Below are 72,089 nucleotides of genomic sequence, written 5' to 3' on the forward strand. Positions count from 1 at the left end.
CATGGCATGTTCGAACCTGAAGAACGCATATCAATCATGATGAACTATCATGCGTGACAGATGTGGGGCCGAAAAGGATTAGAAAAACAATTAAAACGATTACTTTCAATATGTATACGACAACCAGAGTTGACCAAAGTAATGGAATCATTATGGTCAATTTCATTTGGGTGTAAGTTTTTGAATAATCTCTAAATATAACGAATAAAAACTTTTTAATTTAATAAAGAAATATGCATAAATTATAAATAAAATTGTTTTTGTAAAGGAATGTGATTATATGGAGCTTAAATTTCTATGTTGTGCTTTGATGTCTCTAAGGAAAGATAGTTCAAGTCCATCTTCATCCACTAAATAACGTTTGTTGACTTGTTAGTTGTAATCCAACTGCCCGAAGTTCATTTGTGAGTTGTTATCTAACTTCTCGAATTGCCCGTTTTGCCATCTTTAAAGAGCTTGAAGCTTATTACCTGACACGGTGATAGGAAGAATAGCATATGCAATGACCTTCTCCAATACATGCATGGCTATCTTTCCGGAACGATTAACCACACATTTGCAAACACAAAATAGAAAAAAAATAATATTAAAAGCATTTTGAATGCAATAAACAACAACGTACTTTTTTTTACCAACTGTTTGATTTTGCAATAAACAACAACGTACTTTTAGAGTGAGTCATACTTGTAGGTTGTGATCCCTTCATCAACTGATAAGACAAATAAATCAAGGCCTTAGTTGTGGCGACAATTTAATTCTGACATTACATAGGCAAGAACAGTGGAATCTACATACAATTCCTATACATCTATCATGGGAAGGAAATAATTGTTGGTTTCAAATTTTGAAAAAAAAGGAAAGTTGCATTTTCATCTATCCTTAGGGCTTCCCAAAAGAGAACTGTTGTTTATGTTTGTAGAGTATTGAATAAAAATTTCATCATTCTTTTTCTATAATCAAGTTATTTTAACCATAGTATGGTCCAAATCTATAATTTTTATTCTTTTTTAAGTTCATATAAGTTAAAATATGTGCTAAAATAGATCATGTTTCAGGCAAATAAGATCTGCTTATGTCCAATTCATTGAGAAAGATAATCATAGTATGATGCCCTTATAAGAACGTGTAGAAAAAAGTGGTTAATAGTTTTTTCATTCAATCATACTATGGTGTTGCTAAACTATATATATATATATATATATATATATATATATATATATATATATATATATATATATATAGGTTAGCAAGAAACATATATAGCTTGTTAATAGTTTAAGAGTATAGTTAAGTGGGTGAAAGTAGTATTTTTTTTCTGTAATTTGGTCAGATTAAGTGGATTAATTACAGTTACACATTCTGATTGAATTGCAGTTTTAATTGTACATGAGATGTGGTAATTGTGTTTGGGGGAGAACGATGTATTGTCGATATGTATCTACAGGGAATGGAAACAGTAATTGGTTTGGATTCTATAATGGAAATGAGTTCATGATGAGGTTAATGTTTATGGGGGTAGTCATTTGACTTTATCTTGCAGCTACAAGACCCATGACATGAATAGGAACTTGTTGTGGCATTTGAAACCTTTATGGAATCGGAAAACATTAACCGTTGATGTTGTTGGACCTGGATTTGGCAATATTGTTGGACATGGAATCATGGGGCGGTTCAGTGCATGCATCCCAAGTTTTCAAAAGTAGTCATCATACCTCTGGTATTCAGTTTTCAAGAAACGCCTAATGAATTGCATGATTTAGAGATTATTTTTTCTTAGTTTTAACAAAATATCAAATACAAAATTGAAAATTTTTACGATCATTATGCACGAAGTATAAATATTTATCCAGATGCAAATTTTTCTTGGTGGGTCAGAGTCATTAGAACTACTGATACAACAATTACAAGCCTGGAGGATTAATAAAAAAATATATTAGAAATTGGTTTATAAAGTAGAGAATTCAAGATTACTATGGCTTACTCAAATCGTTGTATTCAAAACACAGAAGACAATAGAAGACACTGCATAGCCTCCTAATATTTCTTGGGTGGGAAACATCTCACCAATGGAAGCAAAAAAGGACGCATTGCTTGAATCGTTTAGTATAGATACATCTTACAGAGATAAACAATCTTTATGTTGTCTCTCTTCATGAAAGTTCCAGTATGTTAGATTCTAATTCCTCTGTGTGGAAAGTTAACATGGTTAGAAAATTCTACCATTTTCAAAATACAATAAAGAACAATGTATTTTCACCATTTTATCAGCTTAGCCACTAAATTATTGTTTTTTAATCAGTTTAGATAATACCTTGTAGTTATGCAACAAACGCTTATTGAGAATAGGTTCCACTCGCACCACCCACACAACTTTCTTAATCTTTTCCTTTGTTACAATTCCAATATGATTAATCTTTATTAATTCGTTTTCACCTATGTATAAACAGGGTAAAGGTTAAGTTCACGAATTTTAATACACATTGATGGATACTGTTGTCAAGTACCATGATATGTTTTAAGTGAAAATTCAAAAATAACCTTGAGGTACAAGAAATAAAAAAGGAGGGTTCAATACCTTTAGAATGTATTGCCTCATAACTATCAACGAAGCATTGTATGGATGAGTGTTGAATTGTTCTGGCCTCAACATCTCCACATTGGGTCACTTTGACATCTATAAAGTAAAAGATGTTAATGAGGATCATGTAATTAATCTCACTTTCATCATAATTACATTTGTTTTCTAAAATGTAATAACAAAACAGATCAATGTTAAGAATACAAAGGCCATATGCCTATATGCTGAAGCTAATTAAGATTCCACATGAGTTACTTTCACCTTCGAAAGGTAATAAAAACTGATTCTTGTGAATTCACTTTAGCAACAATTCAAAATAGGAACTAACAGTGACATGTGTTGGAAAAGCAAAACAACCATTACATAAAATGTTTGAATTTTTAAAATAGATAAATACATATCAGGCAGAGTAGGATCACAATGACAAATAGTAAAAATACTCATCTTTAATCAAAAACTTGGTTAGGTTTCATGGATGAAAGAAAAAGAAAGGGGGAATGGATGAATGGTGTCAAGTGAAAGTCACCCTGTAGCAGAATAATATTTTCGGGCTTCAACATGGATTCCATGTGCTTTTTCCATATGGAAAAATGGAAATATGCTCGAAGACGTGTATTGTAACTTGCAATATTAAAACAAAAGACTTAGGGTTCGAAAGTGAGGTGAGTGGTTCACAAATCTAGATCTAAATATGCTTAAATAGAGAGAAACGACTTTTGGTTACAGAGATAAACTATTCGATTTTAAAAAAGCTTCGAATTGGAATCCAAGATTGAAACACGCGCGTTCCTCAAATCTGGTCTGTCTACGGAGTTGTAGGGAAGATTCAGTTGTGGTAATCGCGTTGGATGAGACTAGTGGTTCCGATGAACGGGAAAACCCCACTCTACGAAAACAATAGAAGGCGGTGTTTAGAAGAATTCAATCGTAGCAAAAAAGGGAGTGATCACGACTTAGAGGAAAAAGGTAGCGGTAGAAGAAACTGGAAGGCGGTTTGGAAGAAGGAACGTATAGAAAACTTTTGAAGCCGATCAATAATATATATAATCGGTGGATAAATTTCATTGGATGTAGTAGGCGGCCGAGGAAAACACGTATGGTAGGAGGGACCAAATTTGCCAATCTCCAAACTTTTGTGGTTTATTTCTGAATGGCACAAACTTTACTATTCCCTAAGCCTTTGTGATGTATATATATATATATATATATATATATATATATATATATATATATATATATATATATATATATATATATAAAAGAAGCATTTTTTCTTTCACCACATTCATTTGAAACTCTCATGACTTTTCAATTTCTTTCTAATAATCATTATAATTAGGTTAATTAGGTTAAATAAATATCAAACCCATAGTGAAATCATATATAAACTAAATTTCAATATTAAAATAATATATTTACTTCTACTTATAAAGTTATATTTTTTAACTTTTAACACATTATACTTAATTTATTAGTTTTAATATATATTGTTGGATGTAAACCATTATCATTTTAAATATATAATTTTGGAACAATTTGTATAAAATACTTAAATTATTAATTTAAATATAAAATTAAAGGGTCAACTTAAATATAAGTTTTAACAACCCAAAGAATATTTTATAAATAGTTAAAAGTGATAAATTGTAATGTCTTTCTAATAATGATTATAAGTTGGTTAATAAGGTTAAATAAATATCAAACCTAAAGTGTAATCATATATAAACTAAGTTTCATTTTTAAAATAATATTTTTTACTTCTACTTATAAAGTTATGTCTTTAAATTTTAACATATTATACTTAATTTATTAGCTTTAATATATTATTATATGTAAACCATTATCAGTTTAAAGCTAAAACTTTTGAATAGTTTTGACAAATACTTAAATTATTAACTTAAATATAACATTACAATGTCAGCTTAAATATAAATTTTAGTTCCACCCAAAAAAACCAAAGAATATTTTGTAAATAGTTAAAAGTGATAAATTATAGTGATAAATACAAAAACTAAATTGTAATCTCAATTTAACTAAATTATTTACTAAAGATATTTTTATAATCGTTAAAAGTTTCCAATAAGTAGCTTAAAATAATTTATAATAACAATAGTTAAAAATAATTTCATGTAATGATTATATTGTTACCTTTAAAATAAAAAATAATGTTTGATGTTTTAAATAATTATAATGATAGAAATTAAAGCATTAAGCAAATAAATTTTAAAAAATTAGTTAATAATAACAACAACTATAAATAACATTAAATCATTTACTATATGTAATTTTATTCATGTTTAAATCGCAGATAGAAGTCATTCAAACGGTTGAAGTTATGAAGTTATAATAAATATATATATATTATTATATAATTCAAAATAATCAACATATTTTGTCAATTTAGTATACGAATTATTATAGCAAATTTAACAACAACGTTATTTTTATATTTAAAAAAATATATTTTGTAAAGACTTCAACTATATAGTTGTTTCTACGCATTTCAATGTCAACTTAAATATAAATTTCAGGTTCACTTAAAAAACCAAATAATATTTTGTAAATAGTTAAAAGAGATAAATTGTAGTGATAAATGCAAAAACTAAATTGCAATATCAATTTAACTAAAATATTTCTTAAAGATATTTTTATAATCGTTAAAAGTTTTCAAATAAGTAGCTTAAAATAACTTACAACAACAATAGTTAAAAGTGATAAATTGTAGTGATAAATACAAAAACTAAATTGTAATATCAATTTAACTAAAATATTTCTTAAATATATTTTTATAATCGTTAAAAGTTTACAAATAAGTAGCTTAAAATAACTTAAAATAGCAATAGTTAAAATTAACTCTATATAAATGATTATATTGTTACCTTTAAAAACAAAAAATAATGTTTGATGTTTTAAATATTTATAATGATAGAAATTAAAACATTAAGCAAATAAATTTTAAAAAAATAATTAACAATAACAGCAACTATAAATAACATTAAACCATTTATTCTATTTAATTTTATTCATTTGTAACTCGTGGATAGAAGTCATTCAAACAATTGAGATTATGAAGTTATAATAGATGTATATTTTATCATACAATTCAAAATAATCAATATATTATATCAATTTAGTATAAAAATATTATATGAAATTTAACAACAACGTTATTGTTATATTTAATATATATATATATATATATATATATATATATATATATATATACACACACACACACACACATACACACACAGAGAGAGAGAGTTATGTTCTTTTAAAAACACAAATTAGTGCGAGAACATGAGGACACTTTATAGTCAATCAATATTTATAATTACATAATTAAATTTAATACCTTATTATCCATAGTTGAGGAAAAATTCATAAGATTACATTAAAATTAATTATCACCAAATCAAATCTCTTAAAAAACATGTTGAATTATTCTTTCCATAGTACGTTTTTTGAAACAGTCAAATTATTATCGTCTTATTGTGCTCATATCATCTTTTGAAACAGAAACCATGATGGAAGTGGGAAGAAAACGCACAACCAAACAAAACAAAAATCAAGGCTCTCGTCAGGGAAACTTTTTCAGACTAGTAATCAAGTTCAAGAAGGTGGTGGATAGCGATGTGTACCAGATACTATGATTCACACCTGTTCATCATCATCGACTCTTCTTTAAACATCAAACCAATAAAATCATATTCGAATGTGAGTGGGTTTCTCATTGTTTCTTTTTACCCCATGCCACAACATCAAGTTCATGAGGTTTGTGCTTATAACTTTTTCTTCTAGCACATTGATTGATGATAAAATTGCTTACTGAGAATATTTGGTTAAATTGGTTGAATTTATTGGATGTGGATTTCACTCTTGCATAATGATTGATGTAGAAATTTGTTTAATTGATTTTTGATAAACTGACAATCTGATACCGGTAAGAGTCTTAGACATAGAACATGATTATATGAGTGAATTTTATAAACAACCACCAAGTGTTCGATATATTGCCTCAACAAAAATGGTGCATTTCTTGTTAACATCTTTTTGTACATAGACTATTAAAGTTTTAGTAGCTACTGGTTTTTGAAGAGCTAACAGTTGTAGGGAAACAATTTCTTGATATCTTTCGTTAAGGGCTTGGTAATTTTCCTTGATTTATTGATATTTCTACAGATTGTAAAATGAGGTTTCTTGAATTATTTATTCTTATTATGATTTTATGCATATTTTATCCAAATACCCTATATTGACAAGGCATCAAAACTCTTTGAAAATGTCATGATAGCTAATAAAATGACCTTGTTAGAACTACTTGTGATGAGGTTGTTTCATGCGCTTTTTATTAATTTTAATAAAAGATTATCCTATCTAGATTTTTATGAATTTATTGATTTTCAAGAGGAAATAGTGTCATTTGTCCTTGAGAAACAGGAGGTTATGCCACCATCATAGATTTAGTATACATCATGGTAAAAAGGATTATATATTCATAGATTTAGTATACATCATGGTAAAAGGATTACATATAGTGATACATGTAAATCAAAAAAACAACAATGTCATTATTCTATTATGAATATTGCGTATTAATTCTCTATATAAACTTTATATGTGTATATTCTATCCTGAATATGTACGTTACTTATATTAATTATATACATGAACATTCTAATATAAATACTAAAAGTATTAATTTCATCTGGTTTTCTTTTATGAATTTTTAATTACAGTTTAATAGTTTATGATGGTATGACGTTATTTTATTATGAATTTCTCAATACAACTTAGTGCTTACATTATTCCACTTTGAATTTCTACATATAATACAACTTAGTGCTTACATTATTCCACTTTGAATTTTACATATATCTTAGTATTTTTGTTATTATTCTATTATGAATTTTTGTATACGTTTATTATTATTATTATTATTATTATTATTATTATTATTATTATTATTATTATTTGTATTTACAGGTTAAAAGAACTCAAAGAAAGAAATTAGCCAAGACCAAAAAAGAAGATAGCCAAGACCTATAACAAAAAAAATAGTATAATACATAAAACTTTTATAATGTTTCTTTCTTGAATTTGTGTATTTACTTTACTTTTTACATAAGTTTATTATTTTCTTATGACTTTTATATATAAAAATTTCTATTTATATCATTATTAATTAAACAATACATTATGTTATTAATATGTGTGAATTTATATATATATATATATATATATATATATATATATATATATATATATATATATATATATATATATATTCTATTCTGAATATGCATTGTTAATTGGTATTTAACTAGTATATAATATATTCTATAATGAATATTAACTCGAAAATTGAAGAATTAGCATTTCAAAATTTTTAGAATTTTAACAATATGAAAATTGAAATTTCGAAAATTTAATAATCCCAGAAATTTCTCTTATTTACATAATTATCTCAAAATCCGATTACCATTTTACCCTTACATATTATTAATAAAATTTTTAATAATTTATTTTATTAATTACCAAAAATAACTTAATTAAAGAAAACAATTGGTTGAGAACGTTCTTATTTTCTCATTTTATTTAATGTTTTTATTTGAACCATCATCTCTCTTTCTCTCTCGCCCTCTCTCTCTCTTTATATATATATATATATATATATATATATATATATATATATATATATATATATATATAGAGAGAGAGAGAGAGAGAGAGAGAGAGAGAGAAATGATCAAATGAGAACACCTAAAATGTTAAGAACGCAAGAACAAATCTGGTATATTAAAATTTCTAAATCTAAGGCTATCATTAATCATTAATTTAAAAATAAAATTAAATGCTTTTAATTTGTTTTTGAATTAAAAAAAAATAGAAAAGGGTATTCAAGTAATTTTATGATGTCATCCATTTTGAATATATCGGGTAAGTGAAACAATCAAACGAAATCGTTCCTATGTTCTAGTAATCACATCTAAGTCTTATCTTTGGGCGGATTTGATCGTATCTACGTTGCAATTCCAAATAATCTCAAAAATATACATTTATACGATAGTCGATTGTTACTGTTCCTCCGTAAACACTTTGTGTGCATTCTAGAGTATGTGAAAGGTTGAAGGTGAAGGAATGTCGTCGATTATGAACCTTAGTGGAAGAAGTAAGCTTTCTAATCTATTATGAATGGGGTATAACTGGAAAAGGAGTATAATCGTTGGTTTCATTTTACTGATTCTTTACATTTTAAACGATTCTGAAAACCCTAGAAGTAGGGTTTTTGATTTTTTTGTTATATCGTCTTGTACGAAGTGTAGTGATGCAAAATCGTAAATGAATGTTGTTTAAAATATTTAATTTCAAAAAAAAAAACGATCTTATCTTTGAATGTGTAATCGAAATGGATAATCGTAGTTGTTATTAAATATTTCAATCGTCTGGTATGAAACTTGCTTATGAATAATCGTTTATGATTATGTTTGAAAGTTGGTCTTGTCGATGAATGTGTATTCATAGTTGATTTATTTCAATTTAAGCACGATTGTGAAAACCCTAAAACTAGGGTTTTTTTTATTTTTCTTTTAGACTCTGTTGTTGAAGGTCAAATGAAGTAGTCGATGATTACCAGAACATGAATAATTAATTTTACTAATTGAGTTTGAATGGTGTTTAAGTGCAAAATAATGCCATTGATAGCATCTGTTATGTGTATTGTATGTGCTAATGATTTTTTAATTCGAAAGTGATTTTTGTTATTGACTCATGAAAGGAACTAAATGGATTCAATATTGATTATGTGTAAAGTATGGTTGTTTGTAGTGGAGAACTCTGTTTTAAGTATTATTCCTTGTTTAGGTTGTATTTAGTTTTGATTATTAAAGGCATTTTAGCTTGTGATTATGTACTTGATTGAGTAAATATGTGTTTATGATCTTATGAATGATGTCGTAACTAATGAATAATGGTGTATGTGATCAAATGGTTTACACTGTTTCTTAATTGGTGATAATCATTGTTGGTTATGTTTAACAAACGTAGATATACTTTGTTATTCGGTTGTAATTGTTATATTCATTAGTGATTAGGCTACGAAAATAAGTGGTTATTTACTGTGTTTAAGTATACTAGCATTACATTGATAGTCTCTATTATGGCTTTTGTATTCGTTTATATTTATTATTGATTGATGGGAAATTATGATTTTATATAGTATTATTCATTCGGTAGGTTGTTTTTAGTTTTGATTTTTGTAGACATAACTTTGTTATTGAGAATTTGTTTGATTGAATATGTGGTTTTTAGTGATCATATGTAATTGATTTAGTTATTAATGTTTCATTGTGATTGATCAATGAATGTGTTATACTTCGTTATTAATTTGTAATTGTTATATTCATTTGTGATTAAGCTACGATAGTAAGTGATTTTTAACGGTGTTTAAGTATACTAACATTACATTGATAGTATCTGTTATGGCTTTTGTATTCGTTTATGATTTTTTTATTCAATAAAATGTATTTAATATTGATTGATGGGAAAGTATGATTTTATATAGTATTATTCATTCAGAAGTTTTTTTTTAGTTTTGATTTTTGTAAACATTACTTTGGCATTGAGAATTTGTTTGATTAGATATGTGTTTATTAGTGATCATGTACAATTGATTTAGTTATTAATTATTCATTGGTGATTGATCAATGATTGTGTTATTTTAATGTTGTATTTAGGTAGAAAGAAAAGCGAGAGGATATTACTAAAGACAGCATTCAGCAAATTCAATAATGAAGAATCCAATCCAGTGCTTATTGATATGGAAGATAAAAACCATCAACGAAACGAAACAGGACAACCTCGGATTAAAAGACAAATACAAAAGAAATATTCAACGCCTAAGAAGAAAATTAAAAAAACAAATAGGTAGTAATGATGATTACATGAGATTGAAAATGTTAATTACCAATTCTAATCTATGTTGATTGTGTTACTTAATATCTTGACAGGTTTGGATGAACACGTAAACCGCACACCAGATAATTTGATTCAAATAGAAAATGAAATGCGAACAAAAAAACAGTTTGACATTTGTAAAAGAAAGGATCTTGAAGTTGTAGTTTTGAACTCAGATTCAAGTAATTAATTAGTTAAAACTTAAATTTATTTGAAGTTTATATTGGTGATTAGTTATAATTGTTTATATTGTTTATATGTATTAACATAAGAAACTATGAAACTGTGACATCCTCTAATTTCTCGGCCAGAAAATACCGATTTAATTTATGATTTTTAAAATAAAATCAGAGAAATCTTTTTAAAAGATGTTGCGGAATTGGTCCCCAAACAACATATGATAAAAGTTCATCAAAACCCTTCATTAAGAAGGTATATATTTTCCATATATATATATATATATATATATATATATATATATATATATATATATATATATATATATATATATATATATATATATATATATGAACCTCGGGATGTCATGTTCCGATACAGATCAAAAGCATAAACAAGACATTATAAGCCTTTCAACAGTTATTTACAACTACTGGCCTATAATCCAAAAATCTCTCGTCGTCCTCCGACTATGCTCGGGGTCCACTACCTGTAACATAAAAAGCTGAGTGGGTCAAGCTTGGGAGCCTGGTGAGCATATAGGGTTTTCAACCTACAATAATAATAAACTTACTAAGTTCATCAATCAACAATAACCCTGATTACCCGTTCCTGTTATCCTCACTTTACGTCCCTAAACACTTATCACAAGGGACCTAGCCTAAGAATATCATCGGGATGGACACTACTGTTTAGGGGTTTCCTCAGCCATACATGTCCTAAAGGCAACCATGAGGGGGATGGAGTACAGCGAATGAACACTCTCAGTTCATTAAAACCTACAGGTTGCGGACCTGCTAATGTTTCCAACTGGACTGTCTAGAAAGTCCTTGGTCGTCATCCAAACTCCGCTAGATGACTGGATCTCAAAACACATCGAGGCCTCTCATCAATTTTATTTTATCACACATCACTATCTACCCATGTTCTACCCAAAATTTTTGTAGATAAAAATACTTATACATTTTAAAACTTGTATAAAACATCAACACAACAGTCACCTCAAATAAACAATTAATATATTTACACATAACACGTATTATAAGGTAAATACTTCATATCTATGTGTAAAATGAAAGTGACTATACGCTCACTTGATTTGATGATAATCGGGCATCAATTTGTTTCCTAAAACGATCATTTCTAATAAAACCAGGAGTTTTATTGAGAAACTGGGCTTTGCAAAAGTCGGGCTTCGAAACCGAAAAGATAAATTTTACGGGCTTCTCGGGCACTTCGTGGCGTATTCCGGGGCTTATAATTGATACCGTGGCTTTGGGGGATTCTAAGATGAAGAAAATATGAAGAAAGGGGCTAAATATGGGAAAACTCCAAAAGTAACTGAGAGCCTTCGCAGGTACCCTCCTATTTATAGGGTCCGAAGTCCTTATCCAACGACTGAGAGGCTCCTGATCCGACGACTGAGAGGTCTCGCAGGGGGTGGCTCACACGAGGGTAACATGTGCAAAGGGGCTGCTGGCTTCTTGTGATTGGTCCGAAGCGTGTGTCCAAAGCCGGTTCCGGTGCGTAGGTGGTCAGCACGTGCGAGGGCCTCGGTGGCACTTGCTGATTGGACTGCGGAGTCGTGACCCATGTGCGAGGCTCGGAGCTAGGGGTGCGAGGTTCGGTCCATATGCGAGCCTCGGATTGGACCTCCCTTCAGTCAAATTAGAATCCGACACGTGGCTTCACATGACTTAGCAGCTTGGTGACTCAGCAGGACACGTGGCACTCTTTCAGCGAAGGTGACATGGCAAAATGTGACTATGCGAATTTTCTCGATTTTCGCGCCAAAACTTCTAAAATCCATAAATTTCGCATATGAGCTCCTTTTTTGATGTTCTTTATATGCATGCGTAGCTAAAATTACGCTCTACAATTTCCATTTAGACTTTGTCGACTAATTTTGACTTTAAATTTTATATTATTATTTTTAACAGACCCGGACAGGAAATCCGTTAAAAATTCATAACTTCTTCATCCGACGTCTGTTTTCGTCAGACTTTTTACCGTTGTGCTACTAATGACGAGACCTTCGATTCTCATTTAGGTTGTGTTGGCTAAAAATCGCTCTATCTAAAATTCGAGTTTTTAGCTGTCTACTACTAAGCTAAAACTTCGAAAAATCATAACTTCCTCATACGAAGTCAGATTTGGGCGTTCTTTTTATCAAACTTCTCGGTTTGACGAATACTACGACTTTCGTTTAGATTACTAAGGCTAAAAAGTAGTTTATCAAAAACTCACTTTTTACGACATTCAGCATTGTGCCGGTTTTGTCGCCAAACTTCGACATGTCATAAATTCTTCGTTATAACTCGGATTTTGGTATTCTTTATATCCCCGAAATCCTTGTTTCGGACACTACAACTTTATGTAAAGATATCGGGCTTATCTTAAACTTTAATTTTGACGCTTATTTTTATTCTTAATTAATTAAACGCTAATAATTAAGCATAAAACACACAATTCACATAATATTCACATAATTCATTTTCATTTCTTCAAAATGAGTTACAAAGGTTAACCTAGACTATCACCTCAATATAAATGCCTAGGCTAGAATATGGGTTAGATCTGATCCCACATCGGCTGGGAAGGAGAACTAAGCATTCCTTATAAGGGGTGTGGATATCTTCCCTAACACAACGCGTTTTAAAGCCGTGAGAGCAGCAGATCCCATAAGAACTCTACACTTAAGCGTGCTCGGGCGGGAGTAGTACCAGGATGGGTGACCCCCTAGGAATTCCTTGTGTCGAGTGGCCCAAAGAGGACAATATTGTGATACGTGCCAGAGGGGGATGTTACAGAAACACAAACTGAAGGTGAAGAAGTTTGTTGCAGAAAAGGCAATCGATTCAACATCTAAAAATAAAAATAAAAAAATAGGTATTAATGATGTTTTCATGTAATAGTATGTGTATATCCAAAAATATTCAGTAATGATTATATTATCTACATCTTGACAGGTTTGAATGAAATTGTTGACACGACAACAGAAAATGAAATACATATGGGAAATGAACTGAGAAAAAAAAATGGTTTGATAGTTGTAAAATAAAGGGTGATGAAGTTGTTGTTTTAAACTCATATTCAAGTAATGAATTACTTTAAATTAAATTTAGTAGATGTTTATTTCGTTATTTTGTTATAATCATTTATTTTGTTATATATATATATATATATATATATATATATATATATATATATATGTGTGTGTCTTAATAGGAGAACGTAATCTGAGAAGTAAGCTAAATGTAAAGTAGTTTGATGATGATGAAGACGCGGATTTTGAAGATGCTCAACTTGTGGTTATTAGGAAAATGAGAATGCATGATAATTCATTCAAACATGATAGTAAAGAAGATGTGAAAAAATTATGTAAAAATGAATTTGTACAAAAAAGGCGAAAGAATAAAGAAGGAAATGTAGGGAAAGCAAGGAAAGTGCCTAAAGTTGTAGCAAATGATGCAGAAGATGCAAGGCGAATACAGGTACGAACATCTCAAAATGTGTTGTACATTTGTATACATAACCTTAGCGAGGAACATAAATCATATATTTCTTCTATTGGTATGTGGCATTTGTTGAATATGAAAGTGGATGGGTGTGCATCAATTATGGGGCATTATACCGTAAGGAATTTTGATTCAGATAGGATGGTACTCAATCTTCATCATGGTGATATACCAATAAATTGGGAGGTCATTCACGAACTGTTGGGTCTGCCTCTGGGGAATGTTGCAATAAAGTCGATGGCTTATAGACAAGTAACAGACGACACGATAATTGTTTGGAAGAAACAATTCGAAGATGAAGATAATATTAGACCAAGGGCAGTTCAACAAGCTATTATGAAAACAACACGTGCATATTTACTTTTTAAAGTAAACATCTTTGTTCTGCTGTGTAATACACTAGGTTAGTCAATGAGCATGGGAACATGTGACCTTTCCATGTTATCAAAAGTGACAAAAGACATAAATCTAAGTGACATCGATTGGTGTGGATATGTTTTTGATTGCCTTAAGGACACAAAAAGTGCATGGAATCCAAACAACAAAAAGGATTCTATTTGGGCCAATAATCTTTCTTTTGGTAAGAGTTTGTATGAAATTCAGATCTCATTCAATATATATTTACGTACATGTAGAAATTCATTAAAGTATATTTACTTACTGAAATATTTATTTGTGTGTGGTGTAGCTGCTATATGTAGAAAGTGTACAATGCGATTCAGTAAAGATTGTACGAGCCAGACCAACAATATGTTTTTGGAATGTTGATAAACTGCGTGAGCGAGAAAGAGTCGAGTGTAGGACAATAGGTTTGGGTATGGGTGAATTGCAAGATCCATTTCAAGTAATCAATGAATCAGACGGTTATGGAAATGTAGTTCAAGAAAACATTCAGGTAATATCGTATTATATTCAATAATGCAAAACAGATTTATACTTTGTTTTTTTGTTTAATCGACATTAATTATATTCATACATATTGTCCCACCCCAAAACCGGAACGGCGGAAACGTTTTGGGGTGGATGACGTCATGTCAAGTATCACAACACATGCATTATAATAATCAATGTACAACAAAACATTGCATTAATAGTAATAGTTTTACATAGTTTACATAACAGTACAACAAAGTAATACAGGTAATAATATAAGTACAGTTTGGTACTAAGCTATATTCTGATGGGTTTTGAGCATTCTAACACTTCCTAAGTGTACATGAAACCCTAATAAACCTTGGATCTATGTTTGTCTAAGATACATGCAAATAATTATTTTTCCAAGGCTTATATCCTAACTAGCATGGCATGGGGAACTTGAATCAAATAAAGCTAGTAGAAACACTTACCTTGTAGTTGTAGTTAATTACTTGGAGTTTTAGAGCCTAGCACCAATAATGTGGATGCCTCAAATGAAAGTCTCAAATCACCACAAACTTGGAACTTTGAGAGAATAGTCACACTTCTCTTGAAATCGGCCCTCACCTCAACATGTGTCAACTAGTATGATTTCAAGAGCCAAAGCCTCCTTTATATAGTGTGGTGGATTAGGGTTACATCCATGTAAACCCTAATACCCATGTCTCTTCATTTCCATGAGATCCATGGGTTAAAGCTCCATGGAGAATCCATGGACTTCTCCATCCAAGCCTAGCCCATTCCAAATAAGCATAAGCCCACACTATATAAATATAGAAGCTCATATTTAATTAGTAATATCTTTGATCACTAAATTAATCCTAGATTAATTATAGATCACTACTAATTAAATAATATGATCTTATATTAATATATTAGAACTTATAATATATTAATAAATCATAACTTGTACTATTCTCAAATATTATCCATAAATTGTTCGGGTGAAGTGCAACCCAAATGGACCATGCCGGGTCGGGTCAAGTATATACCAAATATAGTTATGGACTTAGACAATATATCCAACAGTCTCCCACTTGGATAAGTCTAGTAACTATATTTGCAAGTATAACTTCAGGAACCGATCAGCAATCGTAGCTCTTTAAACTCTGTTGAACTAGAACGCGCCATTTAGATAAGTGATCATATAATCCTCTATTCTAGATATCAGCCGGACAAATACATGGAACATTGTCTTGCTTATTGTCCAGCATTTGTTTCCCGATTTCCGATTTGTTTGACATAGAACTCAACTGAACACATCAATTTAGTTCTGACCGGGCCCGGTACATAGGTAAAAACAAAATCATCGAGGGGCCCAGATATCAGCTTCTAATCCAAGAAGGAACAGATAAACTTCGACTCATATGTTTGTTCTACCACTCATTGAATTACACACAAAGGCACGTTTTATAACATCGAGTTACCAATGCGTTTACGTACAATCAATGCATAACCAACTCGTAAGTAACAAATCATATCTCTAGGTTTGAAGACTTATATGATATTACCGTCTCACGATCACTCGAGATAAAATTCCATGAAGTGATTCCAGTGAGCGTGGGTTGAGTCCAATACTCAGAACTTATGAGCACTCATGATTGTTGTAGCCTTGTCCAACACCTTAGACCTCTACAACCCATCATGACAGTCTTGATTCATACCTACTTCCGACATATGACCGACTGTGGAGGTTTGAATAATATGTTATACCAAACAAAATTATTCTGGAAGTCAAAACATGCAAAAGAAATATAGTAAACGATCGACAAGAGATAGCAACACTTTACTCATAAATAAAACACCTTTTATTCATCATCTAATGTCAATTACACTTTACAAATTTCTGGGTTATCTAACTACTAAATCTAATATCATCCTTCAGCCCTATGCTCCGAGCATGATGGAGATGCTTAACCCGAGCCAGTCCCTTCGTGAGGGGATCTACTGGGTTCTCATCCGATGATACCCTCTTCGCCACGAGGAGTCCTTCTTCTATCCGATGTCTGATAAAATGGTATTTTATGTCGATGTGTCTGGATCTCCCGTGATCCCTGGGTTCCTTTGCTAAGGCAACCGCACTATCGCTGTCACAGAAAATCTCCATTGGCTCTTTTATAGCTGGTACAACTCCAAGGTCTCCGATGAAGTTCTTTAGCCATATCGCCTCCTTTGCTGCCTCGCTTGCTGCTATATACTCTGATTCACAAGTGGAATCAGCCACTGTCTCCTGCTTGGAACTCTTCCAAGAAATTGCTCCTCCGTTTAGGGTAAAGACCCAGCCTGACTGAGAGCGGAAATTATCCCTATCAGTCTGGAAGCTAGCATCACTATACCCTACAACTCTCAAGTCATCACTCCCACCGAAGGTAAGGACCCAGTCCTTAGTCCTTCGCAGGTACTTGAGGATATTCTTTACCGCAGTCCAGTGTTCCTTTCCAGGGTTTGCCTGATACCTGCTAACCATGCTCAAAGCAAAGGCTACATCAGGTCGAGTACACGTCATAGCATACATGATCGATCCTACAGCTGAAGCATAAGGAAATCGACTCATTTCTGCTATCTCAGCCTCAGTACTAGGGCTTTGTGTCTTACTCAATCTAGCGTTACACTGAATGGGTAACTCACCTTTCTTGGAGTTATGCATGTTGAATCTTTTCAACACTTTGTCCAAGTAGGTACTTTGACTAAGTCCAATTAGTCTTTTACTCCTGTTTCTCAAAATCTTTATCCCTAGGATATAGGCAGCTTCACCAAGGTCCTTCATAGCGAAACACTTCCCAAGCCAGGACTTTACTTCCTGCAGGGTTGGGATGTCATTTCCTATGAGTAGTATGTCATCCACATACAGTACCAAAAAACTGACTATGCTCCCACTAGCCTTGATATAGACGCAAGATTCATCTTCACTCCTCGAAAAGCCAAATTCCTTGACTTTCTCATCAAAGCAAAGATTCCACCTGCGAGGTGCCTGTTTCAATCCATAAATGGATTTCTCGAGTTTACACACTCTATTAGGGTACTCGTCGCTGACAAAACCCTCTGGCTGACTCATGTAAACATCTTTAGCCAACTTTCCATTAAGGAAAGCGGTTTTGACATCCATTTTCCATATTTCATAGTCATGAAATGCAACTATGGCTAACAGAACCCGAATAGACTTAATCTTGGCTACTGGAGAAAAGGTATCATCATAGTCCACTCCAGGAATTTGAGAGAAGCCCTTTGCAACCAGTCTCGCCTTATAAGTGTGTACTTTACCATCCATGTCGGTCTTCTTCTTGAAGACCCATTTGCACCCTATAGTCTTACGACCTAGTACATTCTCAACCAAGTTCCAAACTTGATTGTCATACATGGATTGTATCTCGCTATCCATGGCCTCCTTCCATTTAGCAGCCTCAGGGCCTGCCATGGCTTCCGTGTAGCTGTTAGGTTCATCCAGACCTACTAGTGTCTCATCACTAATAAGTGTCTCACCTTCCACAGTAATATGGAAACCATAGTAATGCTCAGGTGCATTCCTAACTCTCATGGAACGCCTCAGAGGTACAGGCACATCAACTGGCTCAACAGGAGTTTCCTCCTCAAGTTGAGGGCTAGTGTTCGAAGTTCCTTCACCGCTTGATTCTTGAATTTCTTCAAGATCAATTTGCCTCCCACTGTCTCCTTGGCTTATAAATTCTCTCTCTCGAAAGACTCCTCTTCTTGCTACAAAGACCACATTGTCACTAGGTCTGTAGAAGAGATAACCAAAGGATTGCTGTGGGTAGCCGATGAAAATACACCTCTCGCTTCGAGGTTCGAGCTTATCATGAGTCTCGCGTCTCACGAAAGCCTCACAACCCCAAATCTTGATGTGGTCTAGCTTAGGTACTTTGCCAGTCCACATCTCATGAGGAGTTTTGGCAACTTTCTTTGTAGGGACAAGATTAAGAATATGGGCGGCAGTCTCTAAGGCATACCCCCAGAATGAGATTGGTAGCGTAGCTCGACTCATCATGGAACGAACCATATCCAACAAGGTTCGATTACGTCTCTCAGCCACACCATTCAACTGTGGTGTCCTGGGAGGTGTCAATTGTGAGACAATCCCACATTCCCTAAGATAGTCGAGGAACTCTGAACTAAGATACTCACCTCCTCGATCGGATCGAAGCATCTTAATGTTCCTGCCCAATTGATTCTCGACTTCCTGTTTAAATTCCTTAAACCTCTCGAAAGTCTCTGACTTATGCTTGATTAAGTAGACATATCCATATCTACTGTAATCATCAGTAAAAGTAAAATAATAACGATTAGCATCCCTTGTGGCATGTTTGAGTGGTCCACACACATCCGTGTGTACAAGGTCCAACAAACCTTCACCCCTCTCACACGAGCCTGTGAAGGGTGACTTTGTCATTTTTCCAAGTAAGCATGATTCGCAACTATCATCTGACTTTAGATCAAACGACTCCAAGACTCCATCCTTTTGGAGTTGGCCTATGTGTTTCTTGCTTATATGTCCAAGACGACAATGCCATAACGATGCTTTATCCAAGTTATTATTATTAGTAGAATCAATACACAAAACATTATTTCCTAAGTTATCTACAACAGATACAACTTCATACACACCATCACAAGGTAATGCTTTAAAATAAAAAACATTATTATAGAAAACATCTATAGAACCAACTTCATTATTAAATGAAAAGGTAAACCCTTGTTTGTACAAAGCATGAAAGGAAATAATATTTCTTGCCATTCCTGGCGAGTAACAACATTTATTCAAATCTAAATTAAACCCACTACTTAGCGATAAAGTATAAACTCCAATCTTGGTAACAGGTGAAGCTTTCCTATTCCCCATGATCAAGTTTATTCTTCCTTGCTCCACATTCTCACTTCTTCTTAGTCCCTGCAAGTCACAACAAATATGAATACCACAACCGGTATCAAGGACCCAAGATTTAGAATGGGGTGAGTTATTAGAAATGATAGTGTAAGTACCTGCATGGTTGGGTTTGACTTTCCCATCCTTCACATCCTGCTGGTACTTTGGGCAGTTTCGCTTCCAATGAGATTTTTCATGACAATAGAAGCATTCAGCCTCTTTTGGGTCAAAAGAAGGAGTGACAAAACCTTTCTTGGTTCCACTTGAAGAAGAGCCATCAAGGGTCCGAGCCTTGGTACCCTTCGAGGATCTCTTTCTCTTCCTCCATCGATTTTTCCCAATTGGCAAAACCGGAGTTGAGTTTGGAGTAGGAGTGATAGCAACCGACTTCCCCTTAAGACCTGATTCTGCGGTCTTGAGAAGTCCCTGAAGTTTGCTGAGTGTGACCTCTTCCTTATTCATGTGATATGTCATGCGGAATTGATCATAGCACGATGGTAAGGAGTGCAAAATGATATCTATTGCAAGATCCTCAGGGAAGTTCACATTAAGCTTCAGCAAACAATCCACATACCTTTGCATTTTCTGCATGTGGCTCGTGACGGATTCCCCGTCCTTCATCATGGTTGTTATCATGGAGCAGATGATTTCATACCTCTCTTTTCTTGCACTTTGATGGTATCTTTCCATCAAATCTTGGTGCATTTCATAAGGGTAGAAATCCTCATAAGACTTTTGGAGTTCCGCTGTCATCGTGGCCATCATGATGCAAGCCACTTTCGTAGCATCCCTTTCATGTGCCCGAAATTCAGCGATCTCCTGAGGAGTTGCAGTGGTCTCATCAATCTCCTTAAGCTCCTTGTCAAGGACATATTCTTTGTCCTCGTAGCGGGTAATCATCCTGATGTTCCTGATCCACTCATTGAAGTTGGATCCATCAAAGGTGACTTTCCCACACAAGTTCATAAGGGTAAAGGAGCCATTAGGATTAGAGCAAGAAGCAGCATTGTTTGAAGACATCTGAAAAGAAGAGAACAAGATTAGTTTAGATATAAGAGAGTCCTTAATAAAACACCCAAATGTAATATTAAGGCTAGGATCCAATCACAATATAATATAACTTAGAAGAGGTATGCCGTAATCTAAGCTATACCATATTTGAAAGGTAGGTGAATGACGATTCACCAATTTCCACCACGAAAACCGAAATGTTTAAATATTAGGTTTTTGGTTGGTTCTTAGAAATTCCTAGATTCTTTGAGATTCAATTAACTTTTCAAAGGCATGTTTCAATCTCGAGTGTGCCCTCCAAGTTTTGTGACTGGGATGCCGAGGATCACAAAACGAGGTGTGAAGTAACCATGCAAATCACTTGGTACCCTTAAGGTTTATCACTCAATCGATGTGCCGGTAAACCACACACGCTCCATCGATACTATAATAAACCCTAAGTCACCCTTTACCTACCTTGTTAAGTCCAAGTTAGTGTGTCGGTTAACCACACACGCTCCACCAACGACTTAATCAAAGTGTAAAGTGTGATTTCATGGATTAGCACCTTATTCACATTTTTCCTAAAGTAACTAAGATTGGGAATTTAATAAAACATTTAGTTACTTTATAATATTCATCATACTTTGAATGAGAATTTATAAGTCCTTGTCTTACACATTCGGCTAACGACCCTCCACCAGTCAAGCAAGCGGTGGGTGAGAGTGGACACCCATTAAGTCACCATTTTATAGGCAACAACCTTATACCCACCTTATAGACCGGCTTCGTGAATGAGGCGTACTAGCGGTAAGACGACTTTGTTCTTATACATATATATATAATTATTAAATCATAATAATATAAGTATAAGGGTTGAATTTTAACTTTTAAAATTCTAAGGGTTGAAACTAAAGTTTTAACTTGACTTTACTTGTTCCAAAACTTGAGGGCAAGTTTTGTAAACTTTCAAAACTTTTCATATCTTGTAACTTATGAGTTTAATAGAGTAATAAAATGAAGACTCTTCACTTTTCTAACTCTTGTGTTCTTTTAATGGTTTTCAATCCAAGAGACTTTTGGTTTTCCATAACTTGGGGACAAGTTATGGACTCCATTAAATAACATTATGATCAAGAATTAATCTACCACATAGGTTACAAATAATTCCTATGATCATCTAAACATCATAAGAACAAGATCATGAACATGAACGCTTTCATATATCAAAATCACACTTAATCTTTGTAATTTTGATAACTAGTTGTTGTAAATGAGTTAGAAAAGACATTACACCTTCTAAAACAAGTTTTCAAGTACCAAAACAGTTTAGGGTAATGTTTCTAATCCATTTCCAGCAACTAAAGTCGAAAAATTGCACTCTGTCGACCCTACTCGCCGAGTGCTTGAACCTACTCGGCGAGTAGGTTGAAGATACAAGTGGACTCGGCGAGTCCCCCCATGCACTCGGCGAGTCCATCAGTCAGACAGCAAGATTTCGACTTTTTTCAAGCATATTGCAACAAGTATCAAACAAACAAGCCTAGGCTCTGATACCACTGATGGGTTTTGAGCATTCTAACACTTCCTAAGTGTACATGCAACCCTAATAAACCTTGGATCTATGTTTGTCTAAGATACATGCAAATAATTATTTTTCCAAGGCTTATATCCTAACTAGCATGGCATGGGGAACTTGAATCAAATAAAGCTAGTAGAAACACTTACTTTGTAGTTGTAGTTGATTCCTTGGAGTTTTAGAGCCTAGCACCAATAATGTGGATGCCTCAAATGAAAGTCACAAATCACCACAAACTTGGAACTTTGAGAGAATAGTCACACTTCTCTTGAAATCGGCCCTCACCTCAACATGTGTCAACTAGTATGATTTCAAGAGCCAAAGCCTCCTTTATATAGTGTGGTGGATTAGGGTTACATCCATGTAAACCCTAATACCCATGTCTCTTCATTTCCATGAGATCCATGGGTTAAAGCTCCATGGAGAATCCATGGACTTCTCCATCCAAGCCTAGCCCATTCCAAATAAGCATAAGCCCACACTATATAAATATAGAAGCCCATATTTAATTAGTAATATCTTTGATCACTAAATTAATCCTAGATTAATTATAGATCACTACTAATTAAATAATATGATCTTATATTAATATATTAGAACTTATAATATATTAATAAATCATAACTTGTACTATTCTCAAATATTATCCATAAATTGTTCGGGTGAAGTGCAATCCAAATGGACCATGCCGGGTCGGGTCAAGTATATACCAAATATAGTTATGGACTTAGACACTATATCCAACATCTTCAACAACAGCTCTGGGAATGTACCTGTCTAATGCTGACCTGAGAATACAAGTTATTTGAAAAGCGAGTATCAGCATTTTTACAAATGCTGGTGAGTTCATAAGTATTTAGTGGCATTTTATCCAAATAACTTAATAAAAATGGTAATATCAGTGTATTCATTTCATTAGTGTCTTTTCCAGAAAATCCTATATTTTCTTTAATAAAAGCAGTCTTCTACCAAGACTGGACGGAGTAATGTGGTAAAAAGTAGTTTTCCCTTAATCGCTATCATTATCAAAATACAGAATTTGATTATTAAGAAAGCAGGAGAATTCAGGGAAATAACATATGCCTCAGCAGTGAGGACTGATGACTAAGGCAAGGAATCATAGACTCTAGGAGAGTATCGAATGAACGACACGCCTGGCTCAGTCTAACAGAAAGAGACACAGACCCCAGACGGTACCAAATGAAAGGTACAACTAGTAAGGTCTAAAACAGTGAACACAGACCCCAGACAGTATCGACTGAATGATACGTCCAGCAAGGTCTAAAACAGTGAATACAGTGAATACAGACCCCAGACAGTACCAAATGACTGATACGTCTAGCAAGGTCTAAAACAGTGTGGGGACCTCATGGGACAAAAAGGAGGGAGAGATGCATTTGTTTCCCAAGGTTTTGATACTTGGAATAAAAAAGATGCATTTCGGACTCATGTGGGTGGTGTTGATAGTTTTCACAGCAAATCAAGAGAAAAGTGTGAGTTTTTAATGAGGGAAAAACAAGCTATTAATGTAGTCTTGAGGAGGCAAACCGAAGCAGACGACCATAAATATAAGGTTCGATTACGTGTTTCTATTATTGTTGCTAGGCTTTTATTGAAAACCGGTTTACCGTTTCGTGGTCATGACGAGTAGATTAACTCGGAAAATAGAGGGCTTTACATTGAAGTGTTAAAAGCCATTTGAGAGACTAGTGAAGATATTTTCAACAATCCTTTAGAAAATGCTCCTAAAAACAATCAACTTATTTCCCCTAAAATTCAAAAAGAACTTGTGCAATGTTTTGCACAATAAGTACTTTTGAGTATTCGTGAAGAGATTGGTCAAGATGTGTTTGCTTTACTAGTTGATGAATCTAGTGATGTTTCAAAAAAGGAACAAATGGATATTGTTTTGCGTTATGTCAATAGTCTTGGCTTTGTGAAAGAAAGATTCATAGGAGTAGTGCACGTGAAGGATACATCTTCTTTGACACTCAAAAACGCCATAAATGAAGTACTTACAAGTAATAAGTTGAGTTTTAGTCAGGTAATTTATTCTTTACTTTTTTGTTATTTCAATTTAATTTAATTTAATATATATATATATATATATATAAATTGTTTTAAATTTTAATAGATAAGAGGACAATGTTACAATGGGGCTAGCAATATGTCAGGGGAATTCGATGGTTTGAAAGCTTTGATATTACAAGAGAATGACATGGCTTTTTATGTACATTGCTTTGCACACCAACTTCAATTAGTAGTTGTAGCTGTAGCAAAGAAGCATGATGGTGTTAGTGACTTTTTTGAGCAAATTTTGTTGGTGGTTAATGTTGTTTGTGCCTCATGTAAAAGAAAAGACTTACTATGAGAGCAAGCAAGAGAAAAGGTGCAAAAAGGCTTGTGTAATGGTGAACTTGAAACCAGAAGAGGGTTAAATCAAGAGACAACACTTGTTCGAGCGGGAGAAACAAGATGGGGTTCACATTTCAACACACTCACAAGTTTGATGAAGTTGTTTGTGGATGTTCTTGTAGTTATAGATTTTGTGAAAGAGGAGGGAGGGTCATTGGCAAACCGTCAACAAGCATCTGGAATCTAAGCATATCTTAAATCATATGAGTTCGTGTTTTACTTACATACGATGTATGACATTTTACACCTCACGAGCACATTATCAAAGCAACTTCAAAGAAAAGATCTAGACATTTTAGAAGCGGCTTCGATGGTTAGAGGGACAATGGAGGCATTGCAATCTTTTAGAAACATAGGGTTTGCTAGCATTTTGCCAAAAGTATCATCTTTTTGTCAAACACACAAAATTGATACTTTAGATATGGAAGAGTTGTATATTGGTGCGAGAAACCTTAGGACTACAAAGACTAATAGGTTTCATTTTGAGGTTAAAATCTTCAACACGGTGGTAGATATGCAACTTACAAAATATTGGGATCGATTTAGTTAAACAAGCACCCAATTACTAGAATACATGGGTGCTTTGAGCCCTGTGATTCATTTGCACAATTTTAAAAATCAAAGTTATTGAAGTTGGGTAAGATATACAACTATGACTTTGATGATTCAGATATGATAGACCTTGAAGGACAACTTGAGATATTTTATCACTCTTGCATCAAAGATGAGCGCTTTACTAGTTTGAAAGGAATTTCCAACCTTTCTCGTTTGATGGTTAGTGCGGGGAAGCATCGGTATTATCCTTTGGTTTATAAGCTTTTAAAGTTGTCTTTGATATTACTCGTAGTGACCGCAAGTGTAGAAAGATGTTTTTCAAAGATGAAGCTCTTGAAGATCAACTTGCGTAACAAAATTGGCGATGAATTTTTGAACGACGCATTGCTTTGTAATGTCGAGACCGAAGCACTTGTGAAAGTTGAGAATGAAAAAGTAATGGAGCGTATTCAAAAGATGTCTGCACGAAGAGGAGAAATTTAAATTCTAATAGATCGTTGTTATAATATGTTTAACCAAAAAAAAATTTGTATTAGATGTTTTATATTATATTTGACCGGAATTTTTTTAATGTCTTATATTATGTTTGACCGGAAAAAAAAGTTGTGCAACTCCTACTACTAATTCTTGCGTCCGCCCTTGCTTCCAACTCCTAGGTCCAGCTTCCAGCTTCCTACTTCCTTTTTGCTCCAAACATGTCTTTTATCCCCACAACATAATTCATAACAAATTAAGTATCTTTTGTTCTAATAAGGGCATAAAAGTAATTAAAATATTAATTTCTAATGTATAAATATGCACACATCACACGTTGATTTTTCTTGCACGATATCTCATGTTTTGTGACTTTGCATGTAGCATCTTTTAAAGCAGTCTTCCCCACCTTGAAAACCCTAACCCTCAAGACCACGAGAGGGGATACCCATGTAAGGTCCACACAAGCGTGTTTTCCTCCAACCTATCCAAAAATAAAAATGTCAGTTGGTCTAAGGGTTGAGCTTCCTTCTGCCGGGTCAGTCAAGAAATTAACAGATGTCTTTTTCTTGGTGGAAATCCCGACGTACTTAAATACGTCAAACAAAACATCATTAGCCATATCGTATCAATATTTGAACCACGAGAGTTATTTTCAATGAACCACATGCTCTCCAAAAGAGTCCGAGCATGCATTGCAACACACCAGACATATCTAGTCAGCTGGAAATATTGGGATCATGATTTGATATTTAAGTATGGTACAATATTTCACATGAGACATATGTTGGCCAAAGTCATCTAAAGAAATAGCTAAAACAAAATATTAAGCATATTTATATATGAAATACGATTATTAAAATAACAATCAATTATATATATATATATATATATATATATATATATATATATATATATATATATATATATATATAGGCTTAGGTTATTGTGTTTTTACTAACTATTATGTCCCTGTATGTATAAATATGGACCACCGGATGGAATAGAATCAAAGGTGAGAAGTTCTCATCATAGTCAACTCCATGAGTTTGAGTAAAGCCCTTCGCAACCAGTCGCACCTTATATGTGTGTACTTTCCCATCCATGTTGGTCTTCTTCTCGAAGATCCATTTGCACTCGACCGTCTTATGACCTGGTACATTGTCAACCAAGTACCAAACTTGATTGTCACACATGGACTGAATCTCGCTGTCCATAGCCTCTTTCCATTTTGTAGACTCAGGGCCTGCCATGGTTTCCTTGTAGTTATTAGGTTCATCCAAATTTATCAATGTACTATCACTGATAAACATATCACCTTCAGCTGTTATATGAAAACCATATAACACATGTGGAACACTAACTCTACTGGAACGTCTCAGAGGTACGGACACGTCAATCGGTTCAACAGGAGTTACTTCCTCGGGTTGAGTGCTAATGTTTGAGGTTGATTCATCATTTAACTCTTGAAGCTATTCAAGGTCTATTTGCATCCTACTGTCCTCTTGGCATATGAGTTCTCTTTCGCGGAAAACCCTTCTCTTCACAACGAAGACAACATTGTCACTCGGTCTACAAAAGAGATTTCCAAAGCATTTATGTGGGTAGCCGATGAAAATACATCGCTCACTACGAGGTTCGAGCTTGTCGTGAGTCTCTCGTATTACGAAAGCCTCGCAACCCCAAACCTTGATATGTGCTAACGAGGGAACCTTCCCTGTCCACATCTCGTGAGGTGCTTTGGTAACCTTTTTAGTTGGGACTAGATTAAGGATATGGGCGGCAGTCTCTAAGGAATACCCCCAGAATAAGATAGGTAACGAAGCTCGACTCATCATGGAATGAACGATGTCCAGCAGGTTTGATTGCACCTCTCAGCCACACCATTAAGCTGTGGTGTCATAGGTGGCATCAATTGTGAAACAATTCCACATTCCTTAAGATAGTCGTGGAACTTGATAGTAAGATACTCACCACCTCGATCGGATCGGAGCATCTTTATCTTCCTGCCTAGCTGATTCTCCACTTCTTGTTTAAACTCTTTGAACTTTTCGAATGTTTATGACTTACACTTGATTAAGTAAATATAACCATATCTACTGTAATCATTAGTAAAAGTCACATAGAAGTGGTTAGCATCCCTTGTGGCGGATCAGAAGGCCTTAAAGCTTGCTTAGATTGACCTCCTCTTTGTTCATATGATAAGTCATACGAAACTGATCATAACAAGGAAGCAATGAGTGTAGGATGATATCAATGACCAACTCTTCATCGAAGTTATCATTTAAATTCAGCAAGCGGTCCACAAACCTTTGCATCTTTTGTAAGTGGGCTGTGATGGAATCTCCATCCTTCATTTTTGTTGTAATCATGGAGGCAATGATTTCATAGCTTTCCTGTTAAGAACTTTGATGGTATTTTTCCATCAAGTCTTGGTAGTAGTCCTCATAATACTTTTGAAGTTCAGCTATCATAGTGGCTAACATGATACATGACACCTTTGTGGCGTCCTTCTCATGAGTCCTATATTCAACAACTTCTTCAGGAGTAGCAGTTGCTTCATCAAACTCCTTAAGCTCTTTATCGAAGACATATTCCTTGTCCTCGTAATGAGTGACCATCCTAATGTTCCGAATCCAATCATTGAAATTCAAACCATCAAAGATGACCCTCCCACACAAGTTCATGAGGGAGAAAGAGCCAAAAGGGTTTGAGCCAGAAGTGGTGTTGGAAGACATCTGGAAAAGAAAGTCAAAGTTTGGATTAGATAAGAATCCTTAATATAACACCCGAATGAAATATTAAGGCTAGGACCCGACACAATATTTTACAATTCGGAAGAGGGATGTCGTAATCGAATTGCAAAATATTTAAAGGTAGGTAAATGACGATTTACCAATTTCCACCATGAAAAACGAAATTTGAGGATTAAATTTGAAATGAATTGAAATTCCTATATTCTTTTGAGATTCATTGAACTTTTCAATGGCATGTTTAAATCTCGATTATGCCCTTCAAGTTTGTGACTGGGATACCGAGGATCACAAACAATGTGTGAATAACCATGAAAATATACTTGGTACTCTCAATGTCATTTATCATCTAATCAACGTGCCGATTAACCACACACGCTCCATTGATCTATGATAAACATCAAGCTGCCCTTTGCCACCCTTGTTAGTCCAAGTTAGTGTTTCGGTTAACCACATACGCTCCACTAACGACTTGGCAAGGTGTAAAGTGCAATTTCATGGAATAGCATCATTTTCACATTTTTCCTAAAGTAACTAAGATTGGGAATTTTATAAAAAAAACATTTAGTTACTTTATAATTATCATTATACTTTTAATGAGAATCAATGTCCTATCCTACCCGTTCGGCTAACGACCCTCCACCAGTTAAGAAAGCAGTGGATGAGAGTGGACACTCATTCAATCGCCATTTTATAGGCAATTTCCTTATATCCCCCTTATAGACCGGCTTCGTGAATGAGGCCTACTAACAGTAAGACTGATTTGTCTTATACATATATATATATATATATATATATATATATATATATATATATAAGTATTAAATTTTAATATTACGATAGTATAAGGGTTGAATTTTAAACTTTTAAAATTTTAAGGTTTGAAATTAAATATTTAGTAAGTGAGACTTTACAAATTCCAAAACTTGAGGGCAACTTTTGTAACTCTTCAAAACTTCTGGTTTCCATAACTTATGAGTTTAATGTTTAATGAATGAGACTTTTCATGTTCCATAACTTCAAGACAAGTTATGAAACTCTTCGAATACATTTAGATCAAGTTTAACTCATAAGACAAGATAATATCAAATCAAGAATTTACAAACAATTAGCTTTATCATATAAGCTAACAATAATTTTTAAATTTTGACAATTATCTTTTAATTAGATGAGGATAATCACTACCATATCAGAAAAAACAGATTTTATGATACAAAATTGTTTGTGGTAATGATCCTAATCCAATTCTGGCCAAAAGCTTGAAAATCTACAAGCAGAAGATCCTACTCGTCGAGTGCATGAACTGAACTCGTCGAGTTGCCAGTTTGTGAGTGAACTCGTTGAGTTAGATCATTGGACTCGTCGAGTTCATCAGTCAGAGTCCAGAAATGTGACCTTTTCAGCTTTGAAAATCAACCAATTCATCAATATAACAGAAAACTACCCTAGGCTCTAATATCACTGATGGGTTTTGAGCACCATAACATCCTTGTGATGCACATACAACCCTAATGCTTTGGATCTAAGTTTTCTTTAGTTATACATGCAACTTTAATTTTCCCAAAGCATGAAGCCTATCTAGCATACAACTTGATATATGAATCATAAAAATTGTTGGGTTTTCTACGCATCAAATACACTCTAAAACTAGGCAGCGGAAAAATCAAAACAACGATATACCTAAGTGTACATGCATCCTATGGATCTATGGCTTCATGCTAATTACATCAACCCTAGAAAACTAAAACATAAGTAAGAAAACATACCTCTTATGTAGCCCTTGATCTTCATGCTTGAGATCTTGAACCTCCATGAAATTGATTGGATGAAAGGATCCAAACCAGAATCCCTCTAATGGTATCACACCCAATGACACCAAAGAGTGGAATAAAAATGACTAGGAGAAGGGTAAATTTCATAAACCCAAAGGGGTTAGAAATCGTCCCTAGGATGGGGAGGAAGAAGGGTTGGAGAAACTTCAAGTCAAGGTGCAAGGAGGAATGAAATCCCTAAGGCCCTATTTATAGCCTGGGATGCCTCCTAGGGTTTAGTACTCCTTCCTATGTGGGATGGAGGCATAACCATGAAATTTCACTCCTTTCGCATGTGGGATGGAGTGATTTTCATCCAACCCTAATTCCCTAAGGTTCTGGAACATTCCTGATTAACCAACTATCGATTAATGAACATTCAACCCTTTAATTAATTAAACTGTCAATTAATTCCTAAAATATATTTCCAAAATATATTTCCAGTTAGTTTCTAATTAATTATTAACTATAATAATTAATAAACCAATTTCTCCTTTATTTATTCTACTCAATTTGGGTCTTGAGGGAAACCCAGAAGGACCCTGCTATTATTAGAAATATTACCAATAGTTAATGACCTTGGACACTATTCCAACAGTCTCCCACTTGGACAAGTCATCAACTATACGAGGACTAATATTTCTCAATAATCAAAAGAGAGTTAGCCATCCAATGCAACTACCGAATTCTTGATCTAATCAAAATTCAACCCTTAGATAAGTGATCAACTATCCCTTCGTTCTATGATATCTGTATGAATTTCAGACATGGATAATGGTCAATCTCAAGAATTGAAGATTATGTTTCCCGATATAGATTTGTGACGACTGCATCTGACTACTAAATTGAACACATCAATTCCAGTCAGGGCTCAGCCAAGCACTTTAGATGTCAGCACCAAATCATCGAGGGGCCCATAGATATTGCTTCTCCTATTAAGGCATAAGGAACGAATAAACTTTGACTACATAGTTTTTGTCTATTTCATCATGTCACACATGGACATACCCTTTATAACTACCAGTTATGGTTAGCGTTAGAGTAGACCAATACATAACAGAATCATAGAGAAAAACCCCACATGCATCTAGGTTTGAAGAATATAAATATTATCGTCCTAGAATTACTCGTGACTGAATCCATGAAGTAATCTCTAAGTGTAGTTTGGTCCAATACTTAAATCTCTATTAAGCACTCATGAGTATTAGTGCAATCCCTATGCTATGTCCAATCAATATGGACAATCCACTAATACTCACGACAGTCTTGAATCACTACTTACTTCCAAGAGTATGACCGACTGTGGACGTTTCAGTAAATTAATACTCAGGAAGTAGGTTCCAAACATGCAAAAGTGAGAATGCAGTGAGAGGCTAATTGAAATGACCGAAATCCATCATATATTAAGATCACCGCTTAATAATCGCCAAATAAAATTAAAACTTATACTGATTAAAGTTCTCGGTTTTTAAAACAAACAAAACTAAGAGTGTTTAAGCCAATTCATTTGCAAATCTAATGCCTCTAGACTTTGTCTGACTGTCAGACTTGGTCAGTTACATTGGCTTAGGAATGGATCGACAAGATTATCTTTTGATATGAATCATTGACTATGATGTCTTTACATTTAACTCGCTATCAAATGCATTGGTACTTACTGAGTATGTGTAATGTGAACTTGTGTGACTTGGGATCCATACTCGAGGTAAGTTCACCCTTCAAGTCACAAAGAGACTTCATAAGGACCATCAATGATTAAATTTCAACAAAGATGTCACTAACGAATCTCTTTCAGCCACATTGTCTTTTTTAGCAATTTAACCAACTGCAATATACTCTAAGTTTGTCATATCCACTATGGTGTATTACCTGGTACTTTTCCAAGCTAATGTATCACCATTCAGTAAAAGCATGAATTCCAACTGCGAACGGAATTGCCTTTATCAGTATGGAATTTAGCATCGATGTAACTCTTACAATGATCTCTCCTATAATATCAAGATCATTTCTTCTGTCCTCCAAGGACACTCAAGAATGTTCTTGATTTTTGTTTCGTTGATTTTTGCCAAATTGATCTAATCAAACTTGTCATGCTCAAGGCATACTAGTCATTAGATCTAGTACATGTCATGGCATTTATGATCGATCCCATATCAGAAGCATGTGGGACACGAATGATTGGCTTTAGCTCAATAGTATAACTAGAACATTAGCATTGCTCAATGTCATGCCAGCCTAAACTCCTTTTTGAGTTCTGCATATCGAGTTTCCTCAATATTCCATGTACTTTGGCTTAATCCAATGAATCACTTTGATCTATCTCCATAGATCCTTATTATGTACGTGTTTTGTATCTCCCATGTATATCATAGTGAAACGATTCTCATACCAAGCCAAGCTTTTACACTTGCTAAGCTAGAATATAGTTTCTTATGAATCGTACATTATCTATGTACAATACAAGGGTGACTATAGTGCTCCCACTAGCACTGACAAATATATGGCTTATCTATGTTTCTCAAAATTCAAACTCCTTGAACATTCTCATTGAAACAAGGATTCCAGTTACTCCCACTAGCTTTGACATATATATGGCTCATCTTTATTTCTCGAAATTCATACACTTTGAAATTTCTCATTGAAATAATGATCCATCTTGCGAGATGCTTATTTCAGTCCATAAATGAACTTCTTAAGCTTACACATCCTTCAAAACCTTTCTTGGTTTGATTATGTTTTTGCTCCTATCCATACTTGTCTCTTCTTGAAGATCCACTTGCACCTAAGGGTTAAGGTCAAGTGCTTGATCTATTAAATTACAACATACATGGATTAAATCTCGATCTCCAAGTCTTCCTTCCATGTTGTAGCCTTTAGGGCCTACCATAGCTTCCGATAGCTGGTACACTCTACCAGTGACTCACATACCTTAGTAATATAACATCTTATATAACTAGGTTCATGATGTCTTTTATCAAATCTATAAGGAAAAAGTGGAAATATGTCGGTTAGCTTAATAGCTCTTTGAATTCCAAATTGAATGCTAAGTCCAACTTTAGGCTCTTCGTTGGTTAACTCTTGAATCTTATCATGATCAATGGGGCTCCCACTAGCCCTTTTGGAAATTAGCTCCCTCTCTTGGAAGACTGCCCTTCGAGCAACATACACTTTTTTCTCAGAAGGATGGTTATCCAAAACGCTTGATGGGTTCTTCAACGAGATAACACATCTCTATTCAAAGTTCTAGATTGTCGAGCACTTCACGACAAGCGTAAGCCTCATAATCGTAGACTTACATATATGGCGGTGAGGATAGAATCCCACTTCACATATCATAGAGTGTTTCAGGAACCTACTTAGTTGGCACAAGACCAAAGGACTTTTTGTAACATTATTCATGGTACAATCCACGAATTGTTAGCAAACATAATGCGACTCATCTAGTACAAAATCAACGAACGATTTGTTTCTCTATCCAACTAACACTTCCTAGTGGTAGTGTTTTGGGTGGAGATAGATCGTGAAACTCTTTCACGATCACTTAGATGATCGATAAAGTTTGGACTGAGACTCTCACTATGAGTGTCTCATCCTATTGCCTAATTGATTCTTAACTTCGCTATATGAGAGCTCTGAACACCTGAGAGGTTCCAGACTCACATTCATACGAAGTTGGTTTGGTCTCACTATGTATCGGGGTTAATCTGAATGGTCTATTAGAATGAACTAATTCCAATAGATATTATCACACCCCAAAACCGGAACGGCGGAAACGTTCTGGGGTGGATGACGTCATGTCAAGTATCACAACACATGCATTATAGTAATCAAAGTACAACAAAACATTGCATTAATAGTAATAGTTTTACATGGTTACATTAATACATCAATTCAAAGTAATACAAGTAATAGAATAGATACAACATGATACTAAGCTGTCTTCATCAACGGCTCCGAGATGTACCTGTCTAATGCTAACCTGAGAATACAAGTTATTTGAAAAGCGAGTATTAGCATTTTTACAAATGCTGGTGAGTTCATAAGCATTTAGTGACATTTCATTCAAATAACTTAATAAAGTAATAGTTTAAGTGTTTACTGTGTATTAGAGTTCTTTCCAGAAAATCCTATATTTTCTTTAATGAAGCAGCCTTCTACCAAGGCTGGTCAGTGTTATGTGGTAAAAAGTAGTTTTCCCTAAGTGGTTATCATTATCAAAATACTGAATTTGATTGTTGAGGAAAGCAAACGACATCAGGGAATATCGTATACCTCAGCAGTGAGGACTGCTGACTAAGGCAAGGAACCATAGACTCCAGGAAAAGTATCAAACGAACGACACGCCTGGTTCAGTCTAACAAGTGTAGGCACAGACCCCAGAAGGTACCAAATGAAAGGTACAACTAGTAAGGTCTAAAACAGTGAATACAAACCGCAGACAATATCGAATGTAAGATACGTCTAGCGAGGTCTAAAATAGTGAACGCAGTGAACACAGTGAATACAGTGGATACAGACCCCAGGCAGCATCGAAGGAAAGATACGTCTTGTAAGGTCAAACAAAAGAGACAAAACTCAGAAAGTATCAAATGAAAGATACGTCTTGTAAGGTCAAACAGAGGAGACAGACCTCAGACAGTATCAAATGAAAGATACGTCTTCTAAGGGCAAACCAGTGGAAATAGCTGGCGAAATACCGTTACCTTAAAGCCAATGAATTATAAGGTAACCCGGGATACTCATAACCATACTAACCGACACTAGAGTACCAGACGCCCTACAAGCGTCTATATAATGTGACATTTGTCACCCCTTGGCTTGGTGAGCCGTGGACTGTAGCTAGCAGTCAGGGTGCGGGGGTGTCAATCTCGTATAGATCTATACACACAATGTCCGCTCTCCCTACAGGAGACTCTGGTTTCCAACTAGACGACGGAGAAGGTCGTGTCCTGAAGATGCATCCCAAATAGTAGGTAAAGACTTCCAACTAGTGGGTTTCTAATGTAAGTGCTGAACTACAGGTAGAGACTCTTAACTGAATTGACTGAAGTAACGCCGTATGTCCATGCTTGTGTACCTAATATATAACTAATGAATCAAACCACCTTTGGATGGACATCCGATCCCACCAAACCACATCTCAACGAAGAAAAGGAAATAGGGCGGACAAGCCTTCCTAAGTCCTTCAACCATTATTTATATGTATCTATACAAGCACAGACATACATCTAACTACGCTTGAGTGGGTATCAAGTAAAAGTGATTCTCGTGAAGTAGGAGTGTCTAACAAGTGAAGTAGGAGTGGTCGCAAGTGAAGTAGGAGTGTCTAACAAGTGAAGTAGGAGTGGTCACAAGTGAAGTAAGAGTGTCTAACAAGTGAATTAGGAGTGGTCGCAAGTGAAGTAAGAGTGCCGAATAAGTATATGCGTATCACGAAGTAGAGACGACAATAAGTGAAGTAAGAGCGTATCAAGTATAAGTGAAGTAAAGGCGATATCAAGTATAAGTGAAGTAGAATCGTATCACTAAGTAAGAGTGTGAATAAGTATAAGCGTCCATCAGGTATAAGTGACTTCAAGTATAAGTGAAAGCGTTATAGAGTAGGAGTATAAAATAAGTATAAGCGAAGCAACAGTATTTAACAAGTAAAAGTATACGTCGAAAAAAAGGGAAACTTTGATGAAAAACCTTTATATCCGGAGAAAATCACAATTTGTATTCTTTTGTAAAATATGTTTGAAAACCTTGGAAAATCTTTCATGAATCAGTTGGAATGAATTTAGATAAAACGGTATGAGTAAAAGTTTTGAAACAGTTAGAAACCATTATAGTGTCCTACTCGGTAAAACAGTGTACAGTGGTAAAATCTTGTGCATGCAGGTTATCAATCACATGTGATTGATATGATAACTGGCATGTTTAACTTGTATTCCCCCCTATAAAACATGTTAAAACATTTAAAAGGTTCATTCAGGGGTATGAACTCACCTGGTGCAAGTAGGTCCGACGAAGGTGCCGTTTGGGCGTTTGGTGTCACGCAAGGACTTGAACACACACAATGACCTATTTAACATATGATAACATATGTTTACATACAATTAGCATATTTAATACTAGTTAAACAAATATACGCGCTCACAGGAGCGGAAAACACTTTGGTTAAGTGTTTGGGTGTCCCGGGTAGCGTTTAAGGGTGTCAATGGCTAAAGAATGGAGCTTACTATCCAAGAGTACACTCCCAATGATGTGTTTATGGACCAGGGACATCTCACCATGAGTTTACGGCCGTAAACTCATGGTGATGGGTTCTAGGGTGTTTAAGGCTTCTACTTGCATCATGGAATTATTCTAAGCACTTTTCCTATAAGGCATGAGTGGGTTCAAGGCTCCTAAGGGCTTTATATTGGAGTTTACGGCCTAGGGACACTCCTAAGGGAGTTTACGGCCGTAAACTCTCACCCTTAGAGTTTTGTGAAGTTTCAAGCCCCTATTACCTTTCTAGCAATTTCTAATGGAGTTTGATGCTATTTTGGGGGATTAAAGCTATCATTTGGATGTGTTTTGGGGAGTTTACGGCCTAGACACTTGCTTGGGCCGTAAACTCCTTTTAGTCCCTCCATTTCTTGTGTTTAAGCCCTTAAATCCCTCCTAGTATTTTATGGTAAATGTCTAAGCCCATTTGGGGAAGCAAAACCACACTTTGGGCATGATTTGGGGTGTTTACGGCCTTGGTATTGACCTGGGCCATAAACTCCTTTTTATCCTTCATTTTGATGTGTTTAATTGATCCAAACCCCAAATACTAAGTCCCTAAATTATGTATGAAGCCTAAGGGTGGTTTGGGAGTGTTTTTGGGGCATTTTGACATGGTTTAGAGGGGTTTATGGCCTAAGCATGTGCTTGGGCTGTAAACTCTCATTTATGCCCTAAATCATTGTGTTTTGATGTTTAAACACTCCTAGGCTAGATCCCCAATTAGTTTCCAAGCTTAAAGGCAAGTTTAAAGGCATGTTTGGCACCATTTTAGGGGTTTATGGCCCTAGAGTGTTCCTGGGCCGTAAACTCCTTATCCCATGCCTTCTTGGATGGTTTTTGGGCTATAACTACAGCTAGTAATGTTTAGAACAAGCTAGGGTAAGCGGACTTACAATTTGGAAGCTTTTGGTTGCGGATTCGGGGCGAAAACGGGTCTAGAGAGAGAGTATAGAGAGAGAGAGTGTGTAAAAAGTCTCCAATGGACTCCACTCACCCTTATATAGGGTTCATAGTCGGGGCTCAGTGGAATTTTACCCGATACTGCCGTTAAACGGGGCTTTTGGTTGCACCTGATTTAATGGTCGTAACAATAAAACTTAACATTTTCCGAATAATGGAAATGGGTGTTATGTGTTTTTATTTCTTTTTATCACGACTTAACGGCATGTTAAATGTAAACGAATGGAATGTTTATTTAACTGACGACCCCTAATTAACGGAACTTTTATAAACTGGAATATTCCGATAACGGTAATGGGGAAATGTAACGGAACAACTTGGGTTGTCACAGATACTCACATCACCTAGTGACGTATTCATCATCTATCTTGATAAACAAAATTTTCATTTATCATAAGACTCGAGACCAAATGATATCCAAAATCCGATCCAACTGGATATTTGGTAATGCATTTCTCATTTATGTGTCCAAGATTATGATTCCACAAATACATTTCACACAAACCTTTGGATGTATCTGAATAAGTACATATTGCGATTAATCTGAACGATCCATTAGTTGAACTAACATCAACAAATATTCACAATAATACACCTTATTCAAATGTTCGAATCAATTTTGAACTATTGCTACAATACTAGCTTCATAGATTTCATGACTTTCTTTTAACATGTTAGAATGCTCCACATTTAAATAAGTCAGAACTATCTCATAAATCATAGTATAAACAATTTCAAATTATAGCACCATAGAATACACATTTTGAAAAGAGTTTTCTTTTGAGTCTATGAATGTAGCAAGGGCATGGCATTCATGATCAAATTATCTTCTTCATGTTTTAGTCTTCTTACTTCATTTTAGCTACTGCACATTCTTGCAAATGTCAGTTCTTAATCCTTAGTAAAATACTCAAGGTTTAGAAGTAACGTTTCGATGGTATTATAAATCCATATATTTGGTTGGACACCAAACATGGAAGAACTAGTTATCTTTCAATCCAATGGAAAGTAGCACGGGCTCGTGATCCATGATCAAATTTAACTTCTTCATGTACCAGTCCTTTCACCTCAAATATACATTTGGGCAAGTTTGATTTCTTAGTCCTTTTCTTGTTATGGAAACAAGTAGCTATCAAAACATGTCTTAGAATAAGCCTTCCTTTGTACTAGGTATTTGGGTGAAGATTCGGTATACCAATCGCCTTTTTGTAACACCCCGAATTCAGAAGTGCAAGTTCAGGGTTCTTAGTGTAAATAAGGAAGGTCGACTCAGCGAGTCGATGGATAGACTCGGCGAGTCGAGTCGCGGTTCTGGTCGCATATTAAGTGACCAACTCGACGAGTTGGTGCTGAAGGGAGAAAACCCTAATTAAGGGATTGTGCCCTATATGAAGCACATTATAACCCACCTTCAACCTCTTTGCTACCCATTTGAGATCCAAGAAACCCTCATCTCGTGTGTGTGACTCCATTGATGAAGAATTAGAGCTTGGAAGAGAAATTTGGTGTAAAAAGCTTGGGGATTTGGAGGCCATCATCAAGGGGCTTGGGTAGATCTTGAATCTACTTCTGTTTGGGCACATTTCAGGGGTAAGGAACCTCCTCCCTAAGCTATTTCATTATTGATTCATGAATGGTGGTTAATTTGGGATTCATTAGCTTGTTTGGGAGCTACCTCGAGTTTGAGGCTTAGATCTGAAGTTGCTACTTCAGATCTAGACTTGTGATGGCCCAAAAGGTCATAAAGTTCCTGTTTAAGAGTTATTGGTGAAGCCCTTTGTCTTTAACCCTAGCCCTAGAAGTGTTTTGGGCTTATATCTCCTTGCTTTCACGTAAAGTTTGTAACTTTATGTGAGGGTTAGGCTGTAGAAGAGTGGATCTATGGATTGGAGTCCCTGCATGGCTTGAAAAGCCTCTGTATGGAATGAGAACTGAAGAGACTGGTGAGTCACATGGGTGTGCTCGATGAGTTGTATGAATACGTGCATCGACTCGGCGAGTTGGAAGAACAACTTGGCGAGTCTGTTGAAGATTGCCTTGGACTCGGCGAGTTTGTGCTTGGACTCGACGATTCTGGTCGTGGAATTCTAACCTTTTCTGGTTGAGCTATGAATCGGTGAGTCGAGGGATGACTCGGTGAGTTGAGCAGTAAGGAACTCAGAGCTTGTTGGACTCGATGAGTCTTGGGGCAACTCGGCGAGTTGACTCGTGGCATGGGAGTTTTTGAGTATAGGAACTCGACGAGTCAACAGGTTGACTCGGCGAGTACGGTCAACCAGGAAGGTTGACTTTGACTGACGACTTTGACTTGGACCAAAGGTTGACCGTTTGACTTCCAAGGGTATTTTGGTAATTATTGGTCTATATTGGATTTGTTAATCAATATTGTTCAGTGGTGGAGTTCGTGCTGGTGGTCGGAGCAGCGTGATCTTATTTCTTCAAGTCGGCAGTTGCAGGTGAGTTATCCTCACTATATCAATAGGGTCTAAGGCACTAAGGCCGGGCCTTTATCGGATGGAAATCCGGGTAGTTGTTGTTATGTTATTGCTTTGCTATGTCTGCATCCTGGTAGTTAGGATGCTATATCTTAGAGACCTGGTTAAGGTCGGTATCCTGGTATATAGGATGATGCTATGCTAGTGACCGGTCAGGTCGGTATCTTGGTTAGAATGTTGTTATGTTATGTGATATGTTGGATCGGTTCGATTAGTTGTGAGATGTTATATGATTATATGTTTATGTGCACATGGTTGTTGGACTGGGGTTGGGTTGAGGCGGGTCCTGCTTTGTGCTGTAGGCCAACATACCCAGGGCGGACCGGTTAGACCGAAGGCCCAATGAGCGGTCTGGATAGGCTGAAGTCCCTAACAGGGCGGACCAGACGTTCCGAGGCTCAGAGAGTGGACCAGACAGACTGAAGGCCCGGTGTGGGCGGACCAGTCATACTGTAGACTCAGAGAGTGGACCTGTAACACCGTAAATTTTCAAAATAATTTTTCTTTTTCAAAATCACATAATGTATCACATCACAAATCAAAATCCATAATCAATACTGTTTCAAAAACAAATCCCAAGATCTCTACATATAATAAACTCCATCGGTGTGTGTGTACGTGTCAAGCGGTCGCCTTCCCACGGTCCTCGCTAGTACCTGAAACATCAAACACAACAACTGTAAGCATAAATGCTTAGTGAGTTCCCCAAAATACCACATACCACAAATACGCCACTCGAGGCTAACCCGACCCTCTGGTCAAGATGTCTTAGTGGGACCCTCCAGTCCCGCAGCTCGTCGGACCCTCTGGTCCAGTCATAGCTCATTGGGCCCTCTGGCCCGTTCTGAATCGTTGGACCCTCCGGTCCGGTCTATATAGTCATACAGCATACAAATAACACATAGCATACAATCTCATAAATAGCACATAAGACCCTCTGGCCAAACCAGAATACCACTCAAGGTACGTATAGTGAGAAGACTCACCTCGCGTGTCTCGGTAACTCGTAAATCTCTTAACCACTAGTGCTCAATCTCCCGAGCTATCGTCCTCCTACAACACAAGCGTATTTCTACTTAATACTACTTGACTCTGACTGACTACTACCACGAAGTCAAACCGGTCAACACTGGTCAACGGTCAACGGTCAACGGTCGACCCGACTCGCTGAGTTTGGCGTGGACTCGCCGAGTTCCCACGGGAACCCGATCCCTCTGAATCTCTTCTGACTCACCGAGTCACTCACCCGACTCGGTTACTCAACCCCTTGTTCGTAATCGACGAACAACTCGCACCAACTCGCCGAGTCTGGGAAATGGACTTGGCGAGTGCATTCCATGCACAACCCCAAATGACCTTATGAGGTCAGATCCGCTTCACTAACTCATAGATCCAGTCTCCTTAAGCTTATTGACCACATAAAGTCTAAGTCTTGATGCTCATCAAGCATTGAATAGCTCATGAATGGTGTTTTAGCCTCAAATACATTGATCCCAAGCCAAAACCTCCATGGATGCATATAAAGCTTTGGCAATGAGGTGCTCTGGACCTCTATGGGTCCAGATCCAGGACCTTAACTTGCTAAGGGACCATGAGGACACTAGATCTAGCCACAAATGGGTTCAAAAGCCCTAAATCTACATGAACATCACAATAACAGAGAATGATTCGAGATTGTACCTCAGATGTGATGTTCTGGACCTCAAATCTTCAAGAATCCACCCCCTCTTGCTTCCTCTTGGCTAGATCTCCTCTTTCCTTGCTAGACAACAACTCCAAGATCAATAATGGCTCCTTCCCTCACTTGAATCACTCAATTTCTCTAGGGTTTCACTCTGGGGTCTGATGAGTGCAAATGATGGCCATAAGGCCCTTTAAATACGCCTCAAACCCGAGAAATTAGGGTTTCATTAAACAGCATGGACTCGCCGAGTCCACTCTTGGACTCGTCGAGTCCGGACGCGAACCTGCGTCCAAATCCGCGATCATACTCGGCGAGTCTAGGCTCCAACTCGCCGAGTCCCCTCACAAATTACCAAAATAAATAAATAAATAATACCTGGGAATCCGGGCTGTTACAATTCTCCCCCACTAGAACTAGACTTCGCCCTCGAAGTCTCGCTCTGCAAATAACTCCGGATGCTGCTCACGCATCTCACGCTCTGGTTCCCAAGTCATCTCGGACCCCTTCCGATGTTTCCACTGAACCAAAACCAAGGGCACCTCCTTGTTCCGCAGAACCTTGATCTTTCGATCCACAATCGCAACTGGTCTCTCCGCGTAGTTCAGGCTCGCGTCCACCTGAATGTCCTCTAACGGCACTACCGCTGACTCTTCGGCTATACACTTCCTCAACTGAGACACATGGAAGGTATTATGAATCCGCTCCAATTCCGCGGGTAGCTCCAAGCGATATGCTACCCTGCCCACCCTCTCGATCACCCGAAACGGTCCAATATACCGGGGTCCTAGCTTGCCCCTCTTCCTGAATCGGATCACTCCTTTCCAAGGACATACCTTCAGGAGAACATAATCACCAAACTGGAACTCGAGCTCGGTTCGACGTCTATCTGCATAACTCTTCTGGCGACTCTGAGCGGTCAACAACCTCTGCCTGACCTGCTGGATCTGCTCAGTCTTCTGAAGCACTATCTTCGTACTACCCATCACGCGTTGCCCTACCTCACCCCAACAAATACGGGTACGACATCTCCTCCCATACTACCCATCACTCAAAGGGTGGCATACCGATGCTCGAATGATGGCTGTTGTTGTAGGAAAACTCCGCCAAGGGCAAATATGCGTCCCAGCTCCCGCCGAAGTCCAACACACATGCTCGAAGCATGTCCTCGAGCGTCTGAATCGTCCGCTCACTCTGCCCATCGGTCTGTGGGTGATATGCGGTACTAAAATGCAACCTCGTACCCAACTCCTCATGAAATTTCTTCTAGAATCTGGAAGTGAATCGCACATCTCGGTCTGACACAATCGAGATGGGTACACCATGACGCGATACCACCTCCCTCACGTACAGCTCTGCCAACCTCTCCGCAGAAGAACTCTCACTAATAGCGAGAAAGTGGGTGCTCTTCGTCAATCGATCCACTATCACCCAAATCGCATCGACACCCCTTGCCGTTCTCGGCAATTTGGTGATGAAATCCATGGATATCTGCTCCCACTTCCGCTTCGGAATCTCAAGTGGTTGCAACTTACCATGCGGTTTCTGGTGCTCGGCCTTAACCCTACGACAGGTTAGGCATCTCTCAACGAACCACGCCACATCTCTCTTCATGCAGGGACACCAATACTCCCTCTTCAGATCCAGATACATCTTTGTGGCCCCAGGATGGATCGAAAACTTCGATATGTGCGCCTCTTCCATCAAGATAGTACACGTCCTGCCCACAAACGGTACCCAAATCCGTCCCTGGAAGGTCATAAGCCCACGGCTATCGGTAACAAACTCCGACACCTGCCCGATAACTCGCTCTCTCTTATGGTTCTCTGGTCTCACCGCCTCGGCCTGGGCTCCTCTGATGGTATCCAATACCGGAGTCATCACCGTCAACCTCATACAGATATCTCGCATCGGGGCACCCTCTGCCCTCCGACTCAGGGCGTCAGCTACCACATTAGCCTTGCTCGGGTGGTACAGGATCTCACAATCATAATCCTTTACCACATCCAGCCATATCCTCTACCGCATGTTCAGGTTGGGCTGATCCATCAAGTACTTCAAACTCTTGTGGTCCGTGTATATCGTACACCGAACCCCATACAGATAGTGACGCCATATCTTGAGGGCGAACACCACAGCCCCCAACTCCAGATCGTGGGTGGGATATATTGTCTCATGAGACTTTAACTGCCTCGATGCATACGCAATCACATGCCCTCTCTGCATCAACACCGCTCCCAACCCCGATATCGATGCGTCACAGTACACCACGAAATCCTCCATCCTTTCCGGTAGTGCGAGTACAGGAGCTTCGCACAATCTCTGGCGAAGGGTCTCAAACGAGGTCTGCTGCTCTGGACCCCATGAGAAAGTAACACCCTTCCGGGTCAACTTGGTAAGTGGCACGGCGATCTTGGAGAAATCTCTGATAAATCTCTGATAGTAGCCTGCCAGCCCTAAGAAGCTCCTGATCTCCGTAGGTGACCTCGGCACCTCCCAACTCATCACAGCCTCGATCTTGGCCGGGTCAACCAAAATCCCATCCTGGTTAACGAGATGCCCTAAGAACTAGACCTCCCGTAACCAAAAATCGCACTTGGAGAATTTGGCGAAAAGCCTCTCCTCTCTCAGAACTCCGAGGAGCTCCCTCAAATGTTCCTCATGTTGCTCTCTGTTCCTCGAATACACCAGGATATCATCAATGAATACAATGACTGAACGATCCAACATTGGCCTACACACCCTGTTCATGAGATCCATGAATGTCGCTGGTGCATTGGTGAGCCCGAATGGCATCACCACGAACTCGTAATGCCCGTAACGAGTCCTAAACGCCGTCTTCGGGATATCCTCATCCTGAACTCTCATCTGGTGATATCCCGATCTCAAGTCAATCTTGGAGAACCAAGACGCCCCCTGCAATTGATCGAATAGATCATCGATCCTCGGTAACGGATAACGGTTCTTGACCGTCAACTTGTTCAACTCCCGGTAATCAATGCACATCCGGTGTGAACCATCCTTTTTCTTGACAAAAAGGATCGACGCTCCCCAGGGAGAGCTACAGGGACGGATGAACCCTTTCCCCAACAGCTCTTGCAGCTGTGAGGATAACTCCTGCATCTCTGGCGGTGCTAGCCGATACGGCGCCTTGGCGATAGGTGCAGCCCCGGGAACCAAATCGATACGAAACTCCACCTGCCTCTCGGGAGGCACACCCGAAAACTCCTCGGGAAACACGTCCGGGAACTCACGCACTATCGGCACCTCATCCACTGAACTTGGCCTCCCAGCGGCCTCTCGCACATCTGTCACATAGGCTACGAACCCCTTGCAGCCATGCTGCAAACTCCGCCTCGCTCTAGCGGCCGAACAGAATACCGAACCACCACGAGTCCCCTCGCCGTAAACCGTCAGCGCTCCCCCACTAGGATCTCGGATCGTCACCAATTTATGCTCGCAATCTATAACAGCCCCAAAGCGGCTCAACCAATCCATTCCTACTATGACATAAACATCCCCCATAGCGATCGGAATCAAATCGATCGGGAACTCCACCCCGAATATCTCCAGCATGCATCCACGTATCACCTCGGTAGCACATACCTCACGCTCATCTGCTATAGAAACCCGCAAAGGTCGACTTAACACCTCCCTCGGAATACTAATGTGCCGACTAAAAGCCAAAGATATGAAAGACCGACTCGCACCCGAGTCGAATAAAACCAATGCAGGTACAGAACTCACAAGAAAAGTACCTACGCATAACATATAGCAATTACAATAGCATAAACTCAACATAAAATAGATAAAGATTACATACCCGCCACGACGTCAGGTGTTGCGCGGACCTCCTCCGCAGTCAGCTGGAAGGCTCTCCCCCTAGCCTTCGGTGCTTTGGCCTTCACTGGCCGGGTCTCAGCAGCTCGAACCATAGGTGCAGATCCCTGCGCTGACCTCTGAAGCTGGGGGCACTCGGCCTTCCGATGGCCGGTCTGGTTGCAATGGAAGCAAACCAAGAACCCCTTCGGACAGTCCCTCGCAAAATGTCCTTCCTTCCCGCATTTGTAGCATACCCCAGTCTTGCACGGCCCGTCATGGCTCTTGCCGCACTTCCCACAAGTGCGGCCCCTCGAACTGCCCGTCCTCGAATCAGCGGGCTTTGCCCGCTTGGCGGCCAGCTACGACTGCGCCGGTCGCCGATCACCCCTCTGCAACTCAGTCTCCTCCCTCGCCTGTGTCTCAAGCTCGATCTCCCTCTTCCTGGCATTTTCCTGGAGCTCGGAAAATGTCTGATAAGTCGAGTTCGCCATGAACTCACGGATGTCCCTCCTCAAAATACTCAGATAACGGCTCATGCGAGCCTGCTCAGTGGACACCAACTCCGGGCAAAACAGCGCCCGCTCATGAAACATCCTCATAATCACTGTCACCGACTCGGTCCCCTACTTGAGGGTCAGAAACTCCTGAGCTAAACGTTCCCTCTCCACCTGGGGAACATACTCGTCACGAAACATCGCAGTAAACCTCTCCCAGGTCACTACAGTCAGCTCAGCTGTAGAATAGCTCGCGGTCACGAACTTCCACCAGTCCTCCGCCCCCAAGCGAAGCTGGTTGAGTGCAAATCGCACCCTCAAGTGCCGCGGACACGAGCACGTATAGAAACACCCCTCCATGTCTGAGATCCACCTCATAGCGGCGATCAGATCCTGCATACCATCAAACTCCGGTGGTTTCGTGTTGCTGAACTCTCGGTACAGCAACGAATCACCACCCTGGGGTCTCGTAGCAGCAACAGCTGCGGTGGCTGCAGCAACAGCAGCATCATTCAAAGCAGCGTAACGCTCGTCAAACGTCTCGATCAGTGTGGTCTTAATAGACCCAAACATCTCCGGAATCTCGGCTCTGATGGCAGCAGCCACCTCCTCATGGATGATCCGACGGATCTCCTCATCGCTCACCTCACTGCTCTCGGGGTTATGGCGTGTCCCGACCATGATCAACCTCTGAAATACAACATAAAAAATATCAGGGATACTCTCGAGTATACTCACACTCGATAACTCAAACATCCTCTCTCCTGGTACCCCCAAGGATTCTTACTTGGACTGCGCACCAATCCGGTGTCTTCAATAGTATGGGCCCAATACTATCGTCCACACCGAATCAATATACAACCCAAGTCCTCCTCCTAGGATCCCAAATCGCAAATACTCTACTCTCGCTATGCACTGGCTACCCTCAATAGCCCTCTCCTGAGCTCCTCACTGCTACCTACTCACTCTCAAAGTATCTCATAACAGCAGCGATCTCCTAAGCTAAGGCATCACAAATCAAGCCCACTCTAGTCCTAATAGGAATACCTAGCCTCTCTAACATACACAACATAATATCTCATAAATCATAACATATAACGTAAGGGTATTTTGGGGATTCACCGTTCGGGCGCTGGCTGACCGTACACACCATCCACTATGCTCGTTTCCAAAACCTCTTTTTCTTTTTAGAAAATTTTAGTTTTATTTGAAAATTTCTCAAATCCTCGGTTTGAGTTCAAATACGCCCAAAGGTGCATCCGAATCCCTCAAACCAAGGCTCTGATACCAACTTGTAACACCGTAAATTTTCAAAATAATTTTTCTTTTTCAAAATCACATAATGTATCACATCATAAATCAAAATCCATAATCAATACTGTTTCAAAAACAAATCCCAAGATCTCTACACATAATAAACTCCATCGGTGTGTGTACATGTCAAGCGGTCGCCTTCCCACGGTCCTCGCTAGTGCCTGAAACATCAAACACAACAACTGTAAGCATAAATGCTTAGTGAGTTCCCCAAAATACCACATACCACAAATACGCCACTCGAGGCTAACCCGACCCTCTAGTTAAGATGTCTCAGCGGGACCCTCCAGTCCCGCAGCTCGTCGGACCCTCTGGTCCAGTCATAGCTCATTGGGCCCTCTGGCCCGTTCTGAATCGTTGGACCCTCCGGTCCGGTCTATATAGTCATACAGCATACAAATAACACATAGCATACAATCTCATAAATAGCACATAAGACCCTCTGGCCAAACCAGAATACCACTCAAGGTACGTATAGTGAGAAGACTCACCTCGCGTGTCTCGGTAACTCGTAAATCTCTTAACCACTAGTGCTCGATCTCCTGAGCTATCGTCCTCCTACAACACAAGCGTATTTCTACTTAATACTACTTGGCTTTGACTGACTAGTACCACGAAGTCAAACTGGTCAACACTGGTCAACGGTCAACGGTCAACGGTCGACCCGACTCGCCGAGTCTGGCGTGGACTCGCCGAGTTCCCAAGGGAACCCGATCCCTCTGAATCTCTTCCGACTCACCGAGTCACTCACCCGACTCGTGTAACAGCCCGGAATCTCAGGTATTGTTAAAATTATGTTTTTGGGGTGTTTTAAGAGGGGACTCGGCGAGTTGGAGCCTAGACTCGCCGTGTAGGATCGCAGACCTGGTCGCGGGTTCGCGACTGGACTCGACGAGTCCAGATATGGACTCGGCGAGTCGGCGCTGTTTAGCGAAAAACCCTAACCGTTCAGGTTTGGGACGTATAAAAGGGACTTATTGGCCGTCATTGTTCATTTTAGCCTTCTGAGAATAACCCTAAATCGATTGTGTGCATCTGGAGCAAGATTATAGGCCATTGTTGATTATAGAAGAGTTGTTGTGCAAGGAAGAGAAGGGCTTGGCTAAAGGAACAGCAAGGGAGTCACGTTCTAAGGATTGGGGACATAGAGAGTACATCATCCAGGTAAGAATTCGAGTATACTCTGCTATGTTGATGTGTTTATGGAATTAGGGTTTATGGAACCCTTTTGTGATTAGATTGAATGTTACCCTAGTCCCCCAAACGATTGTAACCCTGTATTGGGACCTTTGGAGGTCCAGAATGTCCCATGCCTGTGCATTTCGGGAATTGATGAAGGTTTTGGATTGGAATCCTTATGCCTTAGGTTAATATGTAAATTATAAGTCTTGGGGTGTATCATGAGCACCGAAATGAGGACCTTACGTGATGGATCATCCTAGGAAGGCCAGACCTAGGAATGGTCGGAGCGGTTCTGACCTTAGGAATGCAGTTTGAGCAGTTGCATGGCATGGACTCGCCGAGTTCGACGAGCAGACTCGGCGAGTAGCTTGAAGATTTACTGGGACTCGTCGAGTTGTTCTTCAGACTCGGCGAGTTGAGTCGGGGTGGCCCCGCGATTCTTCCAGGAGTAACTCGTCGGGTCGAGGAGGATACTCGACGAGTAGAAGGGGAACCTTAGAGGATTGGAGGACGTCTAGACTCGCCGAGTCGCCAAGGCACTCGCCGAGTCCGGTCGAGTTGACCGTTGACCGTTGACCAGAGTTGACCTATGTCTGACTTCTTAGGGATAGTCAACTTGATTATACATGGAGCATTAGCCCACTATACAAGTATGGATGATTTACACAATCAACCCATATATTTAATTAGTCTTCTTTTGATCACTTAATTAATCCTAGATTAATTCTTGATCAATACTAATTAAATAATCTTATTATTCTTATTATTAATATACTAGAACTTATAATATATTAATAACCATAAGTGTCTTATTTCTCTCATTATAGTCTATCCAAGTGCATGATGGTATGCAACCCAAATGGACCATGCCCCATCGGGTCAAGTCTTACCAATTATAGTTATGGACTTAGACATTAATCCAACATATACAATACATTATTTCCTAGATTATCTACAACAAATATAGTTTCATACACGCCATCACAAGGTAATGCTTTAAAATAATGAACATTATTAAAGAAAGCATCAATACTACCATTATTATTATCAAAATAAAAGGTAAAACCTTGTTTATACAATGCATGAAAGGAAATAACATTTATTGCCATTTCTAGCGAATAGTAACACTTATTCAAATCTAATGTAAACCCACTATTTAGTACTAAGGAATCAACTCCTATCTTGGTGACAGGTGATGCTTTCCTGTTTCCCATGATCAAGTTTATCTTTCCCTGCTCCACATTCTCACTTCTTCTTAGTCACTGCAAATCACAACATATGTGAATACCACAACCGGTATCAAGGACCCAATACTTAGAATGAGGTGAGTTATTAGACAATATAGTGTATATACCTGCATGGTTGGGTTTTACTTTCCCATCCTTCACATCTTGCTGGTACTTTGGGAAGTTTCGCTTCCAGTGCGACTTTTCATGAAAATAGAAGCATTCAGCCTCATTAGGGTTAGCAGAAGGAGTGAAAGAACCTTTCTTGGTTTTGCTTGAAGAGGAGCCTTCAAGGGTCTTACCCTTAGTACCATTAGAAGGGTTCTTTCTCTTCTTCCCTTTACCATGCCCGATTGCCAAGACATTGGCCACAGTTGGAGTAGGAGTAGGAGTAGTAACAACCGACTTACCCTTTAGACCACTTTCCGTGGTCTTCAAGAGTCCCTGAAGTTTACTGAGGGTGACTTATTCCTTGTTCATGTGATATGTCATGTATAATTGATCATAACACGATGGTAAGGAGTGCAAAATGATATATATTGCTAACTCCTCAGGGAAGTTCACATTCAGCTTCAGTAAACGATCCATATACCTTTGCATTTTCTACATGTGGCCCGTGATGGGTTCACCATCCTTCATTCGGGTTGTTATCATGGAGGAGATTATTTCATATCGCTCTTGACGAGCACTCTGATGGTAACGGTCCATCAAGTCCTGGTGCATCTCAAAAGGATAATAGTCTTCATAGGACTTTTGGAGCTCGGCTGTCATGGTGGCCATCATGGTGCATGCTACTTTTGGAGCATCCCTTTCATGTACCTCATAATCAACAAGCTCTTTAGGAGTAGCAGTTAGCTCGGGTACCTTTAGCTCCTTGTCGAGAACATATTCTTTGTTCTCATACTGAGTGACCATCCTGATGTTCCTGATCCAATCAGTAAAGTTGGATCCATCGAAGATGACTCTCCCATAATGATTAATGAGAGAGAAAGACCTAGTAGGGTTAGAGCCAGAAGAATTGTTATTGGAAGACATCTGAAAAGAAGAGGGAATAGATTAGATTAGGGATAGTCCTTAATAAAACACCCAAATGTAGTATTAAGGCTAGGACCCAACACAATATTTTATAACTTAGAAGAGGGATGCCGTAATCTAAGCTATAAGATATTTGAAGGTAGGTGAATGACGATTCACCAATTTCCACCATGAAAAATGAAATTTTAATTAGGTTTTAATTGGTTTAGAAACTCCTAGATTCTTTGAGATTCATTGAACTTTCTTCAATGGCATGTTTCAATCTCGAGTGTGCCCTTCAGGTTTTGTGACTGGGATGCCGAGGATCACAAAACAAGGTGTGAAGTAACCATGCAAATTACTTGGTACCCTTAATGTACTACCCCTCAATCGATGTGCCGGTTAACCACACACGCTCCATCGATACTATGATAAACATTAAGTCACCCTTCACCTACCGTGTTAAGTTCAAGTTAGTGTGTCGGTTAACCACACACGCTCCACTAACGACTTAAACAAAGTGTAAAGTGTAATTCCATGGATTAGCACCTTATTCACATTTTTCCTAAAATAACTAAGATTGAGAATTTAATAAAACATTTAGTTACTTTATAATTATCATTATACTTTTAATGAGAAGTTATCAGTCCTTGTCCTACCCGTTCGGCTAACGACCCTCCACCAGTTAAGCAAGCGGTGGGTGAGAGTGGACACCCATTAAGTTGTCATTTTATAGGCAACAACCTTATACCCACCTTATAGACTACCTTCGTGAATGAGACATACTAGCGGTAAGACGACTTTGATCTTATACATACATACATACATACATACATACATACATATCTATATATATATATATATATATATATATATATATATATATATATATTATTAACTTATAATATTATAAGTTTTAACTTTTAAAATTCTAAGGGTTAGAACTAAAGTTTTTAATATGAATTTACTTGTTCCAAAACTTGAGGGCAAGTTTTGTAAACTTTCAAAACATTTCATTTCTTATAACTTATGAAGTTAATTGAGTATTAAAATGAAGACTCTTCATTTTTCTAACTCTTGTGTTCTTTTAATGGTTTTAATTCAAGTGTGACTCTTGGTTTTCCATAACTTGAGGACATGTTATGGACTCCATTAAAACACATTATGATCAAGAATTAAACTACCAAGTAGGTTACAAACAATTCCTATGATCATCTAATCATCATAAGTTCAAGAACATGAATATGAACATTTCAAGAATCATAAATTACTCATAAATCTTGTAATTTTTTATTATAGCCATTGTAAATGGATTAGCATAAAGATTACACCATCTAAAACAAGTTTTATAACACCAAAACAGTTTAGGGTAATGTTTCTAGTCCATTTCCAGCAGCAAAAGTCGAAAATCTGCATTCTGAGGCTCCTACTCGTCGATTGCACGAACCTACTCACCGAGTAGGATGAAGATACACATGAAATCGGCGAGTCCCCCCATGGACTCGGCGAGTTCATCAGGCAGACAACAAGTTTTTCGACTATTTCCAATATTTTGCATCAAGTATCAAACAAACAAGCCTAGGCTCTGATACCACTGATGGGATTTGAGCATTCTAACACTTCCTAAGTGTACATGCAACCCTAATAAACCTTGGATCTATGTTTTTCTAAGATACATGCAAATAATTATTTTTCCAAGGTTTATATCCTAACTAGCATGGCATGGGGAACATGAATCAATTAAATCTAGTAGAAATACTTACCTTGTAGTTGTAGTTGATTGCTTGGAGTTTTAGAGCCTAGCACCAATAGTGTGGATGCCTCAAATGGAAATCACAAATCACCACAAACTAGGAACTTTGAGAGAATAGTCACTACTATCTTGAAATCGGCTGTCTACTATACTCACCTCAACTAGTGTGATTTCAAGAACCAAAGCCTCCTTTATATAGTGTGGTGGATTAGGGTTACATCCATGTAAACCCTAATACCCATGTCTCTTCATTTCCATGAGATCCATGGGTTAAAGCTCCATGGAGTATCCATGGACTTTCCATGCAAGCCTAGCCCATTCTAAATAAGCATTAGCCCACACTATATAAATATAGAAGCCCATATTTAATTAGTAATACTTTTGATCTCTAAATTAATCCTAGATTAAATATAGATCAATACTAATTAAATAATATGATCTTATATTGATATATTAGAACTTATAATATATTAATAAATCATAACTTATACTATTCTCAAAATATTATCCATAAATTGTTCGGGTGAAGTGCAACCCAAATGGACCATGCTGGGTCGGGTCAAGTACATACCAAATATAGTTATGGACTTAGACACTATATCCAACACTTAACACATGCATTGTTCAAGATACACCATAAAGCTTGCATTTTTATGAACAATGGGACCACAAGAATCCTAGATCTAACAACAAACTTCTAGAGTGAGTCAAGAAGCTTATCAATCGCTCCAAGGACTCAAAATGCATAAAATAACAACATAACTGGGTCTAGCATCATGGGTCATCAAGATGTGAGCTTTTTACCTCAAAAGCTTGCAAATGATGAGCTAACCCCGTGTAACACTCCAAATCAGGTATGACCTTGTAACCCTTGAAGTATTTCAAATATGTCATAAGAACCCTTAAATACGTTGGGCGTACTCATGAGTACGCTTAGTGTACTTGGCAAGAAGGATCGCAGAGGAGTAGTACGTACGTTGGGCGTACGTGCCAAATGTCCAAACCCTAATTTCCGGACTTGAGACCTATATAAACACCCTTAACTCATTTGATCCTCACCCTAAACAGCCTCCTTCACCTTCAAACGTCTTTGAAAAACCCTAATACCATTTGTGAGTGCATTTTGAGCTTTAAGAGTGCATTTGTGGTCCTTTTAGTGTTCATTCAAGAAGGAGAAGTTGTTAAGGAAGCTTGGAGTGTCATTTGGCTTCAAGAATCTGCATATAGTCGACCTTGAGGAGCTTTTAGAGGTATAAAGCTTGGACCTTTCCATCTTAATCACTAGATCTAGATAGGGTTTTCTAGTTTGGTCCCCTTTGTTGATTTTGGACCTTCTCTTGTGAGTTGAGCAACTCCATAGGATGGAAATGTCAGATCTGATGTCCTTTGGTCCATTTGCAACATAAAAATGGAGTCTTGGTGGGTATTTTGACCGCATGCATGGGTTAAGAACCTTAGAAAGGTCTTACTGGGGGTGTTGGGAGCATATGAGACATGAAAATGCATAAAGTTGCCAAATTTATGCCCTAGGTCGTCTTAATAAGCTTAGATCTGACTTTTGGACATGAGGGAATCGAGTATTAAGCACTTGATGGAAAAAGTTCTTAATATGCTAGTACGTTGGGCGTAACTTAGCGTACATCGCGCGTAAGTCCCAGAGACCCAATACGCTGCGCGTACCAGGGTGGTATGCTAAGCGTACGACTTAGATCTGTTTTGGGCGTTTGGACTGTTGGGCCTCATTTGGTTATTGGACTTGGTTGCATTATGAGAATAATGGGCTATATAACCATTTAGGCCATTGGTGTTATGGTTGGATCTTATTGGGCCAAGAGGCCCATTAATGATTTTTGGACATGGACTTGGGCCCATTAACAAAGAAAGGATATTTGGGCCTTATGGAAGAGCTTGGGGTTTGTTCTTCCATTGATCATGTGATGTCCTAACATGAGTTAATATTATTAATCAGCACGGGAGGTTACAGACTATCAGGAGAGCGGCTTTTAGATTCGTCAGTCAAAAGGTGAGTCTTGTCACCATACCATTGGGTCTAATGCACCCAAGGCCGGCCCATTTTATGATAGTTGGTATACTCGTTGTGTAGAGATGTGTGGCATGATTATGTGGTAATATGCGGTAGAGATAGCCTTTATGGCTATGGTAGAGATAGCTTTATAGCTAACGGTAGAGATAGCCTTTATGGCTAATGGTAGAGATAGCTTTTATAGCTAACGGTAGAGATAGCCTTTATGGCTAATGGTAGAGATAACTTTATAGATAAGATGATATGTGATATGTGGTAGAGGAAGATTTTACAGCTGTTATGATATGTAATATGTGACTTGTATGTTGGGGTATGCTATGGGGAACTCACTAAGCGTTAGCTTATAGTTTGTGGATTTGTTTCAGGTACATCGGAGCCCAAGGTCAAGGGCGAAGCTTGATGGCGCGATGTGCACTCTCTCAGGTGTTTTCACTGGACCCTCTAATGTTTGAAAAAAAAAGTTGTATTTGACTTAAGTTTTGAAAAGAATTATAACTAGATTTTCTTAATGTTGGAATTGTGTTGATTATCCTAAAATGGAAATTTTCTTTATAAAATTTGGGTCGTCACAAGTTGGTATCAGAGCCTTGGTTTGAGGGATTCGGGTACACTCTCGGGTGTGTCGGGACTCAAACTAAGGAGATGGTAAAATAGTTTTCAAAAAATAACATAAAAAGGTTTTTGAAAGAAAGGAAAAGATGAGAGTGAAACGCGCATGATCGGTCAAGCCAAGTCAGTAGTTCCCCAATATGTTAGCCATGTTATACTAATATTTGAGCTTTGTTGATCATATGGAACTTGCTATGTGTATGCTTTTAAAATTGTATATGGTTAGGAGCTTATAGACTTAGAATGATTGATTTGGCCTTATTTCCTGTTCCTTGTTTGGTTGTGGTTCTAGGGTAGAATCTTTTATTCGAAAGTCTATTTGATATTTTTCTATGTACAATTTGCATGCATAAAGGTAACCTGTTATGATTGGTCTGGTAGATATGAGTAGAGCAAATCTTAGGACAGCCTGAGATTTGATGTATGCGGTAGCTTGTGGGATATGGTTTAGTTTTGGGACGAATTGGAGTTATCAGGTAGAGCATTGGGGAAAGGTACATGTAGGTGTAGAAGGTAGTATTGGGCCCGTACTACTAAATTCACAGGACCTGTACCCGAACCAATGTTAGATCTGACAACTTTAAGGAGGATCGGTGTGGGAAGATCCCTTATATGGAAATCCTAATCATTATGATCTATGAAAATTTCAGTTCAGCTTGGTGGTGACATAATTTGGAGCAGGGGGATCAGGATCGGGATCTGGATCCGGGGCAGGATCAGGCGACACTACCGGAGACGTTGATGAGAGGCTATGCAGGCTTATTGCAGTTGCGGTTACCAGGGGCATCCTTGACGCTACCCCCGTCATTTTTGGGATGGTCAAGGAGGGTATGATGGAGATTATGGAGGAAAGACTCAGGGCATTCAAGGCGGAGATTGTTGCAGGTCAGTTGGGGCCCGAACTCCCTCATTCTGGCAGTTCAAGGCATGCGGGGCGACAGAGTTTTTCGGGGTCCAGGACCCCATTATTAGTCGATGCTGGGTGGCAGACATCAAGAATGCCCAGTGCACGAGTTCTTGCCCGGATACGGCAAATGTGGGATTTGCTACTTGCATGTTAAGAGACAGGGCCCGAGATTGGTGGGGGTGAGGTCACTAGCCAGGTGGGAGCATCCGGTGTGGCTGAGATGACATGGGTTGAGTTTGTTTGGCGATTTGACTTGGAGTTTGCACCAGCCATTGAGGTGCAACGGCTTGTGAGAGACTTTCATGACCTACAGTAGACCACCGAGACTGTAGCGGAGATTATTGCCAAGTTTCGAGAACAAACTTTGTTGATCCTACAATACGCTACTGATGAGGACATGCGGAGGACGATATATCATTCCATGCTGAGGGATAATATCATGTTGTTTGTAAACTTTATAGGGTGCAAAACCTTAAATGAGATGGTAGAGAAGGCCCGGGAACGGGAAATGGAGTTGGATTTCTGCACGAAGCGGAAGCCTGAGCAGGCCCAGGTAGCAGTAGGTCAGGCTAAGAATCCTAAGACCTCCGACACTTCCAACAGGGGTCAGCAGGGTCGGGGTCGATGTGCCAAGTGCAGTAGGGTGCACAGTGGAGCTTGTCGTATCATAGGCTCAGGATGTTTTGCATGTGGTGAGCAGGGCCACTTGAGTAGGGACTACCCCACGGGGAGCTTGATTTGTTTTCACTGCAACCAGACCGGCCATAAGCGGGTCAACTGTCCGAGGTTGCAGGGAGGGGGAGGTGCGGTGGCGGCGCCTATGCCCGCCACATTGACGATTACCGATGGTCGCCCTGCCAAGGCGGATGTTCCAGCGGTGAAGAGCCGCGCATTTCAGTTGAACACCGAAGAGGCTCGGGCAGCGCCAGACGTTGTGGCTAGTACGTATCTATTATTCTCTAATCTTTATGATTTGTATGACTTATGTGTACATTATGCTTGTATAGGGACCTTTTTGGTTAATGGTATGCCGGGGCATGTTTTGTTTGATTCGGTTGCTACCCGATCGTTCGTGTCTCTTACGCTTAGCAAGAAGTTACGGGACGTGCCTGGAACTCTGGATTCCCCACTCGAGTTAGAGATTGTAGATGACCGCACTGTTAGTGCTGCAAGGATGTATCGGGATTGTGTTCTAAATGTGCTTGGTGGGAGAGGTTTCGTGTCGACCTAGTCCCGATACCGTTGAATGGGCTGAAGGTGATTGTCGGGATGGATTGGCTGGAGGCCAACGGGGCCATGATCGATTGTGAGCACCAGTTGGTGAGGGTTCGAACCCCAAGTGGGGGAGAACTGGTGATACATGGTGATAGGGCCTCGCAGGGGCTGCCTCTTTGTTCGGCTGCGAGGGCTAGGAGATTTCTGCAGCAGGGAAGTATAGGATTTCTGGCTTATATCTTAGATACGAGGGTTGAGACCATGAGGGATGTGGGCACTGTGCCAGTTGTACATGACTTTCAGGATGTTTTCCCCGAAGAGTTGTCGGGAGTGCCTCCAGAGAGGCAGGTGGAGTATCGCATCGACTTGGTGCCTGGTGCCGCTCCAATAGCAAAGGCACCATATCGGTTGGCACCGCCTGAGATGCAGGAGTTATCTGTACAACTTCAAGAGCTGCTAGATCGAGGGTTCATACGTCCGAGTAGTTCCCCGTGGGGAGCACCGATCCTTTTCATGAAAAAGAAGGATGGATCACACAGGATGTGCATCGATTATAAGGAGCTAAACAAACTAACGGTGAAGAACTGTTATCCGTTGCCAAGGATCGATGGTTTGTTTGATCAACTGCAGGGTGTGTCTTGGTTTTCCATGATTGATCTTCGGTTGGGATACCATCAGATGGGATTTAGGATGAGGATATATCGAAGACGACTTTCAGGACTCGGTATGGGCATTACAAGTTTGTGGTGATGCCGTTTGGGCTCACCAATGCCCCAGCTGCGTTCATGGATCTCATGAACAGGGTGTGTTGACCGATGCTGGATCGATCGGTGATCGTTTTTATTGATGATATCCTGGTTTATTCCAAGACCAGGGAGCAGCATGAGCAGCATTTGAGAGAGGTACTGGAGACCATGAGGGCAGAGAATCTTTATGCAAAGTTCTCCAAGTGTGATTTCTGGCTCCGAGATTTCTCCAAGATTGTTGTGTCATTGACATGCTTAACCAAAAAGAATGTGACCTTTTAGTGGGGCATGGATCTACAGACGAATTTAAGACCATGAGACGGAGGTTATGCGAGGCTCCGATCCTAGTACTACCCGAGGGGTTAGACGATTTGGTGGTGTACTGTGACACATCGATTTCAGGGTTGGGTGCGGTACTGATGCAGAGGGGGCACGTGATAGCTTACGCCTCGAGGCAATTGAAGCCTCATGAGGCGAATTACCCCACTCATGACCTGGAACTGGGGACAGTGGTGTTCGCCCTCACCATCATTTTCATGAATCGGAGAGAAACCTTATGACACTTAGATTTTATGGTGTATGTGTTCCTATCCATGTGAATTTTTCAAAACCATAATCACAAGACAAGGTTAGTGACAAATCCAAACTCATATGGATTGAACTTGTGTAGTCTTAACTTCTTGCCACCTGGCAGCACAAGGGCCTACCATTGCTTCCAAGTTGTTATGCAACCAATTGAGAACTCTCAGAACTCATATGCAAAGCCAACTTTAACTGGAATGGGCACAAAAATAGGAATATATCAACACGATAGGTTATAAACCTCAATTTGTGAGCTACTGAGAAACAACAGGTTTTATTCTTGATTAGATCATGAAATTCTTTCAGGATCTTTTAGACTCCCACTGTCCTCTTGACATATAAGACTCTCTTGCCAAGACCCATTCTTTGACAAACAAATATTCAGGAGATAGTGCGGATTCTTATCAAGACAAACACTTCACACAATTGGCCTAAGTAGGTCTCTGTTTTATCCAAAACATCACAACTTACCAATTTCAAATGTACAAGAGTAGGAAAAATTTTACTTTTACATTTGACAAGTGTTAATAAAGCTTCTTTAAGATGTATCACTCAAATTACAATCTTGGAGTATGACTCTAGACTTGTTTTGAAACGAAGTATGACTCATCTTCTTGATTTAACCATTTCAACAATTTACGATTCCTCTTCTTAGCCATAGGAATGCATTAAGATGTCTTTAGAGAACCAATTGTGATATGGTTCACGATCACATAGACTTAGTTAGACCTGAACAAAAAAAAATGGTTTTGGACCGAACTTGAATAAAGACCGAGATCGAGACATGAACGGTCTAAAACAAAACTATACCGAAAAAGACCGACTCGAGACCGTCCAAACCGGCCCGAGGAAAACCAGACCGTTTTGAGACCGGTCCCAAGAAAGACCGGACCGTTTTGAAACCGACAAAAGACCGGTCTGAGACTGACCCGAGACCGATCTCAAAAAAGACCTAAAGCCGAAGTTTATAAATATATCATTTTTGTGTTAATTACACAATTTTTAATCACACACTATCTAACTTCATTTCTTTTATTCTTTTATTAAACTTTAGTGTATCGCTTTTAATAAAGTTTAATCTATAATTTTGGTATTAATCACACATTTATTAAGAGAAAAACTCGAAACCGAAACTAGAAAAACCAACGAATAACGAAATTGGGCCGAAAAAGACCGAAAATCCAAAAATGTACACAAAAAGACTGCGAGACCGGACTGAAAAGACCAAGACCAGTCCCAAAAACGATCGGACCGAAAGAGACTAGTCTAATAAAAGACCGGCCCGAAAAAACCGGACCGCTCCGAAACCGACCACAAAAACCGGACCGTTTCGAAACTGGTTGGAGACCGGTTCGGGACCGCAAATGTACAGGTCTAGACCGAGTTAGCCTAACAAGACCCTAGTGTTCGTATCCGATTATCCGATCGGCTGAACCTTTTAGACCCAAAATCCCGGTTCTTAGAGAATAGAATAGTCGATTTTAAAATCGAAACAAAGCCCAAGCCCAAACGGCTGCTTTTTTAAATATTTGTACAAAATAGATAGACACGTAGGTAGGGTAGGTACGCGTGTATCCATTCCATTTACAAAACCAAGCTCGTTGTCACTAATTCATCTATCAAGCAAAATAATGAAATCATATCATATGTTGTCTCTTCCATTAAAACCAAACCGAACAAAACAGATTAATCTTTTTGTTGCTATCCACTTTTAATTGATTCGAGTTTTTTGTGTTCAACAGATTAATCTTGTTGTTGCTATTTATGAAAAAGAATATTGCGAAATAAAGTGTTCTAGCTGACTTGCGGCAAAAAATGAAATTTAAAAAAAATGTCCGAATCAGTTTATATGGAGGCAAAACTTTATATATTATAAACACTTTCTTCTTAGTGTTTGGCAAAACTATTTCACGTTGTAAAATGACTAAATGTGATGGAAATAGAGAAAAAAAAAAGGAAAAAGAGTGTGCAAAGTTTATTAAGGCTAATAAAGTCTTTTTATCTTAAAAAGTCACAAAGTTCCAAGAATTTTTTTTTTTTGAAAATTATTTATTTAGAGTTGTGGAGAAGGTATTTTTTTTATTAAAAAAAATTGCAAAACATTCTTTTTAACTTTAAAAAAATCAGTAAGTCAAGATGGAATTTTGAAACACAAAATCAAAAATCCGATATTAAATAATAAATTAGTCATGATCAACATTAGCTTCCTCATAAAATATATTTATATTAAATTTATTATATGTAATATATTCAAAATATATTATAGAATCTAAATAACATATAACTTTTTCTATTAAAATAGAACTTATACATTTATATATTTAAAGAGACCTAGCCTCACAATTATGCTCCACACGAAAAACTTTTGTGTGGTTGTGCCAATGATGTATGAAAAAAATAAGATTAAAGCATAAAGGATATCATGTAGGTTATATGATTAACAAAAGATTTTATGAAATCAACGATTTTTCAGTATAGATTTCTATAACAAATAGTAATATTTATAGATTTAAATATTTCATGAATTTAGTTAAACCCCAACACTTTTCATAATAACAAACTTTTTCTTAAAGAATACATATACACGTGATGGACAATACAACTACACCCGAGTTACTATTTTTATCAAAAGTTATAGTATTTTAAGATTTAGTCTTTTAATATATATATATATATATATATATATATATATATATATATATATATATATATATATATATATATATATATATATATATATATATATAGGGGGGTTCAATTGAGAAAATAAAAAAGGTTGAGAATGGGGAAACCATTCTCAACCATTCATTTTATCTAAACATAAAAAGACACGGTGACAAATTTGTAAATATGAGAACAACCTTCAATCTCAAATACGTATCTGTAGTTCAAACTCATTCATCGTTCATCATCCGAATTTCTTCTCCAACTTTCAACAATCATCCAGATTTCTTCAATTAAACCATCATCAACATCATCAAATGTTAAATCATCGATCTTCGTCAATAATCAACGATTCAACGGTTAACAACAAAAAAATTCGTTTTTGGTTCTTTTAATTCAACCTTCAATTGTGTTTGAATACAATCAGATCTTCAACATCTATGATTAATTATACTTCCAGCGTTATTAGATCAACATCATCGATAATCAACAAAAATCCACTTCATATCATTCATTCAACATCGATTATCAAATAAAACTTCAAAATTGAGGTTAGAAAAAAATCAAATCGTTTTTTTTTTTTTGAAAAATTTCATATAATTCTCTATCAATCTACTCTTTTGTAAGATTTAAATAGTCAAAATATCATGTTTTTAACATTTTAAAAAAAAAAAGTTAAATTGTATGCACTCCAACTGTTTGATGAAATGCATAAACTAAATTATCACGTTATATTCATATATGAATATGTTTTCTCAGTATATAATTATTAAAACAAAAAAACAAATATGCAAGTCTGTATATTATTCACATGTGAATAACATATAAAAATTATATATATTTGTGAAAGTACCTTGTAATATTCATATGTGAATATACTGTGTAATATTCATAAGTGAATATATTATCTAATATTCACAAATGAATATACTATGTAATATTCACATGTGATATACCATGTAATACTATGTAATATTCAGATATGAAAATATTATCTAATATTCATAAGTGAATATACCATCTAATATTCACAAGTGAATATATTATGTAATATTCATAAGTGAGTGCATCGTCTAATATTTAAATATGAATATATTATGTTTATTATATGTTATATTCATATATGAATGATACTTAAATTGTAAAAAAAAATAAAAAATTAATCATAGTTTTTATTCATAACTGAATAACGAATGTACTGTAGTAAAAACCTGATTCATTTTTATTCACTTATGAATAACGATAGCTGAAAATATAAAAAAAAATTATTTTATCTTAAAACTATATCAATATGGATGTCTATTTATAGAGAATAAAAAATCATGAATTTTGGTATATTTAAAATCATTTTTCGATAAAAATAGCTTTTTAAAAATTAATAAAAAAAAACCGAAAAAACTATGTTTATGATTAGCATAATTTAAGGAAACATGTTTTGTTGGAAAACACATGTCTATTCCTTTCCAATTTCTGCTGGTACGACGGAGGCTTTTGCGGCAAAAATAAATGAGTGACTGAGAATGATTCCCCCATTCTCAACCTTTTTTTTTCTCAATTGAACCCTTCTCTCTCTCTCTCTCTCTCTCTATATATATATATATATATATATATATATATATATATATATATAAATATTTTAAAATATTTGAGACCATTCTTATTTTGTGAGACCGTGAAACCAAATCTAAAAATATTTTAAAATGCAAAATAAATGGAAAAATCCAAAAATTCTTTTTTTAAATATTATTTTCGGAACTTGAATTAACTAAAAAAAATAAAAAATAAAAAAAAATTCCGTTTTTTTTTTGAAAAATACGTGAAATATTCTAATAGAATATTACACTGACATATTCTAAAAAATAATTTTAAAATGCAGAATAAATGGAAAAATCTAAAAACTCTTTTTTTAAATATTAATTTCGGAACTTGAATTAACTAAAAAAAATAAAAATAAATTCCATTTTTTTTGAAAAATACGTGAAATATTCTAATAGAATATTACACTGTACATATTCTAAAAAATAATTTTAAAATGCAAAATAAATGGAAAAATTCAAAAATTCTTTTTTTAAATATTATTTTCGGAAATTGAATTAACTAAAAAAAATATAAAAAAATAAAAAAAATGCGTCTCACGGTCTCACAAAATTAGGCCGTCTCACATGAACCTAACCATATATATATATATATATATATATATATATATATATATATATATCTATATATATATATATATATATATATATATATATATGGGTAAAGTAAATATACCTAACAACCTTATATAAGCTTAGGTACCTAACCTCATCAAACTACGTCATTTTGCATTAAATTTTCATTGCAATCATACAAGGTTCTTAAACTTCATCCGTAAACTTGATTTACTTCAAAAAAATTTGGAAATTCATCATTATATTTCTCCTACATCCTTTCATTTGTAGCGGTAGGATATGAAGCCCATCAAGTGGTATTCGATAGAAAGACGTGATGTAAAAGAAAGATATTGGTGAATGTCCAAAGATTTTGGAAGTAATCAAGTTATGGGGTTGAAATTTAAGAACCTTTGGCAATTATAATGTAAATATGATATAAACCGATGTAGTATTATGAAGTTAGGTATCTAAGCTTATATAAGGTTGTTAGGTATATTCACTTTACCCTATATATATATATATATATATATATATATATATATATATATATATATATATATATATATATATATATATATATATATATATATATATATATACACACACACGATTTCTTTTAATATAAATATATTTATACATGAGGAGACTTAACCACACAATTATGATCTGCACGAATGACTCATGTGTAATTGTGTGAATCGACAATCGAGTATTAACAAAGCAAAGCTTTGGCCCATTTGCTTTGCTTTATGACTTATGAGTTATGAGACATGGTATTTAGTTCCAGTCGCCGCTATTATGAAATTAAAACATTTTGCTCCTTGTGATATGTTTATTATCATTTAAACCCCTCCAACATTTTGAACCCCAAAAAAGAAATACCTGATTAACCGATTTTTTACTTATTAAACCCAAAAAAAATAGCTTATTAACCGATTTTTTGGTGTGATTTTTCTTTTATGACGGCGTAATGATATGATATTTGGTTAACCAAGTAATAAGTGTCTATCTTTCCTGATAAATAAAAATTATTTTATTATTTGTCATTTTCTAATGTCACATATTTTTTTTTTCATATGTTATTTTTTGGTTTTTTCTATTTTATTAAATTTTATATAATATTTATATATAATAATAAATGCATATTAATTTCATTAATAGACTTTCTTTTCTAACTTCAAAATTAGTAAATTAAAGCATCATTAGATTTCTTTGTTTATTTATCTAAATTATTTGTTTAGATTTAAAAGAAAAAATACTTTAATTTTAATAATTTAATATTTTTTTCATTTTTTTTATAAATTCAAACTTTAAATGTTTAGAATTTCATATTTAATTTTTTCTTTTAAATAAACTCATATAATACATGAGTTTCACACCCATTATTCATTGTTCATATACCAAATCTTTCATGTATGGAATTTGAAAAAGTAATGTATCTTTAGTCCCTTATATAATTCATATAACAAAAGATCATATTTTATAAACTTATATCATTAATAAATTATAATGACAATAAACAGAAAAATAAAAAGTAACAAAAATACATTGATGTAGTGACAACCCACAGTTATTTACTTTCGCTCATGAATGTGTATGTTTCTTAGATGTCAGTTTTGATTGTTTTTTTAGAATTACATTGCTCATATTTTAATATGGTCATATACTACTCACCATACCGTTAGGCCAGTTATACCGTTAGGTCAATTATGTAAATGATCATCTATTTGTATATGTGTTGGAACATGTTTATTTTTTATGGATCATTGCAAAATACATAGAAAAACAAAATTAATTTCATTTATCCTAAATATGAACTCAAATCATCCTCCTAAATAAGAAATTTTGATTTTTTTGGTGAACTATTATAGGAATAAGCGTGATGAACTGTAACCGACATAAAAAACAAAGGATTCTATCAATGTTGCTTTCCTAATCTCACTCGAAAGTTTAAAGAAATTGGTACGAATACCGACTATAATGGAACTTTATTCGAAGCTATCCACTGCACTAAAGAAGGCCAATAGAGAGACTCATTCTCTATCTTGATTTAAGGTAGACAACTCCTTAAATAGTCAATGAGTGACTAAAAGACAAATCTGATAAAGTGCGCATAGACTGAGAGACTTCTGAAGATCAACAGACTGACACAACCGTTGTTGTTTATCTTGTCTCTTGTACTATACTAGAAAACAATAAGAGTAATACAAAATAGTACTTGCAACAATAAATGCATTATAGACACAAAATGTTTCTAAACAAACACTCTATCTTCGACTGGTCTTCACTTTGGAACAATTTTCACTCCTGAATGCTTGCTACCTTTGAAGTCTTCATCTTGGATTGTCTAAGGACCACTTCTTCATGTTCCAATAATAAGAATGGATTATTTATCTACAAAATTTTAACAAAACTCATTTTGTATTTTCGATATTTGTCTTTAATTTCCCACATGAATACTTTCGTTAGTTCAAAATATGTCGTAGCACACCAAGTACTAAAACTATTTCTCCTAACATATTCAACACGTCCATTTTCACCATCAATATAATCTAGTAACCTTGATATCTGATCATAAATTGTTGTTCAAAAAGGCAATCTATAGTTGATTTCGTTGACTGCATGATTCCTCACCCAAGCTGACTGCAGCTAAACACTACATTCACATATGCATTCGATTTGATAAAACATGACAATATGTTTGCTTATGACAGTCCGATTTTAGTGAAACGTTTAACAAGTAGATGGGAAACTTTGGTGATGGATTGTTTGAAGATGGAAAATTTATATCTTGGCAACTATGTGTTAAATGTTAGTTTTCATTGTTCATTTCATGGTTAGCTTTTTAGGTTCAGATATACATGTAATAACTTTTTTCTCTTTGATTATTTACATACTTTACCAACTTTACCCCTTTGATGTTATATTGAATTTGTTATTGTAGGGGCATAATAATCAAAACATTGACATATGTATCCGATGCAAAGATCCATATCTGCACGTAGAAGCCGTTCGTCAAGATGCAAGTTCCATGAATAAGAAATCAATAGTCTATCCACCTTCTCATAGAAATCTTTTATAAACATGCAGAAGTTATAACTCACCTTCTGTTTAATGACTCTCAACATGCATATCTTATAACTCTATTAATGTACCACCATTTAATTCAATACTCTAAAAAACCTGACTGGAAAATGTCTTGACCCAACTAAATCCGCACTAATGGCGTGGATGTCTAGTTACCAATTAATAACCATACGTTAAAAAAAACTTTTGAGTTATAATGACTAATCACTTTAAATTTGTAATCATAAATACACATAAATTAAAAAACTTTTGAGATGTGTAAGAGTTTCAAATAAATTTGGTGCAAGTAAATTTGCCTCTATTATAATAGATGTTGATAGTAACTTTTAACAAATTATCTACCCTAATAAATAAGAATGATTTTGTCACATGTCATTCTCTCATTCAATTGGCCACATGTCATTTTGTTATAATTTTGAGATATATTTATTTTTCACTTGTCATTTATTTTATTTTTCATTTTAGTATATCATTAATTTAATTTCCATAAATTAAACCTACCATAATGACTATTAACTTCAAATTTGAAATTTGAAATTTTAATTTCAAATATGTTTACAGTTTAACCATTTATTTTAACATATTGTTACAATTAACCCGTTTAGTATACAAGTCTGACAACTAAACACATAATTTTAATTTATTAATTTTTCAGGTATTTTTTCTCATAATTTTCACTTATTTTATTTTTCAAATTAAAAAAAAAAAAACTTATCGTTCCTATTTAACATTTTGTTTTAATCAATTCGTATAATATACGGGTCTCACAACTAATGATTTAATATTGATACATGAAAAACAAATAGTGTGAAAAAAAATACATACTACAACTTTCGATGATTTTGTAGACCGTTTTAAGTTTTGTAAATTATATATCAAACTTATGTTGAATTTTATATATAACAAATAATAAATAATGTGAAAAAAAACTTTTAATAACATAAAAACAATACAACTTCTACTACAACATTTATATGTGTAAAAAAACTAATAAAAAACTTATAAATCATATAAAAATAAATCAACATACATTTGATATATGGAAACACTATTATCTCAAGAAAAAACTATGTTGCAAAAACTTTTGATACGAAAAAACTCATTTTTCAACTATTCATATTTGAATCACAAAATTTTCAAATATATGTAATTGTTTTATGGTCAAAACCTACTTCTTTACTACTAACTAGGAAAAAGCCCGGGCTTCGCCCCAGGTTGGCTTTTTTTTTTTTTTTTCTTTTTTTATAGTTCAAAGATTTTTTTTGGGTGTGTTATTTTTGGCAATGAAACTTGACAGGTTTATAAAGTTGTTAAATAAGAGCAAAAGACAGATTTTAAAAAGAAAACTAAGGCATAGGAAACTATAAATTCATTGATTAAAAAGGGTAATACATTAATAACATTTGCATGCTCACAAAATACCTGTAGGTGGAGGCTGATTAGAATCAGACTCCTGGAAAAGAAGATTAAGTTTTTTAATAACATTAGATGTAGAAAAATGCATAAATGAATATAACATGTTGAAACAAATGTTCAACGATGAGAAAAAACAGTGTATAGTTTAAATCGTAGTATTTGCATATACATGCAAGTTGATGTTTGAACCCCCAGAGACAAAATATCCTTTCAACTTCATTCTCCAGTTGAACTTCACAATCATAGGCTTCCTAGTCAAGTTATTCAAGAAAGGTTTTAGATTACAATGCTTAAGCAAGTTAAATTCCTACCTCTGCAAAAAACAACGATCCCCCAATCATGATTATGCAACTCAATAATCATCATTCGAAATCACACATATATTATGAGTAAATGTAAAATTACCTCAAACTTCCCCCCTTTTTTCATTATCTCCTTATATCAAAAAATTTCAACAACATTCCGATATTGTCTTCCATCTGAAGTCATCTAACGACTACATACATGAATCGCATCCACCTGTCACCATTCCATTATCATTAAGTAACCCAATCCAATATACAATAGTAAAATATCATGCACCCGAACCAAATTGTTTTGTCATCTCTGATAAACTTAGCCAATAAATATGTAATTTCGTTTTCTGACAAATAATATACTTTTAAAAAAGTTAGCTCTTAACTATATAAACCATCATTTAAAATTTTTGTTGATGGTCTCTGAAAGAGTTAGCAGTTAGTGTATACTTTTAAAAAAGCTATTGTATATCACTAAAAAGTCAAAAGCATCTGAATGGTTAAAGCCCTACCTTATATATTAACCATTAAAATATTGTAATCATTGATTAAATTTAATCAAACAAAACCCAAGACATGTAGTTTTTTTTGGTATTCCCTTGTTGTTGACGTACACTTCAAAAAGACTGAAAACAAACACAAATACAATTAAACCATTACATCCTATAAGGCTGCCATTGAAATAAGCCTTTAAAGTCATATTTGCTTTGTAAGATATGAATGTATGGCGATATTATTAACAGAAACTGATAAGAGTATGTGGTGTATAAATATTGCAATTTAATGTTATATATGATGAAGAGGTGGTGGACGTTGACCTGAAATTAAGATGTTTTTGTTATGGTTAAGTGACAACGGTGATGAGAGGGAGGAGTTGGTCAAGGCTACAACGGCTTCTCTCTGACCAATTATGCAACCTAAATAATTATGCTCTTACAACCACACAATCAAGTGCACAACATATAACATACCACTTCAAACTGAACTGCAAATGGAAGCACACTTTAAGTTTGTTTGTTCGTTGAGACATTTAACCAAACAATTACTATTCATAGTAAAAAAACCTAAGTATAATAAAGCTCTCATGAAAAGTAAATTCGAATGATGGAATCAAACAAATATATCGAACATATACATATGTTAAACATGCTACCTGTACTTTGAAACCTTTCTCTGATCTGTTTGGCCTAGTCAGACCGGAACATCCAAGATCCACTCTTCCTAATCTCTGAATCAGATTTGTCTTCTCTTCCACCTGAAAAGTAAATAAAACTATAGACAAGAAGCAAGCATCATCAGAAAAAGAAAAGATGGGTGGGGAAGTTCAGTGATATCAGTGGCTATGATATTGATTTTCCATCTGGTGGGGCTTATGCTTGAGAGCGGGAGAGATGGTGCAGAAAGATGGGGTACCCGATTTACAATCAAATAGATAAGGGAGAGGTTTAATTCCGACTTTCCACAGTTTGTTGATTTCTAAATAGACCCCCACCATTCTTGAAGAACAATGATTCCAGATGAGTCTTCCATTCACAAAACGAAATCAATCCACTAAGTAGTTCTGATCATAGTCACAGGGATCGCCAATATAGCCACGATCCACGTTCCGAACACCCCGTTCCCAAACGTGGTACAATTTTGTATCAATCGCCAACCGAAACGTTCTTTGGTACGATTTCCTTGCGATCCCTTCTATTCTCCGATTCGCTATTGGGAACGTGATTTTTGTTAAATTTTATTACACAGAAACGCGATTTGGATCACCAATTTTGCTTATGGGACACCGATTTTGTGTTTTGGCGGGAAATAGTTTTCTTGTGAAAAGCATGTCGACGTTTGATTAAAGTCTATGATGCTTTCAATTCCCACATCTGATTCCTCCAACATCCATCGATTCAATTTATTACATATGATGCTACTCAATTTCACCAACATCACAATCGATATCTGCTTACCCCTCTATTCTTCCAATAAGCTATATTCATTCTTCCTTTTTTTTTTTTTTTCTTATACTATTTAGTATTTCTTTTTTTCTTTGAAATGGTTTTTGGAAAGATTTTTACTAGTCCAGAAGACATTGAAACAGAAGCCCTGAAAACTTCTTTGATCTTGGCAAGGATAATGATTTTGGTTAGCTTCTAAGGCTGATGTAATCTGTTTCTATTTTTCTAAGTGCTTGGAAGTTGGAATTCTATTTTTTATGTTATAACATCAGGTTTAGGTTTATGACTAAAATTCTGGAATTCTGTTTTTGTCTTTTAATATAATCTGTTTATGTTTTTTTTCTAAGTGCACCAGAATTCTGTTTTCAATTGGGTACACATACCGACTTATATGGTACGCCGTACCGAAACGTACCGAAATGAGCCTACCCCCCACCGTACCCGATACGCCTAACCTAACGAATCGCATTCCCGATCCTCGTTCCTATATTGGAACGTACCGCGAACTATGTGACTATGGTTCTGGTGGAGTAGCATGGTGAAGAGAGAATGCATCTTGCCTGCAAATCGATGTGACGTAGAGGTTTCTCTTGATGGCATGTATGGATTCTTCGATCTTCAGCAAAGAAAAACATTCAATCGATGTGGTGATGGTCGATGTTGAGTGGTGCGATGTCAGTGATCGAAGGGGGAAAGAGGCGGTGATTGAAAGTAATTAGGGTTTTTGTGAAGGCCAGAGGCTGATGGCGGTAGGCATCGAAGAGGGCGATGGAGAATTTTTGGGGAAGCAGTACAAAAGATGAAGATAGATGAAAGCTCTAGAAGGTGGTGGAAGTAGTCAGTGATTGGATGATAGGGACAACGAGGGACGAAACGACAATTGACAAAAATTTGGTGGCACAATTTCAAAACAGTAAAAGTATACTGTTGTTAAGGTCCACAAGATTCAATATATATATATATATATATATATATATATATATACACACACACACACGCGCGCGCGCGAGAGGAAAATAAAAAATTATTATCTTTTTTTTTTGCAAGAGAAAAAATCATTATCAATTAATAATCATATGTGAAAAAAAACTTTTGACAAAATGTTCCGTTTGAACAAAAAAATCTCTTTTGACCTCTAAACTTTAAACAAAACGCTGAAAATGTAAAAGCTATCTCACATAGTTTTTGACAAAACGTTACCGGTTACTAGCTTTCCGCTACCTGTTAGTTTTGTCCAACATGACCAGAAATTAGAAAGCTTTTGAAGAATTTCAAATAAATTTGATACAAGTAAATTTGCTTCTATTATATATATATATATATATATATATATATATATATATATATATATATATATATATATATATATATATATATATATATATATATATATATATATATATATATAGATAAATTATTAACTTTTCATATAATATCGAGCTATTTCATTTGGTGCTTTTGGAGAGGACCATTTTTGTCAAAGAAAGGAAGTGAAAGTACTGATTTGCAATTATCCGCCATCTTCTTTTGTGATTAAGAATCCCAGAACAGAAACAAACACAACAATGGCGCCTGTCAGCATCCTGTGAAGTATACTCTTTCCTACCTAGTCCCACCATCACTGGATGCCT

At 36.5% G+C, this 72,089-nt stretch overlaps 2 protein-coding genes across 2 annotated transcripts; both read left to right on the plus strand.

Moving 5' to 3' along the window:
* The first annotated feature begins 23,961 nt into the window (after positions 1 to 23,961).
* LOC145102184 (uncharacterized) lies at positions 23,962 to 25,194 on the plus strand. Its single transcript, XM_079039567.1, has 4 exons — positions 23,962 to 24,214; positions 24,404 to 24,636; positions 24,727 to 24,911; positions 25,020 to 25,194. The coding sequence occupies exons 1-4, from the start codon at positions 23,962 to 23,964 to the stop codon at positions 25,192 to 25,194; spliced, it is 846 nt and encodes a 281-aa protein (XP_078895693.1).
* A 42-nt stretch (positions 25,195 to 25,236) lies between these two features.
* LOC145102260 (uncharacterized) lies at positions 25,237 to 26,045 on the plus strand. The gene is made up of 2 exons (XM_079039646.1): positions 25,237 to 25,494; positions 25,641 to 26,045. The coding sequence occupies exons 1-2, from the start codon at positions 25,237 to 25,239 to the stop codon at positions 26,043 to 26,045; spliced, it is 663 nt and encodes a 220-aa protein (XP_078895772.1).
* The last annotated feature ends 46,044 nt before the right edge of the window (positions 26,046 to 72,089 follow it).

Source organism: Lactuca serriola, chromosome 1 (assembly GCF_051521515.1).
Source record: "Lactuca serriola cultivar US96UC23 chromosome 1, Lser_US96UC23_V15, whole genome shotgun sequence".
In the NCBI taxonomy this organism is placed as follows: domain Eukaryota; kingdom Viridiplantae; phylum Streptophyta; class Magnoliopsida; order Asterales; family Asteraceae; genus Lactuca; species Lactuca serriola.

Coding starts and splice junctions, on each gene's coding strand:
- LOC145102184 (XM_079039567.1), top strand. CDS start 23,962: ATGGGACAAAAAGGAGGGAGAGATGCATTTGTTTCCCAAGGTTTTGAT. Junction 24,215..24,403: donor TAGGCTTTTATTGAAAACCG/GTTTACCGTTTC, acceptor TTGCACAATAAG/TACTTTTGAGTATTCGTGAA. Junction 24,912..25,019: donor GACTTTTTTGAGCAAATTTT/GTTGGTGGTTAA, acceptor ACTTGAAACCAG/AAGAGGGTTAAATCAAGAGA.
- LOC145102260 (XM_079039646.1), top strand. CDS start 25,237: ATGTATGACATTTTACACCTCACGAGCACATTATCAAAGCAACTTCAA. Junction 25,495..25,640: donor CTAATAGGTTTCATTTTGAG/GTTAAAATCTTC, acceptor AAGTTATTGAAG/TTGGGTAAGATATACAACTA.